At 42.1% G+C, this 59,983-nt stretch overlaps 1 protein-coding gene across 1 annotated transcript; it reads left to right on the forward strand.

Moving 5' to 3' along the window:
- The first annotated feature begins 400 nt into the window (after positions 1-400).
- cavin1b (caveolae associated protein 1b) lies at positions 401-59,772 on the forward strand. Its single transcript, XM_060848737.1, has 2 exons — positions 401-1,046; positions 56,049-59,772. Exons 1-2 carry the CDS (start codon positions 627-629, stop codon positions 56,778-56,780), a joined length of 1,152 nt encoding a protein of 383 aa, XP_060704720.1. The 5' UTR covers positions 401-626; the 3' UTR covers positions 56,781-59,772.
- Positions 59,773-59,983: the final 211 nt, after the last annotated feature.

Below are 59,983 nucleotides of genomic sequence, written 5' to 3' on the forward strand. Positions count from 1 at the left end.
GGACTATGCCCACTCTGAAGGAAATTGGTTCAAGGTTGCAGTAAAGAATGGATCGGATGTTAACTGTGACTGGATTAACCAGCGGCTTGGACTCTACTAAAATCCAGCTTTCTTTACAAACAAAAACTGCTTAGGCAAGTACATTGCTGACAATGGAAATTCAGCTGTCTCTTTGTATGTGTGGGTATATGTAGCTCAGTTGTGCAGCAATCTGTTTCAAAGCTGCATTTATCTATTAGGAATTCTACAAAATACAGAGCCCTGCTCTGTGTACATTCCTGACTAAGATCTGGAATATTTTATGTTCGCAGTGTGCATTCCTCATTAGATGTGCCTGTGCCTGCATTGAAAGTCTTCAACTCCCACCCAACTATTCTAATAATTTAAGGAGGGTCTGACGTACACTTTAGCAGTCTTGTTCTGCACAGCTAGGTGGAGTTAGCTGATGTCCTTTTAAGCTTGCAAATTCTTTTTGGACACTTCTTGAGCAGTTGTGCAACTGGAGGGAAAGCAAACACATATGCTCTCATCTCTCTCTCTCTTTCTCTTCACTCACTGGCTTACGTCCCAGCACAACGAGCCTGAGCTCAGTTGGTATTTTTAATCCCAGTTTGACATTTCTAACCATGGCAGACTCCATGCAGACTGAAGAGCAGGAGAGTCCTGAGGTTCCTGAGCCACAGGAGCAAGATGAAACCACCCCGAAACAAGAGCCCCAGTTCAATGGGGTCCTGGTACTCAGCCTCCTGGACAAAGTGATGGGCATGGTCGACAAGATCCAAACCAGCCAGCAGCAGCTGGAGCAGCGGCATCTGGAGATGGAAACCGCCGTGTACCACATCCAGAACGAGCTGAGCAAGCTGACCAAGTCCCACGCCAATGCCAGCAATAGCGTGGACAAGATGCTCGAAAAGATTCGTAAAGTCAATGTCAACGTGAAGACCATCAAGTACAGTATGGAGAAGCAAGGCGCGCAGATCAAAAAACTCGAGGCGAATGAAGCCACACTACTGAAACGGAATAACTTCAAAGTAATGATTTACCAGGTAAGCCTCCCACTGAAGTGAACAATGTGTGTGACAGAGCAATAGTGATATTTGGGTGATCAGGGTTCAATTTGATACCAGTACCTTTGTGGATCTACACATGCTGAAATAATCGGGTGAAAAATTAACACACAAGGCGCAGGAAATCAATTCTTTTTATCTGATCTCTAACTTCTTGACTTTTATCAAAACTGATGGCAATAGAAATTCACTGAGGAGCAGGAGAGAATGGTGTGAGGCTGCTTGTTGGTTGGAGTAACTGTGTATATTAGAAGATTGATCAATGAGCTAAGTGCAATGACAATTACATGAGCTATTTATGCAGTGCACAGCTAACAATGTGGCTCCAATCCTTTTATACACAAAAAATATCTTAGTCGTGTGCATCATCAGACAGTTCAAATCGTGCTAACTTGAGTACACAGAGCAGTGACCAGGTTATGAAGTGGATGGTATCGTCCGATCACTAGGTAGCTGTCATCACAGATTCCTGTTTTCACCTCTTTATGACATTACTGGACACTGCCATAACATGAAATTGTCCCATTTCACTGCACATTGTGCTGAGAGGGAATCTCCTCCAATATGTCACAGCAACTTCATTCTGCTCTGTGATCCTGCATGTGTGTCAGTCCTTGGCACTGAAGCAAAATAACCACTAGCTGCAGACATTCTTGTGACATTCTTCCCAAGCAGCCCAAAGCAAACTGGAAAGCACAGCCAATGCAGGCGAATTACTGAAAAATGAAGCTTCACAGAAAAAGTAGAGGTTCGCTCCCGGGGTTTTGTCAAGTTTGTCAGTATCATTGAAAATTCATGCAATTGAAAGTCTGCTGCTGAAACCTGGCAATAAGCTGCGACTCATTCCACCTACATGAGGCATGAGTTGGGTTGGGTGCAATATAAAAGACAAAAAGAAAGGAATCCAGCAACATTGAAAATAGATGTGTAAAACTGTTGTCCACACTTGACTCTCAGCAAATCTAAAGCACCCCTTTGAGAAGCAGTTACCTTCAGGAAATAGAATTCCCCCTCGAACTCTTGTAGTAGTGGACATTAAATTGAATGGAAATAAAGGTCATTAGAAACACAAGCTGGACTCTGGGTTTTATACGTGGGGGCGTTGAATATGAAAGGAAAGAATTGTTAAATTTGTGCAAGGCATTAGTTAAGGCACCGATGGGGTATAGTGTGTGATTCTGCACACCCTATTGTAACGGAACTCCATGGAAAGGGTGTGGTAAAGATCCATTTATGAATGATAGTAGAAATTAAACATTTTCAATCAAAAGGCAACCTTGTAAACTCAGGCTTGTTCCAGAAAGATTAAAGGAGAAAGAAACAAAAAAAAAGTTTCAAAATGACAAATTTTTGGAAGCCAAAAGTTGAATAAAAAGATTTGCATTTATATAGCGCCTTTCATTACCACTTACATCTCACATCACTTTACAGCCGAATGCAGTACTTTCTTGAAAGTGTACTGCACTGTCATGATGGAAATGAAATGTAATGAAAAGAATGTAGCGCGATGAAAGATTTTTGTCGCTATTTAACAAATCTGTAACACGGGGAACAGTTAAATTTACCACGGGAGGAAAGAGGGAGCTAAGAGGAAGCTTTTTCTCACGAAGGATTATTACAGATGGATTTTAATGTATCATCAAAAATCAATTGCATTTACGCATCAAGCAATATTAAGTTTTTAAAATTTAAGAGAATATAAGTATATTCAGAAAGGATGGGGAATAGGATTAAGAAAGACTGAAGATGGCCTCTTTCTGGGTTGATTTTGATGATTTGTTTACTGTTATATCATTTATCAAAAAAGACGAATACTTTGAGACATGGCTTTCACATTTCAGATGTCTCATCTAGTGCAAATGTCTGTGCCAATATGTTTTATAAAGGATAGAAAAAAAATACTTATTTACTGCTAGATGGAACTAACCATTCACCAGCACCTATCAATCAACAGAGAAATCCATCAGTCATTGAAATCTTTTAAGTGATCTCAGAGCGTCCCAACAGTAACGGTCCTCGCTCTGACCCGAGGATTCCCCTATTTGAGTAAAGTGCATTAATCCAGTTCTTCTGTAATTTGATGATAGATATTTCCACTAGTAGATGAGTCTAAAACCGTAATCTCTGTGTATAAGATAATCACTAATAAACCCAAGAAAATATATGGAAAGAAGCACTTTATTCATGGAGCAACAATTATGTCAAATGTGCTACCACAAGAAGTGGTTGAGGCAGTTATGTTCATTTAAGCTAGCAAAGGATATAGGAGGAGAAAGTAAGAGAAGAATGAGTTAAAGAGTTAAGATAATGTGGGAGGGTGTTCTTCTGGAATATTAGCAACACCATCCTGCTGTAGGGCTAAATGGTCTGTTTCTGTGTAGCTCTATGTACTGTACAATCCTCAAGCTAATTTGAGCCTTGTGAGAGAATATAACAACTTTCAGCTTGTTCTGACTGAGCCAGTAACCAACTGTATGCAATCTGTTTGTGATATAGCTAAACTGTTTAGAAATATCAGAAAAGTCACAAATAACAGCATAATTGGATTTCAAAAATAGAGAAAAATAATATCCTCATGAATGTGTCTTTTTCAGCAATAAAATCGATCTCGGTCCTTCTTATTTTTTTGACTTGATACTCTTAAAGTTTCTTCAGAGCTTTCTTCAGTTCAAAAGAGGTGTTGGAACATTTTCAGAAATCCATAAAAACCATATGTTGGACTGGTTTCTGAAAGCTGTATACAGCTGGTCCCCATTTCAGTTATGGCTCTATCTTGTTGTGAGGCTGTAAATGACTGCAGGGTCTAGAATTTCTTCAAATCCTTACAACGCATCTGAAAACATTCTTGGCTCCTGACTAAAAATACTAGGCTGAAAGTGAAGTGAATTTTATCAGTTACATTTGCGTACTAGTGTAAATGGGTTTGCTTCAGACTTCTTTGCATAAGAAAAGATTCTGTTCCTCTGCGTGACAATAGACTCAAGGGATTAATATCATGCTCCTGAGAAAAGTATGTGCTGGAGTTGGAAGCAGGAGCAAGGCTGAAGCCAACAGGACCAATGCCAGACACCCACCTTCAAAAACACCAAAACTGTTCCTCTAAATGTACCCGAAAGGGGCAGCACAGTGGCTGACAGTGCCAAGGACCTGGGATCAATTCCAGCCTCGGGCATCTGTCTGTGTGGAGTTTGTATGTTCTCCCGGTGTCTGCGTGGGTTTCCTCTGGGTGCTCCGGTTCTCTCCCACAATCCAACAAGATGTGCTGGTTAGGTGAATTGGCCATGCTAAATTTACCCTAGTGTAGGCTATTAGTCAGGAGTAAATATAGGATAGGGGAATGCGTATAGCTAGGTTATTCTTCAGAGGGTTAGTGTGGACTTACTGGGCTGAAGGGCCTGTTTCCACACTGTTTCTAAAATCTAATTCTAAAATCTTACTAAAGGCATTAATTCGAATGATTCCTATATTGAACATATTCATTGGCTTAAATGTCCCACCCCAAGTTAGTGGTAGAGAAAGAAAATGTGCTACTTTTGCAGGGCACTTTCTACATTAGTTGACTAAGTTATGGGTGGCACAGTGGTTAGCACTGCTGCCTCTAAGTGCCTCAGACCTGGGTTCGATTCCAGCCTCTAATGACTGCCTGGGTGGCGTTTGCACCTTCTCTCTGTGTCTGCGTGGGTTTTCTCCAAGTGCTCTGGTTTCCTCCTACATTCCAAAGGTGTGCAGATTAGGTGAAATAGCTCTGCTAAATTGCCCTGTAACGTTCAGAGATGTGCAGGCTAGGTGGTTAGCCATGGGAAAAGTGGGATTACAAAGATTGAGTGTGTGGCTGGGTCTGGATGAGATACTCTTTGGTGCAGATTAGATGGGCTGAATGGCCTCTTTCCTCAATGTAGGGACTTTATGAAATTAAAACTAGGTTAGAGCTCATATACCTGGGGGAATCAAGGAATACAGGGAACCAGCAAGAAGGTAGAAGATTGGCTTATTGAATGATGAAGCAGTCTGATTGGGTGGATGGTTTAATGCTGCTTCTATTTCTTATGCTTCTGCCACGCAGATAGCAACTCCCGAAGCACATTGAATATCACTGCCATAGCTGTGCTGTGGAAGCTATCTTGCCATGTTTGACATAGTTTGGCCTACTTTAAAGCTTGGAGCAACACTGAGTTTGCTCAGGCACTTACGCACTGAACTTTCGATGGCCATATGTCAACTGGTGGGAGATTGAAATCCAGTCTTTCATCTGCAGAAGAGTTGCTAATCAAATATCTAAATTGATTTCTAATCTGTGTAATATCTAATCTGTTTGCAATTTTTATTAATTGTTTGTAATTTTTATTAATGACTTGGATGAGGGGATTGAAGGATAGGTCAGCAAGTTTGCAGACAACACAAAGGTTGGAGGTGTTGTTGACAGTATAGAGGGCTGTTGTAGGCTGCAGGGTACATTGACAGGAAGCAGAGATGGGCTGAGAGGTGGCAGATGGAGTTCGACCTGGATAAATGCGAGGTGATGCATTTTGGAAGGTTGAATTTGAAAGCTGATTTCAGGATTAAGGATAGGATTCTTGGCAGTGTGGAGGAACAGAGGGATCTTGATGTGCAGGTACATAGATCCCTTAAAATGGCCACCCAAGTGGACAGGGTTGTTAAGAAAGCATATGGTGTTTTGGCTTTCATTAACAGGGGGATTGAGTTTAAGAGTCGTGAGATCTTGTTGCAGCTCTATAAAACTTTGGTTAGACTGCACTTGGAATACTGCGTCCAGTTCTGGTAGCCCTATTATAGAAAAGATGTGGATGCTTTGGAGAGGGTTCAGAGGAGGTTTACCAGGATGCTGCCTGGACTGGAGGGCTTATCTTATGAAGAGAGGTTGACTGAGCTCGGACTTTTCTCATTGGAGAAAAGGAGGAGGAGAGGGGACCTAATTGAGCTATACAAGATAATGAGAGGCATAGATAGAGTCAATAGCCAGAGACTATTTCCCAGGGCAGAAATGACTAACACGAGGGGTCATAGTTTTAAGCTGGTTGGAGGAAAGTATAGAGGGGATGTCAGAGTTGGGTTCTTGACATAGAGAGTTGTGAGAGCATGGAATACGTTGCCAGCAGCTATTGTGGAAGCAAGGTCATTGGGGACGTTTAAGAGACTACTGGACATGCATACGGTCACAGAAATTTGAAGGTGCTTACATGAGGATCAGTGGTCGGCACAACATCGTGGGCTGAAGGACCTGTTCTGTGCTGTACTGTTGTATGTTCTATGTTCTAATTGACCTATTATTGATACTGAAGTGTAGGTTTGCCACTGGAGATGGATTTGTTCCCATTTGGCCTTGAAAACCAATGTTCCAAAGGACTGGACAGTCCAGACTGTTGAGGCTTCACTGAGAAAATATGTGGTTATTGTTGGTTAATCTCTAAAAGTGTCGATAGTGAAGAGCTCCAAGCCATAAACTTTGACAACTTGTGGCCATGTGCTTATTTCAGGGTAGGGTGTCCCAGCAGGAGAAAATGTCAAGGAAATGTATTGACAGTACAGATCTGCATGTATTATTCCTTGAAAGGAAATTTTGATAACATTCAAAAGGGGTTTGGACGCATATGGCACTTATCATAAATATCCTATTCTTTTTGTAAGGCTCTTGGTTTCATTTCCCAACACTGGATTCACAATGAATTGTCTGGTCTACTCCTGTGTAATCCTGAGCTGACCATGCAAACCAGTGAGAGAGTGACACCAGTGTTGATCACCCCACCTCCCCCTATGTTTGCTCTCCCACCAGAGCAGTGTTTTAGTTCTGCTCAGAGCTTTGCTTATTTCAAAGGAGATCACAATCGGTGTGGAATTCTTCATGGAGATCCATCACCAAACAAAATCTAGAGGTGTAATCGGTTTTAAAATGTTCAGAGAATGACCAATGCAGTGGGTCAATGATAACATTCGATTAGTTTTCCTGAAGACTTGCTGTACTTGCTTACAAACCTCTTGGAGATCCAGATGCCTCTCAGAGCTCTGCAATCCTTCAACATTTAGATAATACGTTTGATTTGCAAAATTCAAATTTATCTTTCAGAAAACAACCCGTAGGAATCCCATGGCCAAATGTCTGTAAAATGCAAACAAGACTTGTATCAATAATTCCATAAGCTGATGATGTTCTAAGACCTTTACTTTCAATGAAGTACTTTTGCAGTTTAGTTACTGTTCTACTGTTACACACAGTGTAAAATTACAGATAATACGTAGCTGAGAGGATGACATTTATTTATGGACAGTCTGTGCTGCATTCTGGATGATAGTGGGTGAGTTGTCCTTTATACTTCCCATCCCACTCTCTTTTTTCTTTGAAGTCAGTGGAGAGAAAGTTAAATCAGAGATAATGTATAAAAGATCATAGGTGCATTACTTATTGCCAGAGATGACTCATACCTCCCAGACACCTTTAATATTGTAAAAACTTTTCACTGCAAATAAAAGTAAAGTCACCATAGTCTCACTTTCTCATGAGAGAAACAGATATAAATAGAATCAATTGGTAGTGATGTTAACCTAAGGTTCAACAAGCCTCAATTGATAGATCAGGTTGAGAAGGTGGGACTTTTGTGGTGACCTCAGCTGGTATGGATTTTTGATCCTATGTAATTGGTGTCACTCAACATCATAAACCAGTCATTCACCACTGAGCCAACCAACCTCCTTATCTGAATCTGCAACACACATATGAATCCAACAAAGGCTAACAAAATTAATTTTCAATCAGATGTTTCCCCTACATACTTATGTCAATGTATTAAAAATGCAACAATGCAGCTTGACTAATGTCACAATCTTCTTGATTTCAAATGTAGATGTTCTCTTTAACTTTTATTTTCCATTCAAATATACATTTTACGAATATAATGTATATTCAGTTGTAACATAATTTACCACCGGAGAAAGTCAGGGTACATTTATTGCACAATGCTTGTGGGAGAACTGTATCAAATGATGCACCCACTTTTAAACTTCATTTCAAATTGATTATACTTTCTTTGTCGCTCTGTGCTGAATTCATTCACTTTTGTCCACTGTTATGTACAAATGCTATGCTTTTTGTGAATAGTTGGTTTACAGTGCAATAATGATACTTGAAATTGGATTTACTTCAGAGAGTTGGCTTGTCAGCCCCATCTTGCTCAATGTAGGATTTGTCTGAACCTGATGCTCTCAGAGCCTGTCCGCACGCATTTGTTCCAACGGTAACACTTTAATTATTATCCAGACACAATTAATAATTTACTAAGTTCTTCAGTTTAGTTTTCATGCATTTTTCAACAAAATTTGATGTCTTAATGCTAAAAAACTGAACCATAAGATAATTACACAACTATGGTTAACTGTAAATCATAGTTTTTAGAGGGCCATTAGTCTCTGAGTTGAATTAGATGCGTTCATTTGTGTTAGTCTGTACATATTCATTGAGCTGTATGTGTCTGTTGTTTGTGTGTTGGATTCTGCCTATGTACAAGTTGGACAGTTGGATTCTGTCTGTGTGAGTTGGAGTCTGTCTGTACGTGTGTGTGGGATTCTGTTGATGTATTTTGGATTCTGTGTGTACGCTGGATTTTGTCTGTATGAGTTGGAGTCTGTCTGTGTATGTGTGTTGGAATCCATGAATGTTTGCTGAATTTTGCCTGTGAGAGTTAGATTGAGTGTGTGTGTTTTAGATTCTATCTGTGCACATACATGCTGGATTCACACACAATCTTACGTCCACTCACAATCCAACCTAACTCTATGTGTGTTTTCAGTATTTTCTGCTCTTGTAGCTGCTTTCCAATGGAAGAAAATCATTCTCTGTGCCTGAAGTTCCTGAAGTTTGTGAGAAATCATATCAATGTTACTGATGACTCAAAACTTGATGGGAATGCAAGTTGGGAGGAGGATGAAAAGCAGCTTCAAAGGAATTCACACAGATATAGCAGTGGGAAAGAACATGCATTTGGCATATAATGTGGAAAACATGTGAAGTTATCCACTTTCGTCGAAAAAGAAATAGGAAAGCAAAGTATTTTTTAAATACTGAGAGATTAGAAAATGATGATATCCGAAGGGACCTAGATATAATTTTTCATAAGTTGCTGAAAGCTAACATGCAGGTGCAAGAAGAAATTAGGGAGGCAAATGGTATGTTGGCCGTATTCCAAGAAGGTTTCAGGACAGCAGCAAAGAGATCTTGCTAAAGTTGTATCGAGTGGGGAGACACATCGGGTATACTACATCTAGTTTGCTCCCCTTAACTAAGAAGCATGTACTTGCCACAAAGGGAGTTCACCCACAGTTCACTAAAACTGATTCCTTCGATGGCAGAGTACTGCTATGAGATAAATTGAGAAAACTGGGCCTATATTCTCTGACTCTAGAAGAATGAGATGCGATCTCACGTAAGTATACAAAAATGTTACAGGGTTTGACAGATTCAATGTAGGAAGTTTTGTTTCCCCTCAGTCTAGAACCAGCCTGAAATAGGAGGTAGGCTAATCAGGATTGAAAATCGGAGGAGCTTTTTCACTCTGAATATAATAAATCTTTGGGATTATAATCATTGAGTATAATTAAGACAGAGATTGATGGATTTTGAGATCATAATGATGGCAAGGAATATGGGCATAATGTGAGAGATTAGGGTCATGGGGGAAGATTTGCTACGATCCAGTTGAGTGGCAGAGCAGGCTTGATGGGTCAAATGGCCTTCTCCTTTCCTATATTCCTGAACTAGCTTTAGGAATGCCTCCTGAAAAAGTGGCAAGAATGTATCCATACAGCATATTCCATGACCATTGGACATTTCCTTACAATGCAGTGCTTTTGAAGTGCAGGTACTGTTGTCATGACAGAAATACAATTAAAGCACAGCAAGGTCCCACCAACAGCAATGTGATCATAAGCAGATAATCTGTTTTATGTGATATTGATTGAGGGATAAATATTGGCCAGAACACTAGGGTGAATACCCCTGCTCTTCAAAATAGGATCTTTGATATTCACCCGAGAGAACAGCCTAAGCCTTATCTTATCATCTAGTTACCACATTACCAAAAGGATGTGGATGCTTTGGAGAGGGTGCAGAGAAGGTTTACAAGGATGTTGCCTGGTATGGAAGGTGCCAGCTATGAAGAGACTTTGAGTAGGTTAGGATTGTTTTCATTAGGAAAAAAGAGACGGGGGGTGGGTGGGGATTGAGGTCTACAAAATCATGAAGGATATAGAAAGGGTGGATTGAAATAAGCTTTGTCCCAGGGTGAGGGATTCAATAATGAGAGGTCACGTGTTCAAGATGAGAGGTGAAACGTTTAAGGGAGGTACACACAGAAAGTACTTTACACAGAGGGTGGTAGATGCCTGGAACGTGTTGCCAGCAGAGGTAGTAGAGGCAGGCATGTTAGGTTCATTTAAGGCGCATTTGGACTGATGCATGAGTAGGTGGGAAGCAGAGGGAAACAGATGTTTAGGAATTGGGCGATAGGTTTAGTCAGTGGTTTTGGATCGGTTCAGGCTTGGAGGGCTGAAGGCCTGTTCCTGGGCTGTAAATTTTCTTTGTTCTTTGTTCTCATCTCTTCCGACAGAAGGAACCTCTGCCAATGCAGCATTCCCTCAGTGTCACTGTACACTTTTGTGTTTAATTCCTGGAGAGGGACTTGATGGATTTTAGGTTAGATGTTTTCTCCTATGTAGTAACAGTAAAGACATTTCAAAATTAATTGATTTTTTGAGTACAATGGAGATAATTCAACAGAATAAGGCATTATATAAGTGTAGTTAGAAAATACCATATCTGGAAGAGATATGAAGGGCTGGGAATGTACTGTTGGGCCTGAGATAAAGGATCACATTAAGGAAAGAAAATGATTGGTTAGCTCTTGCAACAGGTCTGAACAGTGACTGTAGTCTTTAGCTCTGACAAAATGCAATGAATGCTTGTCTTCCTTGTCAGAACCCTTTGATTTTAAAAAAAGATAAATGTCAGGCTGAGCAGATTTACCCTGAGTGGAGCTGTGATTTTTAAAAAAATTCTGCCTATGGTCAGTGAGATTATAACCAGTGAACATGTCAAGATTGTTTCAGGGTCTTTTTTACTGTAGTTTGCTTTTATTCTTTCTCAGGTTTTGCAGTCTCTATAGTTTCTCCCTAATTGTCCTTAATAAGGTGAAGGTGATTTGCCTCCTTGAACCACTGCACTCCATCCAATGTAGCATACACCCACAGTGTTTTTAAGAAGGGACCTCTAGGACTTTGACCCAGTGAAGGAACAGGAGAAAGTGAGGACTGCAGATGCTGGAGATCAGAGCTGAGAATGTGTTGCCGGAAAAGCGCAGCAGGTCAGGCAGCATCCAAGGAGCAGGAGAATCGATGTTTCGGGCATAAGCCCTTCTTCAGGAATGAGGAAGGTGTGCCAAGCAGGCTAAGATAAAAGGTAGGGAGGAGGGACTTGGAGGAGGGGCATTGGGAATGCGATAGGTGGAAGGAGGTTAAGGTGACGGTGATAGGCCGGAGAGGGGGTTGAGGCGGAGAGGTCGGGAAGAAGATTGCAGGTCAAGAAGGCGGTGCTGAGTCCGAGGGTTGTGACTGAGATAAGGTGGGGGGAGGGGAAATGAGGAAGCTGGAGAAATCTGCATTCAGGACCGTGTCGAGGTTTGCAGAGATGAGTTCACTGGGGCGGGAGCAGGCTGAGACAATGGGTTGGCCAGGGCAGTCGGGTTTGTGGATTTTGGGCATGAGGTAGAAACGAGCGGTGCGGGGTTGTGGGACTATGAGGTTGGAGGTGGTGGATGGGAGATCTATCCTCCATCTTTTCCTCTGCTACATCGATGACTGTATCAGCGCTATCTCGTGCTCCCACGAGGATGTTGAACAGTTCATCCACTTTATTAACACCTTCCACCCCAACCTCAAATTTATCTGGACCGTCTCAGACTCCTCCCTCCCCTTCCTAGATCTCTCCATTTCTATGAGAAAGTGAGGACTGCAGATGCTGGAGATCAGAGCTGAAAATGTGTTGCTTCATTTCCTGAAGAAGGGCTCATGCCCGAAACGTCGATTCTCCTGCTCCTTGGATGCTGCCTGACCTGCTGCGCTTTTCCAGCAACACACTTGCAGCTCTCCATTTCTATCTCAGGCGACCATCAACATGAACATTTACTATAAACCGACCGACTCCCACAGCTACCTAGATTACACCTTCTCCCACCCTGCCCTCTGTAAAAACACCATCCCATATTCCCAATTCCTTCGCCTCCACTGCATCTGCTCCCAAGAGGACCAATTCCAATACCAAACAACCCAGATGGCCTCCTTCTTCAAAGACCGCAATTTCCCCTCAGACGTGGTTGACGATGCTCTCCACCGCATCTCCTCCACTTTCCGCTCCTCTGCCCTTGAACCCCACCTTCCAATCGCCACCAGGACAGAACCCCACTGGTCCTCACCTACCACCCCACAAACCTCCAGATACATTGTATCATCCTTCGTCATTTCCGCCACCTCCAAACAGACCCCACCACCAAGGATATATTTCCCTCCCCTCCCCTATCAGCGTTTGGGAAAGACCACTCCCTCCGCAACTCCCTCTCAGGTCCACACCCCCCACCAACCCAACCTCCACTCCCAGCACCTTCCTCTGCAACCGCAAGAAATGCAAAACTTGTGCCCACACCTTCTCCCTCACTTCCATCCAGGCCCCAAGGGATCCTTCCATATCCGTCAAAAATTCACCTGCACCTCCACACACATCATTTATAGCATCTGCTGCACCCGATGTGGCCTCCTCCAAATTGGGGAGACAGGCCGCCTACTTGCGGAACATTTTAGAGAACACCTCTGGGACACCCGCACCAACCAACCCAACCGCCCTTTGGCTGAACATTTTAACTTCCCCTCCCACTTCGCCAAGGACATGCAGGTCCTTAGCCTCCTCCATCACCAGACCATGGCAACACGACGCCTGGAGGAAGAGCACCTCATCTTCCGCCTAGGAACCCTCCAACCATAAGGGATGAATGCAGATTTCTCCAGCTTCCTCATTTTCCCTTCCCCCACCTTATCTCAGTCGCAATCCTCGAACTCAGCACCGCCTTCTTGACCTGCAATCTTCTTCCCAACCTCTCCGCCCCCACCCCCACTCCGGCCTATCACCCTCACCCTCACCTCCTTCTACCTATCACATTCCCAACGCCCCTCCCCCAAGTCCCTCCTCCCTACCTTTTATCTCAGCCCGCTTGGCACACCTTCCTCATTCCTGAAGAAGGGCTTATGCCCGAAACGTCGATTCTCCTGCTCTTTGGATGCTGCCTGACCAGCTGCGCTTTTCCAGCAACACATTTTTAACCAGTGATGGAACAGTAATGTAGCCAATTTATGGAAAGACATGCCTAACCGCACTTATGAAAAATTCACTGATGATTTCAGCAACTTTCTTATACCAGACCTATGTTCCTTTTGTTTCAGCTGTTATCATGTTGACTCTGCATGCCTTTATATTTTAGGATTCTTCACTAATGCAGCGTGATCTTAGTCACAGAAACAATAACCCTAATCAAACTAAAGCTTTCAAGGCAACAATTGTTATAAACTTGCTAGTGAGATTTCCAAAGCAGTGCCAAATTCTAAGCAGATTTGAGGACAGTACTAGGGCATATAGCCAGTTTTGAGGAGATGTATTGCTGGCTGCTGTTAAAGGTGTCCTTGAAGTTGCAAATCATTGCAATTGAAACAGATTCTCAACTCAATAGTAACCAACATGGATCCTAACTATGGCCATAATTTCATGGAGACAACCAACCCTAAAATGATATTCTGTCATTTGGAAGTTCAGAACTTGAGTATTTTCTTAAAAAAAGATACATTTTGTCTCAACTTTTTGTCTTGCGGTCATCAGGATATTTTGCAAAAACAATTCAAGGGAAAGAACACCAACATGCATACTTCATGAGAGAAGAGCACTGTTTGCTGGGCAAGTGGACCATGGGACATTAAGCAGGAGCACCCCCACTGGCAGACAGCTGCTGGTCCTTCCTGATCCCATGATTCCCCCTCTTCCTGCAACATCCAACCCAAAGAATCCCAAGTAACTCTCCTCTCCAACAACCCCCCCACTGACCTAGTCCTGGGTCTTCTGTGATCCTGGGACTCCAGGGTTGCTTCCTTTAGCAGCAGATATGGCCTCCTCTTGCTGCTGGCCACTGATTAACTAGCACTTCTCACTGGTTGGAACCTCTGCCCATGTGTCTCAATCCCGGGGGAAGTATCGTCACCCGTGCGTAACTGCTGTGTGGTTTGGTTACTGGAAAAGGCAGCTTGGGTCTCTCTGTGTGGAGTTTGCACATTCTCCCTATGTCTGCGTGGCTTTCCTCTGGGTGTTCCAGTTTCCTCCCACACTCCAAAGATGTGCAGGTTAGGTGAATTGGCCATGCTAAATTGCCAATAGTGTTAGGTGCATTAGTCAGAGGGAAATGGGATTGGGTGGGTTACTCTTCGGAGGATTGGTGTGGGCTTGTTGGGCCAAATGGCCTGTTTCCACACTGTAGGGAATCTAACCTAATCTACAAAAGCCCTTGATGCTCAAGAACCTATCTATCTCCATCTTAAATACACTCAAGGCCTCCACAGCCTTCTGTGGTAATGAATTCCACAGACTGACCACTCTCTGCCAGAAGTTTTTCTTTATCTCCATTCTAACAGATCTTCCCTTTACTCTAAGGCTATGCCCTCGGGTCTTACTCTCTCCTACCAATGGAAACATCTTCCCAACATCTACTCTGTCCAGGCCATTCAGCATTCTGTATGTTTTAATTAGATCAACCCCTCATCCTTCTAAGCTCCATTGAGTATAAACCCAGCGTCTTCAAGCGTTCATCATATGTTAAGTTTTTCATTCCTGAGCCTATTCTCATGAACCTCCTCTGATCATGCTCCTGTTGAGTATTTTCAACATTTTCTATATATATCTTTAAAAATTTGTTTACTGCCTATTAAGCCCTTCATCTGGTCTAAAATTGGAAGAATGAGTGGGCCTGAATTGAGAGTTTTGCTTGTTGCTCTTTCGCTCTCTTCAATCAATCGCGTGAAGGGGGTGGTTTTTATTCATTTCCAGACATTTTGTCAAAGCTCCTGTATTTGACATTGCAGGCTGGCTTGCCTTTACAAATGCCTGCTGGGTGCTTAGCTTTTTTCAAAATTTTTCTTTCAGATTTCCAGCATTCATAACTTTGATTTTTTATCTGAGATTATGGAACTAGATGTGCCAAGAACCAACCTTAACTGCACACACCTCTTTAGGAGTTTTTATGGCTTTGAACAGCCTCTTTTCATATCATTGATCAAATTAAAGTATTTCTCAAATACCCTCCTCTACCGACCCAGTGAACTGGTACAAAATAGTCCAGATCAAAAAACGCCTGGATAATTCAGACATAACACCGATTCACATTTTAAATTCCAATGCATCATTCTCACTCACTTACTCAGTACATGGATCCCCATCCAAGCATAATAGGTCACAGCAAATTATGTAAACACTTACCAGGATTCTGCTGCAATCTGACCTCCAAAGTTCGATCGCAATGCAGGGTGGAGCCCAGTGTTTTTCTCCTGCAGATATTGTGAGTAATGTACATGCTTAACAAAGAAAGCCTGTAATTCTAAGATGCTTGTTCAATCTTTATTGGTCTCCATGGCTATTCTCAGGTGCATACTGACTTTAGGGCAGTTAGTTTGCTCATGTGTCAATCCCTGTCAGTCTTACATGTTCCAACATAAAATTTGGCATTGTCCTTTGGTCGCCTTGTCATGGGTATCCATTGACAGAACAGACCATGCAGTTTATATCTCTGATCATAAATCTTAGGTCTTGTATTTTGGCAGATCAATCTTCCATTCTATAAAAGTCCCACTCCACATACCTGAGCACAACACCCTGTGCTGTACTGAAGGAGAACTGCCCTGGCAGTGATCCTGGTTTTCAAGAGAGACATTAAACGCAGTTTGCTCTCTAAATGACTTTACAAAAAAATCTCAGAATAGTACTGTTCCAAAGGAGAGAAGGGAGGTTTCCAGGTGCCCTGGTCAACATGTAACAACTGACATGGACCAGCAACAACTGGGGGACTATCACTGGCCAAAGTTTACTTAGATGCAGGAAATTCCTTCTCCAGGACTTTTGTTTCCCTGGCCCCAAGGGCACATGTTCACCAATGACATCCAATCCCTATACACCTCCAGCTGCCATGATGAGGGCCTCCAAGCCTTCTGTTTCTTCCTCTTCTGGCATCCCCACCTGTACCCCTCAACTGGCACTCTCATTCGATTGGCTGAACTGGTCCTCAATCTCAATAATTTCACCTTCGAATCTTCCCACTTCCTCCAGTCAAAAAGGATTGCCATGGGCACTCACATGGGCCCCAGCTTTGCCTGTCTCTTTGTTAGTTACGTAGAACAGTTCATCTCCCGCAGTTATACCGGAACCATTCCTTACCTTTTCCTCCACTACATTGATGACTGTATTGGCACCACCTCGTGCTTCCACAAGGAGGCTGAACAGTTCATTAACTTCACCAACACATTCCATCATGACCTTAAGTTCACCTGGACCATCTCAGACACCTCCCACCCCTTCCTGGACCTCTCCATCTCCAACACTAATGACTGACTCAACACAGACATCTTTTACAAACCCACCGACTCCCACAGCTACCTGGACTACACCTCCTCCCATCCTGCATCCTGTAAAAATGCTATCCTTTATCCTTAATTCCTCTGTCTCTGCCACATCTGCTCTCAGGAGGACTGGTTCCACCACAGAACACACCAGATGGCTTCCTTCTTCAAAGACTGCACTTTCCCCTTCCATGTGGTTGATGATGCCCTCCATTGCATCTCATTCACTTCCTGCACCTCTGCCCTCGAACCACACCCTTCCAACCTCCTGGTCCTCACCTTCCACCCCACAACCTCCATATACATCACATCTTTCACCATTTCTGCAACCTACAAACGGACCGTACCACCAGAGGTATATTTCCCTCCCCTCCCCGATCCGCTTTCTGTAAAGACCAGTTCCTCCGTGACTCTCTTGTCAGGCCCATGCCCCCTGCCAACACACCCTCTCCTCCCGGCACCTTCCCCTGCCACCGTAGGAATTGCAAAACCTGCATCCACACCTCCATCTAAGGCTCCAAAGGAGCCTTCCACATCCATCAGAGTTTTACCTGCACTTTCACACATGTCATTTACTGTATTTGTTGCTCCTGATGCGGTCTCCTCTACTCTGGGGAGACAGGATGCCTACTTGAAGAATGCTTCAGAAAACATCTCTGGGTCACCCGCACCAACCAACCCCAAAGCCCAATGACTAAACACTTCAACTTCTCCTCCTACTCCGCCTAGGACATGCAGGTCCTGGGCCTCCTCCATAGCCACATCCTCACCACCCAAAGCCTGGAGGAAGAATGCCTTATCTTCTGCCTTGGGACCCTCCAACCCCATGGCATGAATGTGGATATCACCAGTTCCCTCATTTCCCCTCCCCCCACTTTATCCCAGTTCCAACCTTCCAACTTAACACTGCCCTCATGAGCTGTCCCACCTGTCCATCTTCCTCCACCCTCCTCTCTGACCTATCACCATTACCCCCACCTCCATCTACCTATCGCACTCTTAGTTACTTCCCCCCCCCAGTCCCACCCCCTTCCCATTTATCTCTCCACCCCCTCGACTCACAAGCCCCATTCCCAATGAAGGGCTCATGCCTAAAATGTTGATTCTCCTGCTCCTCGGAAGCTGCCTGACCTGCTGTGCTTTTCCAGCACCCCACTCCCGACTCTGACCTCCAGCATCTGCAGTCCTCACTCTTTCTTAGGTGCAGGAAAGCCAGTCAAAATTCCCACTTCCAAAGATTATTTAATGACTTCCTGCTGGAATGTAGATGCTAGGAATTTCCTTAGAATCTCACTGGAAGTCAAACTAAAAACTCTTCACAAGTGACAGAAACCCAGAATGTCCTAGGCCCGAACCCCAACCAGTTCTAAGTTAACTAATTAACATTTTGGACTCCACCAGTGTCCTCCAGAGACATGGAGTTGGATTGTGGGGTATTGTCCCCCCAGCCAATGGAGAGGGTGGTAAGCCTGCCTGCCTGAAACCTGTCTGCCCGATAGGAATATTGCATTTGGTGCAATCTTTATTTTTTTAGAGATGGACCTCCACCTCCAACTAGGGGAAAGGGCCACCCTTCGAGAACTGCTGGCCGCCGCCAGCAGTGCCTGAGTCGAGTGGTGGCCAATTATGGGACTACAGGCAGTCCCCGAAGGAAAAAGATTAATGGAGTCCAGCATTAACGGTAAATCTAGGATGTTGGAAGGGTCTGGCTGGCCCAACCCACATTCTTGATGAAGAGCTTATGCTCGAAACATCAACTTTCTTCCTCCTTGGATGTTGCCTGCCTGGCTGTGCTTTTCCAGCACCACAGTTTTTGATTCTGATCGCCAGCACCTGCAGTCCTCTCTTTCTCCCAGCCCTGTGGGAGGTGAAATGGGTAGGGGGTGTAATCGGTTTGAGAAACTGGAAATGTGGGGTGACGGGTTAAATCAGAGTACGTGATTACTTCTGGTGGGCACATGGCAATGCCCCAGGAAGACTTCCAAGTTCAGCCCATGCAGTGAAAGCTGCTGGGCTGCCCCCTTTGCCTCCATCTTCCCTTGCTGCATGCTAAATAGGTGGAATAAGTGGCCAGTAAAAATCTCAGTAGACCTAAGGGCAGGTAGGCTTCTTGATGCCATCCCCACCCACTGTTGGGGGGAGAGACTGGGGAGGGCAGAATGGCAGATGCTTTACTGTGCAAGCTCTTTCACCACCTGCAGTTTCACTGCCGGTGAACCGTTCAATCAAATACATGATTGAGTGAGGGAGCGTCAACAAATCTTTTGTTCCAGTTCTGTAAGTTTCCATTGACCATGTGATTTTATTTTTGTTGCAGCTCCTCCCTCACTCCCCCTGCCCCCAGGGGCTGTCCAACCTAATTAGAGTTTGGTTTTAAAAGAGTGGAAAGGGAAATTGATGGTAACACTCCGTCCCAACCATCAGATGATAGTGGTTGACTTTGCAGCAGGTACAACGTTTCTCACAGCCCTCAACTCTCCCCAAAACACAAGTCTCCAACATCGTCCTGACCTTCTTGCTGATTGTAGCCTGAGTGAGGATTTATGTTCTATCCTTCCCTACGACTGACTGAATCCAGACTTGGGAGAGAAAAGACTTGCAGCATTTCCCCATTTCCTGAGAATTGACTTCAAGTTGAATAAAGGGAAATAAAGTGCGGTGAGAGCGTTGGACGGGTTCCCTCAGTTGCTAAGGCTTGGCTGGGAACGTGGTGACTGAATTTTTCTCAAGGGTGCAGATTTACGCTAAAACTTTTCCTTGCACTGATTTGGAAGCTTTATTTAAAGCATAATTAAACTGCAATTATAGGCATATAATTGTTAATTATAGTGGAAAAAATGTTAAATACCTAAATAACTAAAACTGAATTCCCAATGTTGTTGGAAACCATGTTTCATATAGATGAGGGGAAATTCATGATGCTCTATGTCAGGCAGGAAGTGGGGCTACTGTCATTGGATTAGTAATCCAAAAGTCTGAGCTCTTGCTCTAGGGACCTGAACACACACAAGGCGAAGGAACAGAAATCAAAGGCAAATAGAGATGGGTACTTGCCAGTGAACCCCTTATCTCATGAAAAAGAAACTAATTTGGTTAATATTTGAACATCTCAGATCACAGACTCCATCCCAAGTGTCCTGCACCATTTTCCAATGTTCCTTTACACACACAGCTCTATCCCAATGCCTAGCAGCCTTCCATTTTCATCAGCTCACTGCATTTTCCCACCAAAACATTTCCCTCACCATTTTCTTACAGATCTTTGAAGATTTAGTTGGATGTAATCAATCTGATGTGTGTTCATACACGGTCAGGAAATGGTATTTCTCCCTTTCCAGTGACAGTTCGGCAAAGTATTAATTTTCCCCTTCACAGACTTGCACCTCGCAATACAGCAAACATTGAGACTTGGAACTTGACATAGATTTTTGGGGTAATGCCTGAGAAAATGAGAGAATCCTCCTCTTGTATTTTCTTTGGACATGGTGCAGGAATCCTTTAAGGGATTCCATAGCCAACAAATGTTGCCTCTGGTCCCATAACCAAAGCAACAGTTAAGCTCTTGTTTTCCAGCTATGTGGCTCTATCATTCATCAGGCCCTCCCTCCTCAGTGGAAATGTGTATGACTAATAAATCCCAGAGCCAGCCCATTGCGTGGATTCACTTACAGCTGCAGATCTCATCCAACAGCAATCTATTTGTAGCCTGGCTCAAGCTCAAGTGAATCATTGGGGGCTGACAGATGGTATTTGCTGCTCATGTGAAAATTAATATCAACAGGAATTTGGGCCTTGTTTATTTCTGCAAGGATAGATCTAAGTATTGGGGGGAAAAGTGACTTTGAAAACAAATATGTAAACATAACTGTGCAGGTGTTGCAGCACATAATGCGGCATGTTTTGAAAAGGAACTACATGGATCACACCCAACTTGCATTGTCTTATTGAAAACAATGGGTGTAAGAGAACCTCGCTGGCCGGTCAGCAAACTGGCTGATACGTGCAGTGTGATTTCCTATACCGAGACAGTTTACTTCTGGTCGCTATAGCACTGTGGCACAGCTAATGTTCCAAGCTGTGGAAAACCCATACTGATTAAAAGCTAAACAATCAATTCCTCTGCGGAGCAAATTGAGTTTTCCAGTAGAGCACTCGCCTGTTCCTGATATTGTTCTTTTCGGGAATGTGCCTTTCCACTCTTGCTAATTGAGAGAATGTTTTTGTACTTTGAAAGAAGACACTTCTCTGTTCTACTCAGCTTAGCGTTTGAAATAGAAGATGATCGCTAAAGCAAAGATAAATGTTATTAAGGAAATGTCAAAGTTTGCCTGAGAAAAGTCTGTGGACACTGTGAATTAAGATGGTTTGTCAATTTCTTTTCTTCACACATAAATAGGCCATGAATTGGCCACGTGTCCAGTTACATTAACTAGGACACTTTGTACTTGCCAAAATAGATGCCTTCAGTCTAGACACAAAATGTGGCTTTGGTTCAGTGTTGGTGAAAATGTTGTGTCAATTTTTAGGATAGTGTTAACACTAAGGCATAATGCCACAGCCCCTTTACGGAGGCAACAAACCATATGAACTGGGCATTTCAAAGCTTCTTCTATTGGTTAACATAAATTTCAAACAGTACTAATAAAATTGAGGTGGAGTTGTCAAAAATGTGCCAGAATTTTTCCAAAAAGCAAAACACACCATTTTTCAAAAGATAAATGGCGATGGGTTGCACCCCATACAGGGAATAATGGCAATGTGAACTTTTTTAGATGCATGTTGTAGCCTGGAACTATCAATAAGGTAAAAGCTCCAATTATTAGCAGAAATTCATCCCAAGGAAAAAGAAGCATGGTACAGGGAGGATGAGGGAAGTCAGGGATAGCTAAAACAAAAGTCAAAGCATATAAAGTAACGAAGAACAGTGGGAAATCAGAGGATTGGGAAGATTACAAAGACCAACAGAGAGCAACGATAAAGAAATTAAGGAGGGAGAAGATTAAATATCAGGGTAGGCTAGCTAGTAATATAAAGGAAAACTGTAGGAGTCTCTTTAGATATATAAAGGGCAAAAGAGAGGCAAAAGTGGACATTGGGTCACTGGAAAATAACGCAGGAGCGATAGTAGTGGGGAACAAAGAAATGGATGAGGAACTGAATAATTACTTCAGATCAGTCTTCACAGTGGAAGATACAAGTAAACTCCCAAACATTCAAGGGAGTGAGGGGCCAGAGTTGAGTTGAAAAAACTGAATGCCCTGAAGGTGGATAAATAATCTGGACCAGATGGACTACACCCCAGAGTTCTAAGAGAGATCATTGAAGAGATAGTGAAGGCATTAGTGGTAATTTTTCAGGAATCACTAGAATTAAGGAGGGCCCCAGAGGACTGGAAAATCACTAACATAACATCCCTGTTTAAAAAAGGAGTAAGGCAGAAGATGAAAAATTACAGACCAATTAGCCTAATCTTGGTTGTGGGTAAGATCCTGGAATCCATCATGAAGGATGAGATTTCTGAATACTTGGAAGTGTATGGTAAAATAGGGCAGAGTCAGCATGGTTTCATCAAGTAAATGTCATGCCTGACAAATCTGCTAGAATTCTTTGAGAAAGTAAAGAGCAGATTCGACCAAGGAAAGCCAATGGATGTTACCTACCTGGACTTCAAAAAGGTTTTTGACTATGTGCTGCAGAGGAGGCCACTGAGTAAGATAAGGGCCTATGGTGTTAGAGGCAAGGTGCTAGCATGGCTAGAAGCTTGGCTATCTGGCAGAAAGCAGAGAGTGGGGATAAAAGGGTCCTTCTCAGGATGGCAGCTGGTGACAAGTGGTGTTCCTCAGGGTTCAGTGTTGGGACCACAACTTTTCACTTTATACATTAATAATCTAGATGAAGGAACTGAGGGCATTCTGCCTTGGTTTGCAGATGGTAGAGGTACAGGTAGCACTAAGGAGGTGGGGAAGCTGCAGAAGGATTTGGATAGATTAGGAGAGTGGGCAAAGAAGTGGCAGATGGAGTACAACATGGGGAAGTGTAAGGTCATGCACCTTGGTAGGAAGAAGAGAGGCATGGACTACTTTCTAAATGGGGAGAAAACTCAGAAATCTGTAGTGCAAAGAGACTTGGGAGTTCTAGTCCAGGATTCTCTCAAGATAAACTTATAGGTTGAGTCAGTAGTTAGGAATGCAAATGCAATGATGGTATTTATTTTGAGAGGATTAGATTAGATTAGTTACAGTGTGGAAATAGGCCTTCAGCCCAACAAGTCCACACCGACCCACTGAAGCGCAAACCACCCAGACCCATTCCCCTACATTTACCCCTTCGCCTAACACTAAGGGCAATTTAGCATGGCCAATTCACCTAACCTGCACATTTTTGGACTGTGGGAGGAAACTGGAGCACCCAGAGGAAACCCACACAGACACAGGGAGAACGTGCAAACTCCACACAGTCGCCTGAGGCGGGAATTGAACCTGGGTCTCTGGCGCTGTGAGGCAGCAGTGCTAACCACTGTGCCGCCCATATAAAAACAGGGATGTACTTCTGAGGCTCTGTAAGACTCTGGTCAGACAACATATGGAGTATTATGCACAGTTATGGGCCCCATAATCTCAGGATGGATGTAGAATAGTCCTCCCGCACCACGAGGGATATGTTCGAAGATGTACTGCGGAAGCCAGAAACCATGAATAAGAGTGAACCCATTCATTTAAATGGGAGATTTACCTTCCCAGCAGCCCCTGGTCCCTGGTTCTGGAATGTTCCATGTGATATGGTCAGACCGCGGAAAACAGTACAGGTGATTGTCCTGTACTGGCCCTGGAGCGTGTTCAGAGGAGATTCACAAGAATGATGCCAGGAATGAACAGCCTAATATATGAGAAATGCTTGAGGACTTTGGGGCTATACTTAACGGAATTTAGAAGCATGAGGGGGATCTAATTAAACTTACAGAATACTGAATGGCCAGGACATTGGATGTTGGGAAGACATTTCCATTGATAGGAGAGATTAGGACCCAAAGGCATAGCCTTAGAGTAAAGGGAAGGCCTTTTTGAACAGAGATAAGGAGAAACTTCTTCAGCCAGTGAGTGGTGAATCTATGGAATTCACTGCCACAGAAGGCTGTGGAGGCCAGGTCTTTGAGTATATTCAAGATGGAGATAGATAGGTTCTTGAGTATCAAGGAGATCAAGGGTTATGGGGAGAAAGTGGGAGAATGGGTTTGAGAAACTTTCAGCCTTGCTTGAATGGCAGACCAGACTCAATGGGCTGAATGGCCTAATTTCTGCTCCTATGTCTTATGTTCTTTCTGTCACATGGTTGAGCAGGAATCTCTCTTGTTCTTACTGCTTGCCATTAGTCTGTATTGGAAGGATTTACAGTTGATACTCAAACTCTTTGGCAGGGTTATGAACACACTTTCTTTAGCTATTCAGTGCTGGGTTGGGGTTTAGACAGATTTATCACTTTATTACTTGTGATAGATTGACTTGGGTCACAGAATCTAATTTCTATATGGAATTCAGCACCCCTTCCATCTCCATAGCATAATCCCATATACCAGTTTACATGATACATGCTTTCCAGTGTAATGTACATCAGACATCTGTACCAATGTTGTGCTAGACCTTCTAGCAGGATATCACTATCAATTCTGCCACAGTCTGCATTAATTGGTCACACCAATTTTATAAGAATTGGTCTTATATGATGCAAATATCCCAAAGGACCTCACGTGTTCCAAATGGGAATAATCTTCAGCAAACATTTTGCTTTCCAGGGGAGGAGAAAAATTGACAATAATATACTGGAAATTGGGAAGGACAAATAGACTTTCAGCTCCCCTGTATGGATAACAAAGAGGATCACATCCATTTATATGGCCTTTTTTTCATGTTCACTGTCAAGTTCAAAAGAAATGATGCTATTTTTGCTTCAAACTGGAGAAAACATAATCTGGGTATCATAATTCCTCTGATTTTATGGGAATTATGGAAGTGTTCTAATGCAGCAAACAAAACCATTTCTCAGATGCAAATTCTTAGTTCTCTGAACCTCTAATTGTAGTTTCTTGCATCCTTCAGTTAGTTCATGGTTCACAATTTGAGTATCACTCATACCTCACTACAATTGAATCACAATTCCATTTGGCTTATTTCCCTATATTTTGTAACATAATCATTAATATTTCCCAGAATGTATATGCCTCACTGGGAGCAGGTGGCTTAGGGATATTGTCCCGAGATTATTAATCCTGAGACCTTGCTATGGAAAATGCGTTTTTGTGTCTAAAACATTAAACCATAAAATAGTGCACTATAGTTGCAATCTAGGAGGGTGGCACAGTGGTTAGCACTACTGCCTCACAGTGTGAGGGGAGAAAGTGAGGTCTGCAGATGCTGGAGATCAGAGCTGAAAATGTGTTGCTGGAAAAGCGCAGCAGGTCAGGAGGCATCCAAGGAGCAGGAGATTCGACGTTTCGGGCATAAGCCCTTATTCAGGAATGAAGAAGGGCTTATGCCCGAAACATCGAATCTCCTGCTCCTTGGATGCTGCCTGACCTGCTGCACTTTTCCAGCAACACATTTTCAGCTCACAGTGTGAGAGACCTGGGTTTGACTCCTGCCTTGGGCTGCTGCCTGTGTGGAGTTTAATTAGATTCCCTACAGCATAGAAACAAGTCCACAGTGATCCTCTTCAGAGTGACCCATTCCTGTACCCTATATTTACCCCTGACTCATGCACCTAACACTTTGGGCAATTTAGCGTGGTAAATTCACCTGACTTGCACATCTTTGGATTGTGGGAGGAAAAGGGAGAGGTGAATCACCTGTAGTTGATTTGATAATATCTGAGAAGCAAGTTGTCTCTCACCTTGATTTCAACATCACGCAGCACCAGAAAGATGACAGAGCAGCAAAATTGCTGAGCCTGCCTACAAGGACAACATGACATATTTATAATTTTTATCAATTACGAATGACTGAGTTAAATTGTGTAAATTGAGATTTCTTCTAAGTATTATTCCACCTATTCACTTTCTTTAAAGCAAAGTTTGATCATTCATACTTTACCTCTTCACACTAAATCCACTTTTCTGAACTGGAGAAACAAACATGTGGGTTTACACTATTCAGTTCACAAAACAAAGAGTCTATTTCTTATAGTTCCCTTGGGTCCTATTATCACATTGTGCAGAGAAGGTAAACTGCAGTTTGAAACAGACACTGTATTCTCTTCCGGGAGAACACTGAATCCGAAATCCATTGCAGATCTGAAATATGCAGCAATAATTAATATTAAAAAATAAATACTACAACCAAAGAAAGTGGAACGAGTGGAGAATGTCATGCTGCTGGGAGTGGTCTTCCACAACAAGCTTTTTTGGACTCTTCATGTGCACACATTGGTTACAAAGACCCATCAAAATCACTTCTTCCTCAGGCAGCCGAGGAAATTTGGAATGACGGCGAATACTTGTGCCAACTTTTATAGGTGTACCATCGAGTACATTCTGTTTGGATGTATCACTACCTGGTATGGCAACTGTACCATTCAAGATCGGAGACGATTACAGTGAGTGGTGAACTTGGCCTGGACAATCACAAAGGCCAACCTCCCATCTATAGAATCCATCTACCAGGCCCACTGTCAAGGAAAGGCCGCCAACATTCTCAAAGATCCATCCCACCCTGGCAATGTTTTTCTACAACCTCTACCATCGGGGAGAACGTACAGAAGCCTGAACACACGCACCAGCTGGTTTCGAAACAGTTTCTACCCTACTGTTGTTAGAAACTAACATTCGCTTGTACCTGTGTTTTTGTTTTTGCTGCTGTTTACCTATTATTTAGTTTTCTATGCTACTTAACTATGTGATCTGTCTGTGTTGCTCACAAGACAAAGCTTTTCACTGTGCCTCAGTACACGTGACAATAAATTCAAATCAATTCAATGATTGAATACATCAAAATGGCTGACTATATTAATAAATGTTTGCCTGAAAGGAATCCTCTTACTTACAACAGTTTAATTTCACAGCCAAATTAATAAGCAAATACTATTTGTGAATATGATACCTTCTTGTTAAGTTGCCTCAGATAGTTTTTCCACCTTGCATCAAGTTGAAGGGTGGGGTGATACTGGGGCAGAATTTGTGGGTTATGGTTTGGATTCTGATACTTGTTTTGCTGATGAAAGAAATTAACTGAAGACCGTAACAACACTGAGTTTGGGAAACTCTCTGTTGCCAAGTTTGTACTTATAGCCATTTCTAGTTTGTTCACTCAAATGTCAGTCAGCTGGGCAATCTTCGAGTTGGGAAAATAACCATATTCAGAGGTTTTAAGGACCATAAAAACCATTTCATTTGGGGAAACAAATTGACAAAAACTCATGTGTTCAACAGAAGATAATGAACAATCTGAAGCAAAACAAGATTCATTGTATGATAATAAAAAAAGAATTAAAATCTCTGCTGTGATGCTCTACCTGCAGAAATAGCACAAAAACCTGTTCTTTTTTCCATTAATGGCTTAAAAATTAATATTTGTTCAATTTGATACAATATACTTGCAACATTAAAATATCTTTTGAAGGGAAGGAATTATTCATCAATGTTTTTTATATATATGTATCATTATATATATTGAAAAATAAGATATGAAGGCATTCTGGAAATTATTTTTGTAGTTACATTTATTGTAAATATACTTAAAATTATTGCTTATCAGATATGAGTCATCCTCTACAATCACCATTGATTTTCCTAAACAGGTTATTGCAAGCTTACCAGACACTGGTGAATTGCCAATATATTTGGCTTAAATGGTTGTTGCTAGATGTGGAAGTGGTTAATGCACTGACAGAGAATACTCTGCCTGATAGCTTACTGGAATGCTTCAGGTTTATTTTTGTGCAGTCGTGTCATGGGTACAGAAATGGAGGATAGCATACGGTAAGTGACTGAGGTTCTTTCACACAATAAAAAGAATGACTGGAGTTTACTGTCATTCACAAGATATTCAGTTATTCTGTCAGCACAGAACTCCAGGAAAAAATCTCAGGTGCTGCCTTCTGGGAAAAAAGGCTTTCCGTGCCATTGCTATTCAATTATCCTTTCACAAAATATTAGATTACTATCCATCAGCTTGAGATGCAGGAATTCAACCCCTTGCTTGTCATATTGACGGGTCTGTCAGACTTGCAGATGGCACAGTAAGAGGAAAAGGAGCTTACAAGGAAGAGCACTAGACTGTCAGAGACCATGATTCACAGTTGCTGCATGTAAAGGTAAATTTACTCACCATAATCCCAATGGGCTGCTCTCAAATCAGCATAAGAACTGGCGGTGACTTAACCCAAGGGTCATTACTCCTCAGGCAAGGCTCCTTCATGGTAACCTCAGCTAGTAAAGAAATTGAACCCAACGTAGGGACAAATGACAGCAGACGATGGAATGTGTACTGAAAACAAAAAAATGCTGGAAATCACAGTGGGTCAGGCAGCATCCGTGGAAAAAGAACACGCTAACATTTCGAATCCAACTACTCTCAGTGTGCTGCAGTGCTCCAGCAAATCACAGTGCAAACTGAGGAGACAACATCTCATCTTCAGACTAGGCACTTATAACCTTCTGGACTTAATATTGAATTCAACACCTTCAGATTGTGAGCCCATTCCCATTCCTTCCCTTTCTTTACTTGTTACCTTCTCTGTCCCCATGTCCTCTCTCCCTCTACTGTTGCATAAATGCTGCCCCCACCACATTTCATGTAGCTCTGATGAAGAGTCATCTAGACTTGAAATATTAGCTTGCTCTCTCTCCAAGTATGCTATCCAATCCATTGTGATTTCCAGCAATTTTTGTTTTCAGAAATTGCATCCATGCTGTGGCCTCATTCTGCATTATGAACCAGCTGTCCAGCCAACTAAGCTAACCAATCCCCATTGCTTTACTTGCTGCATGCACAGCTCAGAGTACAGACTCTGAGAGGAGATGGGAGGAGGACAGTGAGGAAGAGATACAATGGTATTGTCCATGCCTCAATCGTAACTGAACCATTTCAATGAGCAATATCCCAGGTTGTCCTCAGAATAATGCCACGTAGCATCCACTTTGTAGGGTGCCTCCTAAGCTTCCTATATTGTGCCAGAAATTCTGGCTTGTCATCTTTCCCATATCTATTCACATATATTTCACAGGAAAAGATCATACGACAGCCAGTGGGAACAGAAATCATGTCTACTATCTCCCTATGCCTTCACTCTGTTGAGAGTGTGTTGCTGGAAAATTAACTAACAATTAACTACAATTAACTAACACAGGGAGACAGTGAGGTCTGCAGATGCTGGAGATCAGAGTTGAGAATGTGTTGCTGGAAAAGCACAGCAGGTCAGGCAGCATCCAAGGAGCAGGAGAATTGATGTTTTGGTTCGGAGCCCTTTATCAGGAATGATGAAGGGCGCCGGCCCGAAATGTCGATATTCCTGCTCTTTGGATGCTGCCTGACCTGCTGTACTTTTCCAGCAACACACTTTCAACTCTGATCTCCAGCATCTGCAGACCTCACTGTCTCCCTGTGTTAGTAATTGTAGGAGTTCCAGTGGCTCCTGGGTAAGAGTAGCTCATTGTGCAAGCACTGAAGACCAAATGTAGGGTCTCTTGAATCCATGTGATACCATCTTACACAAGGCTTTACATTAACCAATGAGCAATCATGAAGTTGGTTCCAGATCCTGAAATCATGCTCTGTAACTTTGGTATATAAAGGGACCTTTTGTCCACTCAACTGAGCAAAAAATATCTATGAATACAGTTTCAAAGAAGAACAGAAAGGTTGTCTTTGGTGTTCTGCTTAATTCTTCTCCCTGATATATCACAAAAATTGATGATCTGGCCACTATGACCTTCTGAGGTTACCATCAAGGTCCCACCATCTCAATCTCACCCTTTGCCTGAAGCAAGGTGATCATCAAGTTAAATTCGCCACTGGCTATAGAGTCATAGAGGAGTACAGCACAGAAACTGACCCTTTGGTCCAACTTGTCCATGCCGACCAGATATCATAAATAAATTTAGTCCCATTTGCCAGCATTTGGCCCGTATCTCTCTAAACCCTTCCTATTTTATCTCTCTCTATCTACTAAAAGAGCAGATGTATGGTCCTCTGGGACCACTGTGCCTTTACCTTTATTTACGGTTTATGTGAGCTTGCTCCGCACACTTTGGCTCTCATATTTCCTACATTGAAACTACACTTCAAATGATTTCAGTGGTGGGAAACTGTTTTGAATATCCTATGGTGAAAGGTACAGCTAAATGCAAATTTTCTTTTGTACGTATATGCCCTACTTTTTGTCATTTGCTACTCCTTTGATGTAAGTATTCATAAATGAGCGCCCTCAGTAAAAACTCAGATCTATAATATTGCTTAAAGGATTAAAAATCTTTTCAGCTGCCTCTGGGTCTTAAGGACCACTGGCTGGGCTACTCCTTGGGAGATCCAGTAGTGAGAGAAGGCAAGTGATGTTTTAGACTTTATGTGTAGGCATGGGCACGGGTGGGGTAATTGTGGGGAGGAGAGGAAGAGGATGAAAAGGAATAACAAAGATAAGGGCTAAGGTGTGGTGGCCAAAGGACAGAGCAAATGGAGTCCTCACTCAATCTGGCAGGAAAGTTGCTGTGGTTTCCCCAGTTGAGAAATGGTGATGGGTTGAAGCCCCAATGTGACCATTAATTGACTATTGGTAGGCTTTAATTGGTGGTAGGTCAAGAAGGGAATGCAGGGACCTTCTCACCTTCAACCCAATTGCAGAGGTGGTAAGGGGGGGGGGGGGGGTCTGTCTAGAGCCATGGTGCACTCTTATATCTTCTTTCTGTCACCTCCCTTGCCATGCCTATGGAAAGGAAAACTCCACCCGACATTCAGAACTTCTGTTCCACTGTAAACACAAGTCCTTGTAATCCTCTCCTGTTTAAAACACAAACATTTTGGAGAGCTTATGTCTTTTTGTTTCCAACTTCCCCTTGAAAGAGATCAGTGGCCTTGATGAATTTTTACTGCAATGCTCCTGCACCAAAATTATGAGTGCAACTACTCAGGGGTTGTTAATCAATTAAGCTGATCAAGTCACTATTGACAAGATTAATTTCAAATGCACCACTTCAGAGAAATTAACAACTGCTCGATGCCAGCATTTCATGATGCAGATACTTCACAGGGATTTCTCCCTTTCTGAGCTCAACAGCCCCAGACTGAAAATCACAACCTGGTGAACTCACTAACTCATGACCTTTGCATTTTCAGATTTACTTCAACACAAAAAAAAGTCAAATGCAATTTATTTTCAATGTTGTTACCAAAGAGGCCAGAGAATATTCAAATTTTATTAAACAATTTACCTGGACTCTGCCTTCTCATTCCTTGGTTAGAATATATTGGTCATGAAATTGTAATGCAAGTAATTTGACTTTGGGTGTAAGCATAAAAGATTTCGATATTGATTCAGTCATCTGTTATACATCTTGCCCAACTTCCTTTCAAGTCAATGAGGAGAAAATCAGCTAAAGCCACAATTAACCCTATTGTGTTAAAGTAGCACACAAGTTCATTCAGTATTTCAATGCTAATTGTAGCTTAAGTCTAATTTTTGACATTCAGATTTATTAGAAAAAAGCAAAAGACAAGAATGAATGGTTTATGAAAGTCTTTCAGATTAATCTGAGAAGTGGGATCAATTGAAGGAGTTCATTGTTCAATTATAATTGCTACCTTGTGCTGCAACGCCCTATTAAGCATTCAAATAATCCTGAAGGTACTCACACTGTTGTCAAATGTTCACCACTGCTCAGTGGCCCATTGCTAGAAAGCTTGTACATACGATGACAGAATTGACTGTAATTACTGGAGAAACTGAGCAGGTCTGCCAACATTTGTTGAGAGAGAGCAGAGTTGATGTTTCAAATCCAGTAACCCTCCTTCCCAGATGTCACCAGACCTGCTGAGTTTCATCAGTAATTTCCGTTTCTAGATTAGATTGGATTACAGTGTGGAAACAGGCTCTTTGGCCCAACAAGTCCACACCAACCCGTCGAAGCGCAACCCACCCATACCCCTACATATACCCCTTACCTAACACTACGGGCAATTTAGCATGGCCAATTCACCTGAATCACACATCTTTGGAATGTGGGAGGAAACCAGAGCACCCGGAGGAAACCCACGCAGACACGGGGAGAACGTGCAAACTCCACACAGTCGCCTGAGTCGGGAATTGAACCTGGGTCTCTGGCGCTGTGAGGCAGCAGTGCTAACCACTGTGCCACCGTGCCGCCCAGATTTCAGATCTCTTTCAGATTTCCAGCATCCACAGTTCTTTGTTTTATTTTAGAATTGACTGTGTTATCCATCATGCTCATGGAGCTACTAGCATTCACTTTATATGTTCATGCACAAAGGAAGGGTCAATATTTTTATAAAAAGAGGAGAACAAAAAAAAAGCCTTCTCAACCAAACCAATTTGACATGCATTTGGAGTACAAGCCAGTTTATGAAACGTTATTAAATGTTGCGCACCATAAATTGATTTTCATTGTTCAGGGGAGAAGGTGTGTAAAGTTTTCCTTGTGACTTATTCTGCCGACAGTCACCTCTTAGACAAACAGAGCGGTGCTCTCTTCTGCCAAATCTTTTCACTGTTTCCAGCACTGTACCTCAGCTTTAAAGAAAAATACACATCCTCCGTTAGCCGGCTGCATGTTCTATTTCCATCAGACTATCAAAGAGGCCCAGGGGATGCAACAGCAGTAATTTTTTCCATGCTGTGAGCGAGACTGTTTGGTTTATGGGCTAATTCAGCTGCCAAGAAAATACCATGGATATTCCCTTAAAGGGACATATTAAAGGATTCGCTGTGGCAGTGTTTAAGAAAAGAAAGTTAAAAACGACAAACAAACAGCGTTGTGCCATAATGTTGAAGTTAGTTTTGATGCACTTGGTCAACGAATTGCATAGCTGTAGAAGTCAGCCACTATTTTATTTATAAACAATTAAATATATCCTTGCAGTGAAGAGCCCAAAATTAATTTGTATGTTCAGGGGCCTTTGAGGGACGGTGGTTAGGTTTGTTCTTCCTCTGAAAGTAACTTCTGACGATGCCGTGTGACCTTGTATGTTGTGTTACTCCAGCTTAATTTATCTCAAACAAATGCATTTGAAGGCAATACTTGAATATTTTCAGATAGCAAGTACACAGCGGCAATCCATTTTTCACTGCCATTAAGAAGGCAAATATATTTCCAGTATTTCCCTCAGACGTCATTTAAAACCTCTACATCATCTTTAGCATGAACCATTGTGGAAATTAGACAGCTCAGAACTGCCTGCCATGCAGTTCCGCTCCACAAACCTTCATTCATAGAATCCCTACAATGTGTTGCCCTATCCCAGCAACCCTACATTCCTCATGGTTAATCCACCTAACCTGCATATCCCTGGACACTAGGGGCAATTTAGTGTGGCCAATCCAGACAACCCACAGATCATAGAATCCCCACAATGTGGAAGCAGGCCATTGGGCCCATCAAATCCACACCCGATTCCTGATTAAGGGCTCCTGCCTGAAATCTCGATTTTCCTGATCCTTGGATGCTGCCTGACCTGCTGTGCTTTTCCAGCACCACTCTCATCTTGATTTGGCCCACCTAGTCCATACCAACCCTCTGGAGACCATCCCACCCAGACCCATTCTATCCCTGTAACCACTAATCCACTCTGCCTGCACACCCCAGGACACTATAGGCAATTTTAGCATGGGGTCGAGAGTGTGGTGCTGGAAAAGCACAGCAGGTCAGGCAGCATCTGAGGAGCAGGAGAATCAGCATTTCGGGCAAAAGTCATTCATCAGGAATTCTCCTGCAGCACCGAGCCACCGTGTTGACCATTTCTTAATTACAACTTTCTTGCCCTCTCATGCAAGTACCATAGTGGCTCAGTGGATAGCACTGCTGCCTCACAGCTCCAGAGACCTGGGTTTGATTTCAGCCTCAGGCAACTCTCTGTGTGGAATTGCACATTCTCCCTGTGCCTATGTGGGTTTCTTCCCATGGTCCAAAGATGTGCAGGTTAGGTGAATTGGCCATGCTAAATTGTCCATATTGCTCAGGAATGTACAGGTTAGGTGCATTAGTCAGGGGAAATGTAGGGTAATGGGTCTGGGTGGGATACTCTTTGGAGGTGTGGACCGAAGGGCCTGTTTCCACACTGTAGGAACTCTAATTCTTATTCATGTGGTTGATGTTCTTCTCCAAACCTCCCTCTCTTGTTGCTCTAGCTCCAGGTGCATCACTTATAAGCACATTGTCCTAGACGCATCTACATCAATTTAAAAACTCTTTCAGTTTCCAACTGTAAACTATTCTTTTCCACAGCACACAACTTAAAATTCTTTGTAGTCTCTCTTACGTTGCTCACACAATCGAAAGACACCGAAAACCACAGTCTAGAATGATTCAGCCAAACGTCTTTATTTATCTTACCTTCCCTCTTGTTCCTTTTCATCTTGATGATGAATTTGCTCTTTTAGCTAAGGACTGTAAGAGAAAAGAATTCTTAAAGAACCCAGCTTTTGAGAGCTCAGCTCTAATAAGAAGTTTGATGAAGAGATCAATTGAAGCAAGGAAGAGAGAATTGAATTATTCTGTGAAAAGAGCAATTGTGCAGGGTCACGATGAGAATAGCACCAGAGTGAATTGTTTATTTAGAAAGCCAGCACGGACACAGAGGGCTGAATGGTCTTCTTCTATGGTGTAACTATGTGATTGTGTGATCATAACTATCATGATTGCTTTACAGTAACAGAATGAGAAAAATTCAATTTTTATCAAATCAGATTTGGGAAATTTTTATTAGTAATTTGGAATGCCATTCTTAACTCAGCTTAAAAGTTAGGTTTATGAATATGTCCGTCCTAATTTTATTACTTGGCGAGGACATTTACCAGCGTTACGGGATCATGTTTTGCTCTTGACACTATGATTCCTTTCTCCTGATTTCCACTTCCTCAAAGTAGATAGAGGACCAGGAGAGGCTCATGAAGATAAGGTGTAATTTTTTTTTTAGTCAGGTTCCTTCTGAGTCATGCTTCATTCAATCTCAAAATTCAACACCTCACTCTGCCCTGGTGCTATCAGACTGCAATTTATAGCACTGGGTTGCAACTTACTCAGTCCTCCATGTCACACACACCAAAGGTGTAACATTTACAGTGGAATAACCCAAAAACAAAATGAATGGCAGAAAATTGTATCCTGGTCAAGGAACCAAAGCAAAATAGTCCAAAGTATTAGAAGCAAGATGAAATATGAAAAACAAGGGAGGTTGCAATAAAGATTTAAGAGAACAAGACCCTTCAGTTATGTAGAGAGATTGGAAAGACAGATTCTCCCTGGTGAAGAGAAATTTGAAGGAAATTTGACACAGATATGTAAGGCCAGGGGACCTCCTGGAAGAGTAAATGTTGTGAAACTCTCCCTGGTGGCAAGAGGGTTGCAAACTGGGGCAGGGACACTGATTTAAGGTGAATGACAAGAGAATCAAAGTGAGCGAAAAATATTTACACAATGCGTGATTAGGATCTGGGATGCACTACCAATGGACATAGTGGAAGCAGATTCAGCTACAGCTTTCAATCTAGCACTGGAGAATATATGAAGAGAAAATATTTGGAAAACTAGCAGGAAAAGGCAGAAAAGTGGGACTGTCCGAGTTGCTCTTGGAGGGAGCCAAATGGTCTGAATGATCTGCTACCTGTGTTATAAATATTCCATTATCCTATGAACGGTCAAGAATGATTGACTATGGTAAAGACTAAACCATAAAAATAAAATTATGCTTCAATGGAATGAAATAAAAGTTGAAAATAATATTTTTTGAAAAGAAGCACGAACACCTAGATTGTTCGGAATGTGGAATGCATTGCCAAGAGATTGAGGTGGTTGGCAAAGACACATTTGGAAAGCTCCTAGATATTCATATGAATGAGGGCAGAATAGAAAGATATGTGATAGCCTTTGTGAGTAGGGGTGGGAGGATACTTGCATGACACATTGACAGCAGCATAGACCAGATAGACCGGTTTCCATGTTTGAAAAAACCAAGCTGAAGGAAAAAGCAAAATTTCATAAACCTAACTTTCGCAGAGCGTTTGAACTTGTTTTTATATTTCTCGAGACCAGGTGAAACCTGCCAGTACTGCAACACAGCGAAGCAATAAAAAAAATTAAAACCATCTAATCCTGCTGTTCCTACAAAATATATACCTAAACTGATGTGTACATGAAAAGCTATAGCAAAAATGTACAGTGGTTTAGTAAGTTGACTCTCTTAGTGTTATTATCAGAAACCTTGGAATGGAGCCTGTCACTTTTGTTTTCCATGTCCATTAGGCTTATTTTGTAGTTATTTGGAGCTGAGCACATGTCTTTGACAAATGTGTTCCATCTTTTCTCATGCAGAAGCGTATCCTTTAAAGGAGAAGAACTGAGACTCAATCAAATTCATTTAGTCAACTGCAAGACTGGCTTCCTTCAACCACCTGCAAAGCAGCATTAACACTTACTATCCTGACTTTTGGTGTAGTTGTCAACACTGCTTGAGTCTATTTCAGGGAGATTTCATTTCACAACGTCCCTCAACCTCCCAAAACTCACATCATTGATCCATTTCCTGGACACACGGCTTTCCCAGCGCCAATATGAAGGGACTTTTTGTCAAACAATTGGCTTTTAGATTAACATCCCTTTCTCCCTATCTTCAATATCTTTCCAACCAATAATTAAAATCACTCAAAGAAAATTAAAACACTTTTTTCTTTGATTAATTTTCTTTGAATGGTTTTTCTCACATGCCGTGTCTCGGAGACTGATCTTCAGTTCACCACCTTTTAGTTCCCCTCCAAGCCACTCACCGTCCTGCCTTGGAAATATATCGCTGTACCTTCACTGTCGCTGAGTCAAAATCCTGCAATTCCCTTCCTAACGGCATTATGGGTCAACCCACAGCAGGTGGACTGCAGCAGTTCTAGAAGGCAGCTCACCAAGGGCAACTGGGGACGGGCAATAAATGCTGGCCAGCCAGCAATGCCCACATCCCACAAAATAAATAAAGAAAAGAAAAAAATTCCTGTAGGATTGGAAACCCTGGGTCCAAACTAAAGGAGATGGGTTGGTTGATATGATTTCTTGGGTCAAAATCTACTGTAAATACGATATGATCTGAGTGCTGCCTTTACAATTGATCACACAACATAAAGCACAAAGATTGTGTTATTGTTGAGATAGTTATCTTTAAGTTTATAAACAGCGCTAAGTACGTACATTGCTATAATATTACAGCTTATTGCAATATTATAGTTACTGATGTTACTGTACATTACACTAACACAATTGACTGACTGAACACACCACACTGAGTTCATTGCACTGAGAACATGACTGAATTCAAGATGAGCACATGATGTAACATTGCACTTCATTATGTCATGCAGTTGTCTGAAAGTTACTCAACTCACCTGATCTGGAATCTGTGGAATAACTCATTTCCTTCAGCAATGAAAAACTAATGATGGATATTTCTGTTAGAAAACAAAATTCCTGAACATTTTCTTTACAATCGGAATTTCTTTGATAGAGATTGACAAACCTTTTCAGAAATAACAGGTATGTAGTTAGCCAGACTCCCTCAGCCTCTTTCTCCACAGGAGAAAGACAATTGGTTATTTAGCATTGGGAGGATACTATTGGGTATCAAGCACAGCAGAGTTAAAGATGCACATCCAAACCTCTGCCAGAACAGGAACTGAACTGACACAGACACCATTATCTAAGTCTCATGATAATCGGCCGACTCAATTGCCAGCCCTCAGTAGAGACAATGGGGAAGCTTGTCACCCAGGAAAACATTGGCTGTGCATGGGATGGTGGATTTAATCTGTGGGATTCCTGATCAGAGTTGATTAGCGGTAAATTGCAAATGCAAAGGATCCTCCACAACCTAAACCAGTGGGGCACTTTGAAGTATGTAGATCAGGCTCCAGTTACATCATTGCAACTTATCATCTATTTTTACCAGAGGCCTGAGCTGGGGAATAATGGCAATTTCCCAGCCAGGTCAAATGTAATGGCAATAGGAGCCAGATTCTGAAAACAAGCAGTATTGTGAATATTTTACCATTTGTTTTTGTGGGGCATGTAATAGATGATGAGGAGGTGTGCACTTCTAGGCCTCGATGGAAAGCTTTCACCTCTCACATCCTCACTTCTTCCCTATCCTCTGACCAACTTTCATCTCATTCAGCCCCTACACCCCCTTATTTTGAGACAGGGACGATTGCGAACATTCAGGGATGTTCACATATGGGATGCCAACAAGGCCTGACCAGGTAGTATTAATGGAGCCTCTTACTCCTGCGTAGGTTCAGCCTGATTGCTCGGCCGTTTTCCTGCCTAGGAGATGAAAAGTGACTCCAAATTGGAATCTCAGTTCTCGTTATTCAAAGGGTTTGTAAGTCAGATAGATCCAGTGCTGGCCTGGAATGAAGATTTCAAAGCTGACATTAGTGAGATGGAAATGTCAGCTGATGAATGGAACCACTATAGCTCCTGCCTTATCAGCTGCTTCAGATGTCTCCCGAATGACAGAAACTGGACCCAGTTCCAGTGAAGCCAAGCCAATAGCATTATGTTATACAGTATTTACTGTAAAGTTGAAACTTTCCATGCTGCCAGCACGTTCCCACTCCCAATGGCTTGTGCCTCATTTTTATTCAAGTCCATCAGCTTAATGATCACCTTAACTTATCAAACACACAAGCGATTTCTAACAGGGGACAGTTATCTGGCTAGATGGCTGGTTGCTAATGCAGAGTGACCTTAACAGTGTGTAGTCAATTCCTGCACCAGATGTGGCTGCCATGATGATCTCTCCTTGTCAACCTCTCTCCTTGGGTTAAACCACTCTCTCACTCAAGAGAGAGCAGCCTTATGGTCTGGCAAGACTATGGTGACTTTACCCTTTACCCCATTGAAAGAATATTTTTCTCCGTGTATTCAACATTTGTAACCCACTCTCAATTGCCACTTGAGGAAGTGGTGGTGAACTGCTGCGGTCAGTTTTGATGGCAGTGTTTCCATAGAATTGGCTGCAGCAGAACGACTTGCTGGGGTATTTCAGAGGACAATTAAGATTCAATCACATGGCTGTTGGTGGGGAGTAAAAGATGGCAGATTTCCTTCCTTAAGGGACATTGGGAGACAAACTGGGCTTTTATGACAATATGGTAGCTTTGAGCATACCATTACCGAACTTTACTGTGGATTTATTTAATAAATCAAATTTAAATTGACCGAGTGACATGGTGGGACTTTAACAGTGGACTGGATCTTATCGGGCATTGTGGCTCCTGACCCTTGGTTGAGAAGTCATGGGGAAAGTCAAGTCTGCCCAGGGGGATAATAGCTGCCCCATGGTCATTTAATGGCTGACTGTCTGGAAGTACTGGCAGTAGGTTTGTTCACACTACAGGCACAAGACCAGCAGCTCTTCAGCACTGTCAGAGCCCAGGGTGGTCATTGAAGGTACTAGTCTTGGGAGGCGAGTTGTGTTTGGGAGGTATTGGTGGCCATTTCTGAGTGACAAGCTGATGGGCCCCAGTAAGTGTGTGACACTTGGGGTCTGGAAGGCATGGAGGCTGAAATGAGTAGCATCTGATAGGAAGCCCTCGATTGAGTCCCTGTTCTCCCCACATACTACCCATGCCCCCTCACTCCCTTACCTGCTACCAGCCTGCACAGGGAAACCTCCCAAACCATTCATGCCACCTGCTAAAGTTGTAATGGAAGCAGATGAGTGATGGATTCACCAGCACCTTCTCAAAGGCAAGTAGGGTTGGGCAATAAATGCTGGCCCAGCCAGTGGCACTCACATCCTCTGACCATTTAAACAAATGGCTCCAATATGGGTGTTATAAGCCCTCACCCTCCAAGCCACTGCACATGTAGATTAATATTTAGTTGTTCATCTCTGGATTATCAATCCAGATCTCTGGATTACAAATTCAGTAACGTAATCTAAACTGGAATCCTGTATTTCCCTCCCTCATAGCTCTGTGGCTGTACCTAAACCACACAGACTGCAGCAGTTCAAGAGGGGTCTCACTGCCGCCTTCTCTCAGGAAACTATAGGCAGGCAACCCAAACTAGCTTTCTCAGCAACGTTTACCTACAAATAACAAGAAAGAGCCATAACCACTATGCCGCAGCATTCTGTAGATCACTTCAAATCATGTGCTTTATTTTTAATAGCATGAGCCCTTTCGTCCATTTAATGAAGCCCTCCTCTCAAAAATAGAATTCAGTGATCAAGATCTATCTGCATAACTTGAAAAATGAAATTGCCCTTTGGGTAATGAGTTGGGAAAATAGCTACCATTATTAATGAGCTGACAAAATTGGAAAGTTGTTTGGGTTTTGAAAAGTGTGGGTGTAGATTTTTGCCTTTACCAGCTGGCATTAAGCTTCATCCAAGTCGAGAGGGTTAAGGATAAGCTTGAGGTAATAATTGCTCTCCTGCAATACGCACACACTATTGACTTTGCATTTATGTTCATCGATGGAAGTGACATTGAATTGGTTTCTTGCAGTCCCCTTCACCTGAATTCATTCCCTGTTCTCAGCATACAGAGCGTATCAGAAGAAAGGTCAAAAATCTGTACCACGCTTTCCTACCACAACATTTTGCCATTGGATTATTCTTTATGGAAAAAAAAACATGGAATATCCATGCTTTTCCATCGAAGGGAGTAATGTCACTCCCCTGTGCTAAAGCTTTGACCGATGATGAGGTAACCACAGCACTATCCAAGACGCACATTAATTAAATGGGCAAGAGGTATCATAAGGCAGAAATCTGCACTCCCAAACTGCCAGGCACAGAAAATGTTTCAGTGGTTTCCTTGGTTTGTGGCTCTTGACTGCTTCAAAGAAATCGTTACTTTTTTGAAAAACACCATATTTTCAACCTGTCGCTTTGAATATTCCTTTTATGATGTTCAGGACCTATTCTTTTCCAGATTTTGGTCACCTAGTAGTTCTTATGGGCGAGAATGTGGCAAATATTTGAATTTTTACAAAAAAACATTGATGTTTAGAAATTGAGAAATCAGTGAGGAGGATGCACAGCAAGCAAGGGAGCACCTCAGAAAGATCACAGATTTTTTTTTGACCCTACATCAGTGACCTTCAACCTTCCTAACTTTCTCTTTCAGAACATTTTCTGTGCATTTTGACTGTTTTCTGTTGAGCATTTACAGTTTATTTCTCTCCAACGAACCATTTTGCCCCCACCTTGCTTCTCATAAAATCTTGATTCACTGCTGTAGGTGAGTTTTTAAACGTCTCTGAGGCTGTGATTGCAGAAATAGGCTGTTCTCTCAGACAGTCCACACCCACGAGTCCAGCTCTGTGCATTCCTCCTCTTCAATAAATCACGGGTCTGTATTTTGACAGCAGTCAATGGATTCCAAAGTGGATCTGCCAGACAACCTGCAGGATTAAACAGGGTGAAGGGCTAAGAATCTGGTGCAAAAACAAAACTGAGATAAAGGTATCAATACATGAGGGAAACACTGCTTTATGTTCAAGCATGTTGAACATTCTTGTGGTCTGTCGGCTGAGGCACATGAATTCCCATCACTTCAGATGCACTTTTGATCAGCTTGCAGCTGTCTTACTGGGTGGGATTTTCTGCTGTTGAATGGTGTGTTGCCATACCTCTGAGAGATCAACTATCTATATCGCTACACTGTCCAAGTGCGCCTGTTTCAACAATTCAATATCTGAATACTGAAAAGCAAAGAGCTGTGCTTGTCTATTCAGCAGTTAGGTACAAAATGTGCAAAATAATAGATTCATTGAGTCCGACTTGCCCATTATAATAGAAACCAAACTACAAGTACCTCCCTCTCTCCTTAACGTGTGGCAACTTCTTACATTCTGATCCCATTGCTTTAACACTCAGGTAGGGAGTTAAAGAGATCAGTTCTTCCTCTCTTCTTTTTTAGATTAGATTAGATTACTTCGGCCCAACAAGTCCGCACCGACCCGCCGAAGCGCAACCCACCCATACCCTACATTTACCCCTTACCTAACACTATGGGCAATTTAGCATGACCAATTCACCTGACCCACACATCTTTGGACTGTGGGAGGAAACCGGAGCACCCGGAGGAAACCCACGCAGATACAGAGAGAATGTGCAAACTCCACACAGAGAGTCGCCTGAGTCGGGAATTGAACCCGGGTCTCAGGCGCATTGAGACAGCAGTGCTAACCACCGTGCCGCCCAAGAAGTGTACTCAATACAAACTGAAATGTTAGTCTAACACCTTTCTAATGCCGCAGAGAGATTAGCAAAAGCAGTTTGCAGGCTGCAGCGTATTTTGTCCAGAGAGTCCTGCTCATATCCAGAAAATAGTGACCTGAGGTCACAGAGTTCTCAGACATTTCAACAAACCTTGAGTGCCTTCCTCTGGTACTTCCAAAAAGTAGGGACTTTATTTTCTAATGTGGAAATTTTAACTCTCACTGATCTTTAGGAGAAATTGCTCTTGGGTGTGGTTGATTAAAGCAAAGCCAAACTTAAGTTCCATTCTTGTGTGGTCTTCTTTGCACAGAGATGTCTATGTGCTCAACTTATGCTTCATTCTGGCCAGAAAGGTAGGGAAGGCAGACTGTGAGCATAGCCAGCGTAGTGCGGGGGGGATAAGACTGTAAGAGTTTAGTTAGGGATGAGACCATGGAGAGAATTGAGCATAAGGAAAGTTATTTATTTTTTGATTCAGATGAAGGGGCAAACAAACAGCACCATGGACTATTCACTCAAAAAAAAAGCAACGTGCAGCTCAGAGTTGGACAATTTTAGTTGAGGTTTTATAAAAATGCATAAACTTTGAAAGTATCAATGGCCATAGACAATCAGAAAGTTCGATGGGATGGTACTGGCACTTTATACTGGGCTGATAACATGTTTCCAGATACTGCTGTGCACTTTTGTTTTTAGTCTCATGACTCATGCAGATAGAATTGTGTGGGGGAGGGAGCCTGACATGTTTCGTTGCTAGGGCAATAGTTAAAATGATATGTCAGTAGATTGGAAATGAACAGAAAATTTGAAGAGAGTGAGCGTTTTTGCACATTGTACTATGATTAGCAAAGTTTATTTGCTTACAAGTTCCCAGACAGTAAAATGCAAGAAACAGCTCATTATGAGGTGGCAAAGTGCCAGGACAGCTTGAGTGAAACAAGTAAAGAGATATTGAGTCAGAAAACTGCATTTTTCAACGTTTTACAACTCAGCAACAGGCATTTGACCACAGTGTCATGGTGCTGGGTGGGAGGGGAGAAAATCAGGATTCCAGGTTCCAGGGTTTGCTGTTCAATGTGTGTGGTAGACCATCAAGATCAGAATCAGAAAATAAAGCATTTTCAAAACGTTATCATTTAAAAGAGTATCACCATTTTGAATAAGGTGATCTTCTGGGAATCCATCTCCAATAAGTCACCATATCAGCCACAAGGTAAGTTCTCCCAGTGGTCAACTTGGTCTCTGATGCAGAGCTTTCCTTCACCGATTTTCTTGCAGGGCAGCTACATGACTTTCCCGTACCGTCCCCTGGATTGCTGGGTGATACTGATGATACTCGTTTAAATGACTCTCGTTTGCATGTATACAATCACTGGAAATGCTTTGCAAATGCAGGAAGAGCATAAAAAAAGTTCATCTTTTACATCTGCCAATCTATTTTCCATGTCTAATCTCTTTCAGGGGCTGGAATTTCCCAATGCCCTCCTGAATCCCACCATCAGCTTCTACATAGGCTAGAAACCTACATTGTGTTGGGGGTCAGTCACTCAATTGACTGGGATGGTCAATGAATGGACAGGGGTGATGGTAATGGTTGCCTCACCATCTAATCAAGGACATGTGGGGGACAGGGTTTAAAGGAGCTCTCCACTTCAACAGTGCAGCAGCCCACAGTGGAGGGTAGGTGAAAGTAAGCGTGTCTTTCAAAATGGGCTGGACTGTCTCTGGCAGCATTTCCACTGGGTAGTTTTCTAGACAGGTCTCCAATCCTGCCTGAAGCATCTGTTGGACATTCCTACTTATTGCTGGGTGCTGCTGCCTCACAGGAAGTGAAACAGGCCCCTACTGCCTGCGAGAAACTGAAGACTGAGAGACAATCTCAATCAACCTCCTTTCCTTGTGTTATCCTAGTCATCAAGATGGAATTGACAGCTCCCCCATGTGGACAGATAGCCTGTTCCCAAACCCTATCCCAAATCCATCAACATGTCCTGAGTGGTGAAGTTAAAAAATCAAGCCCAGGTTGTGTGTTGACTGCATTGTGGAATGAAATCTATCTGAGCTTGACAGTGGAACGTGCCCCAGTAATGACCAACTAATGTGGGCAGCACGGTGGGACAGTGGTTAGCACTGCTGCCTCACAGCGCCAGAGACCCGGGTTCAATTCCTGCCTCAGGCGACTGTCTGTGTGGAGTTTGCACAGTCTCCCCATGTCCGTGTGGGTTTCCTCCGGTTTCCTCCCACAGTCCAAAGATGTGCGGGTCAGGTGAATTGGCCATGCTAAATTGCCCGTAGTGTTAGGTAAGGGGTAAATGTAGGGGTATGGGTGGATTGCGCTTCGGCGGGTCGGTGTGGACTTGTTGGGCCAAAGGGCCTGTTTCCACACTGTAGGTAATCTAATCTAAACTTATCAATACTCGGTTTCACCCTAACAAATAGCCATTGTAATCTTAATCCAACCCGAAATCAATGGGCAATGAAGTCAGGCAATGCACGGTTGATCTAATTATGTCAGTTTCCTGTCAAGTGAATTTGTTTAAAATGGTCCAAAATGCTGGAATGCCATTCCCTTTCTTTTCCTGACAGGATTGTTCATTGCCTCTAATAAGTTTTGAGTCGCTCCATTTCTTTAAATGTTGTAAATATTAATTCCTTGATGTACATAGGGCTGGAGTTAATGCTTTAATTGTTTAATTGTAAAAGCATGACTAGAAGCTTGTGGAAAATCTAATTATCAGAAATTGGGGCAATCGTACACAGGCCTTCTGTGTCTCTGTGAATACCAGCTCCATCAGGCTCCCTTTCTGGACACTCCCCTATACCTCATTCTCCAACATCCCATTTCGTCAATTTCTTTCCCAGGTTTATTTACTTTTCTTTTACACTTCTTTTGCACATTCGTCCCGGCACTAGTCCTTCTCCCAGCTGTGTTGGAGAGTTGGCACCGTGACTGGCACTGATCCCACACTCTGGCTAGATAACGAGAGTCTGAAAGTGCTCCTGCCCTCGGGATGGATCTCCCGTTGCTGTGAGAGTCTCCATGTCATCGCCCAGTTCACACGTGACGAAACTCTTCCAAAAGACTTGGGATTCAGTCAGAGCTACCTCTAATCTTCAAGCTTCGAGCTGCTGAGTGGAAATTTGGCTACATTCCACGATCTTTGAGGGTGTGATCTCCTCTTTGTCACCAGAGGTTGCAACTTCACCTGACTCAGAAATTCTTTGTTACAAGCTTTATCTTTCTTGAGAGTTACCACGAATCATGACACATAAATCGAACCAGAATATGATGACCAGCTTTTTTCAACTTCAAAGATCTTTCTCTTGTGCTTCCTGAATGTATGTCTAACCAGCCACCCTGTCCAACCTTTCAGGCATGGCATGTTAATTGTCAGCCTCAATGTTTCACCCCCATGGATGCATATTTTACTTATTGGTGTCTCATAACGGGATAGATGGACAATAAATGCCCGCGTAGGCGGCTACTCCCGCATCTCATGAATAAATTTGAATCAAAAGAATCAAGCCAGTGTTAAGGGCTGTGTTGTGACGGTGTGTGGAAATGTCAACTTGCTTATTATGTTTGTGTCTGAAGCTGATGTCATTTCAAAATGGTGACCACCCGCACCAATGCTTGCTGTTCATCTTTGTACTTTCCACACTGTAGGGTTTCTATCTTCTTCCATTATTAGGGGGGGTCAATAACCAGTGCACATGGATTTATGGCAGAAGGCTAAGAGGAGACTGGAGAGAATATTTTTCACTCAGATGGTGTTGAGAGTCTGGAACTCATTGCCCCAAAGGGCAGTTTGAGTCAGAGACTCTCACAACATTTAAGCTGTATTTAGATATTTACCTCCATTGCCTTATTCTCCAGGGCTATGTGCCGAAAGCTGGAAAATAGGATTATTGTAGTCAGATCTTTGCTGACCAGCATGAACACAACAGGCTGAACATCGTCCTTCTGCACTGTAATTGTCTATGAGTCTAAATAGCTCTCTTCTCTTTGAGCTGGACATAAAAGGAGCCAGTGTATTCTTCAAAGATAAGCATAGACGTTACTCCAGTTTTCCGAACAGCATTAATCAATTATCATTCATAGAATGGATGATGTGTGTATTTATCTCATTATTACTTACAGCATTTCTCTTTGAGGAAATTGCATGCTGCTGTTAACAACAACAACTGAACACTTTGAAAATGATTTCATTGGAAGAACAATGCTTTTGGAATCCTGACTCAAGCAACACTTAGAAAGTGGGGGAGAGTGGTGCAGTGGAGGTCTCAATGCAAAGACAATTGCTTATGTTGGACATGACACTTCTGCTAATCTTTTTCAAACAAGCAGAAGAAACATGTTTCCCTCAGAGACACATACCTTCACATCACTTCCAACGATGAACAAAATATTTTCCAGAAGTTTCCTGCAACTTCTGACAAGAACAGAGTTGTTCTGCTTCTTCCAGACATGCAGCTACAATAACTCTGAGCATTTTGAGATTTAATTTTGATTTGTTGTTGACTACATTGTTCCATTTCCTTGGCTTCCTCTTTATAGTCTCCCTGCTCAGTGCACCAACCCATTGCTCAGAAAGTAACTCATTCCCAAATCAATCTTTTTCTGTAACCATCTAAATGTGAATTGCTGAAAGTGGGGGGCATTGGGAGCCCCTGTCTTGGAGGCTCAAATTACACCTTCCCTCTCCACAAATTGATGTCACCTCACCCCTGGGCACTGCATCTTGCTGCCCAGCCTGGATACTCAGAGCCCCATCCCAATTAGCACTAGTTAGAATTCTAACGGCATCTCCTTTCACAAAATACATGCACATCCAGTCAGCGGTGATACCCGATTGAATGCATCTTGGAAGCAAGAGGGATTGTTGCACAGAGCAACAGCCAGATCCAGTCAGGAATTTGGGAGAAATGTCTCCAATGGAGAGTAGTTGCCATCCACTGATAGACCCAGGCACATTTAGTGGATGTTGGATCAGTACATGAGGGAGAACAGAAGGAAAGAAACGCTGATAAAAGTGAAATGAACAAAGTTTCAATGAAGTTTGTAATATTAAGACTTACTTCACCTCTGTTGAGCCAAAAAGCCTGTAACTGTGCTGTAAATTCATAGTAAAATGCCACGTATCACAGTTGTTTTATTGCAAGTACAGAAATGAGATAATTTAAGTTAATTCGATTTTAGTTAATTCAATTCAGAGCTGGAAAATTCCTTTCATCAACTTGCTTGTAAGCTTGGCAAGGATGCAAAGAAAAGCTTTGAATCTCGAAGCTTGCAATTAGAATTAGGGTGTACCCTCCTCTGTTCCCTTTTTTCATTTGGACCTTTGTAGTCTCAGCTTCTATACATCCCCCCCTTCCACCCACACCCCTAAGGCCAGATTCGGTTCCTTTAAAATAAATCTCCTGAAGTTCAAACAACAGTTTCTGTGTTAGTTTTAAGTTTAAATAGCAAGTTTATAGTTCTGAAAAGTGTGGAACAGTTAAAGAAAGATTTTCCATCATAATTTTTGGTCCTTTAAATAGAAACAAATGCAGGTTGTTTTTGCTTTTTCTACTCCTGCTATGTTTGCAACTATGAAAAACAAAATTTTAAAATGTGTTTTTAGTTTATTTAAAATGCACCCCCTTGGACAGAATTAAAGTCAGATAAATGATATCTGTACATGTTTGTGTCTGACACACAGAAATCTTTTAAAATTGAGTACAAGTTGCAGGAGTTCAGCTTTCTCATCTCATTTTGTTTGACCTCCACCCCAAAGATGATTGAACCTGCACACCCAGTTTATCTTATTAAGTATCCACACTTGGGAGCTGTCTAATTACATCAGGGGCAGCCTGATGGCTCAGTTGTTAGCACTACTGCCTCACAGCACCAAGGATCCAAGTTTGATTCCAGCCTTGGGTGACTGTCTGTGTGGAGTTTGCACATCCTCCCTGTGTCTGCATGGGTTTCCTTATGGGTTTCCTCCACACTCCAAAAATGTGCAGGTCAGGTGAATTGGCCATGCTAAATTACCCATAGTGTTAGGTGCATTAGTCAGAGGGAAATGGGTCTGGATGGGTTACTCTTCAGAGGGTTGGTGTGGACTGGTTGGGCCAAAGGGCCTGTTTCTACATTGTCGGGAATCTAAAAAAGATTAAGGCAGCGATTTTGCAACTTAAACGGAAATAAATTCTTGTATTCACTTCTAACAACCATTTTCAAAGTGCCTTATCACTGAAGAAGTACTTTTTGAAGTATATTCATTGCCGTAATGTAGAGTATGCAGTAGAGCTTACTCCCATAAGCAGCAATGTTACAATGATGTGATGATCTGTTTTTCTGATGTTGTTTGAAGAATAATTATTGACCAGGACACAATGGAGAGAGAGATTGCTCTCTTTCTCTTGTGTCAGTTTTGCCATAAGATCTTTTCCATCCAGCTGAACAGCCAGACGGGACTGTGGTTTCACATGCCCTCAGAAGATTAGCTCCTCTGACAATGAAACACTCCTTTAGCAGGGCCCTGGAGTGTCAGTTCTGATTTTTTTCATCTCAGGAGCAGTATTTGAAAACAAAACTTTGTGACTCAGAAGTAAAGAGTGCTACCAACTCAACCACAGCCTCACACAATGTTACATCAAAGTTAATTGTCATTACAAATTCACCATTGTAATCGCTAATGAAACATCATTACAACAGAACACTCTAACAGTAATGCATCTTTTTTGATTAGATTCCTTACAGTGTGGAAACAGGCCCTTCAACCCAACAAGTCCACACTGACCCTCCAAAGAGTAACCCACCCCCCCTGACTCATGCACCTAACAATTGTGGACAATTTAGCACGGCCAATTCACCTGACTTCACATCTGTGGAATGTGGGAGGAAACCGAAGTACCCAGAGGAAACCCACACAGACACGGGGAGAATGTGCAAACTTCACACAGACAGTCGCCCACGGTTGGAATTGAACCTGGGACCCTGGCACTGTGAGCCACCATGCCGCAATTCAGGTCAAAATTCTGTCATGATAATGAAAAAATGAAATCGACTGCAGACATGAAAACATCCAAAATAAAGAAGGGGTTGAATCATTGTGAGTTAGATCAGAAATCCACCTGAATTGTTTTTGCTGAGTGTTCCACAGAATTTTACTTTTCAATATTTGTTCTCAGAATGAGGAATATGTTTCAGTACTTAGTTATTGTCACCAGAGGGCACATGTGAGCTATGTAAATTCATTTGTCATTTATTGAACTAATACCAGTACAGCTAGGACTCTGCAATTATCAAAACCTTGCTGACGGCAATTTAAAATTCTCTATGTTATTGTTAATTGCCTACAAAATTCCATCTGCAAAACTGAGCAAAGAGATGAGAGGACTGTTTTCAGGCAGACGCTGGCTGTAGTTTAACTATCTTCCTGGGTACTTCAATTTTCAATGTTTTTTAGTGTTGAGAGCAAACAGACAATCCCAATCTCATACTTCCAGCATTAAGCATTAACTAAGCAGAGTAACAGGGAGCTCCTCCATGGCCGGTTAAGGTGTGCCCCACAGCATTGTACAGCTGGCTGGATCATTCTGATCAGTTTACTGCATGCAGCTTAGTGGCATGTTGTAAAGATTACAATCTTATCCTGTACATCAGCAAAATGAAGGAGCTGGTCATCGAGTTCAGGAAGCGGAGTGGAGGATATGCTCCTGACTGTATCAATGGGGCTGAGGTGGAGGTGGTTGAGAGTTTCAGGTTCCTCAGAGGAAACATCAGAAATTGGCCCTCGATTAGCTGGGTAATCATTCAAACCGCACCATTCCGTTCTCTTGTGCAGTTCTGGACAGAGTGTTCATTGGTATCACATTAATGATGGTGGCAGACCTGAGACAGCAGTGACAAACCCCCACTAGGTTGATTTTCGAAAAGGGGGCGGCAATAGTGCTCCCCTCCCCGACTTCCGGGTTCAAAAGCAATTGCCACATCAAGGTGGATCTTCCCCCTCATAGCAGCCTCTACTTTGTACCATCACAGCTTTGTTGCTCCTTTTCCAAGGCACCAGGCACCCTCACTGATGGAGGTCAGGGTGGGTATCTTAGTGATGGGGTACACACACTGACACCTGAAGTGTCATTGTGAGTCCTGAACTGACTTAACCCCGCTGTATAATCAGGATGATCCTGTCCTTAGCTCAACAGCGTTGCACACGGCAGCAGAATGTGGGATTACCAAGGTTAATTCCCCTGAATGATGGTGTTCTCAGAACAGATTCTGGGCTTCCTTTCGCGTAGGTGAAAGTTACCGCGACGATTTTAGAACTGTGCTCCCGGCACCAGTAGATTCAGATCCGCTACCACCAAATGAGCTGATAGGGTAAAATACATAATCGTGCAATACAACAGCTTATCACTGCTCTGAAATGTTCTGATTGTGCTCTAATACGGATGGGTCTTTCCCTTCTGCTGTTCATGCTGTCACTGGCAGTAACTCTGTTCTCACCTCCTCCGGGGAAAATCCCTGTGGGCATTTCTTTGTAAATGTCCTTTTCATGTTTTTTTTCATCGTTTAGATTTATTTGAAAGTTTGAGCGATTGTTTGATATTGCAAGGCCGATGGAGAATTTACATGCTGCTGTCAGAAGCGTCAATAATAACATCCGTTTGCGGCACCAAACCTATAGCCACATCATGTTGCGAGGGAGGTATATGTGGGTATCCCACGACTGGTCAGCTCTGAGAAATGAAGCAGATCAAAGGTCACCTGGAAACAGAGATTTTGGTGCAAGATTTTACCTTCAGTAGGAAACTTTGAGAGAAAGGACAAAATGAGCATTTACAATAGTGCTTTTCAGATGTTGAATACCTCAATGCTGCATTGTACAGAAAAATACAGTGAGGAAGGGATGAAGGTAGAGATGGGCTTGGAGAAGTTTGAAGAAAGCAACTTCTTCAGGCCAGTGTGCAGTGGGGGATCCAAGCTGATGTTGACTTTGTGGAAAACCTTTGGACTGGGAAATGGCGAGTCACAAAGTGCCTTGTGACCAACCCCAGTTTGAACTACAAAATAGACAGGCAGGAGGCTGGAAGAACACAGCAAGGCAGGCAGCATCTGGAGGTGGAGAGTTTGTGGGTGGCACGGTGGCACAGTGGTTAGCACTGCTGCCTCACAGCGCCAGAGACCCAGGTTCAATTCCCGACTCAGGCGACTGACTGTGTGGAGTTTGCACGTTCTCCCCGTGTCTGCATGGGTTTCCTCCGGGTGCTCCGGTTTCCTCCCACAGTCCAAAGATGTGCGGGTCAGGTGAATTGGCCATGCTAAATTGCCCGTAGTGTTAGGTAGGGGGTAAATGTAGGGGTATGGGTGGGTTTCGCTTCGGTGGGTCGGTGTGGACTTGTTGGGCCGAAGGGCCTGTTTCCACATTGTAAATAATCTAATCTAATCAAAAAAAAGTCGACATTTCGGGTGTAGCCCTTCTTCAGTTACACCTGAAACATTGACTTCTCCACCTCCTGGTTTGCTGTGTTCTTCCGGCCTCCGGTCTGTCTATTTTGGATTCCAGCATCTGCAGGTTTTTTTTGTCTCTAACCTGGGTTTGAGCTACTACGCCGAGAGTGGTCTTTGATAAACAGGTTCAGGATATAAACAGGTTATTATTCAAAGATGTGAATAGTAAGCCAATATCAGAAATGATGTAAGAGATTGCATGTTAACAGAACCTGGTTCGGGTGTATAGTCTAATATTAATACTCATGGGGCACATAGTCAGCAGAGTTTTAAGTGGATGGGGAATCAATCTTACCAACAGCTTAGACAAGTAATCTCTTTAGATCGTACCAAGGACACAACCTCTACTATCATCCATCACCATGACAACAGACTGCAGAGGCCAGGTGCAGCCAACATCCACTGCTGGGCCCTCGATTAAATCCCCTCTACAGTGTTTGAGAGACACAAACAAAGCTACACATTACCAAAGAGAGGTCCCTCGACAAACTTCATGGCAGACATATCACCTTCAATTCAGCAAAAAGAAATGCTATCGCTTGGCTTTGGGGGATAATTTTTGCTAAATAAATAAGAAATAAATTGTAGCGGTGACAATATTGTGATGATTCATGCCATTTTAGCAGTCTCCCAAGGAGGCATTAAGATAGAAAGTTCTTGCTTTAAACAGAAGCCTTTTGCATCAGCAACATCATTTCCCTTTCATCATGTCTCTTGTGTCCCAGGCAGAACTCCCACTGCTGCCAGGGTGTCAACTAGCCTCATAACATGGGCACTGATTGATCCCTCTGCACCCTCAGGCCACCCACTGCCCCCAATAGGACTGTGATCCCAGAGGTTGGTTTTCAATTGACCAACTTTTTGAGGTCACAGCTAAAGGCCTGTGATTGCTGCAAGAGGGGGATCAGGAACTGAGAATATGGTTCCAAAGACTGAAAATTTTAAAATTCAGAAGATAGAGCCCACGATAATCAAATTAAACATACTGAGGTCCGCTAAAACATAACAGAACAAGTCTCAGATCATCAATTTGTGCGGTGTTGGATATCAGGAGAGTTCTGCTTTCTTTCTCTGAATACTGTCATGGAATTCTCTAGTTCCTGAGAAGACAAAGAGAACCTTGGTGCAACATCAAGATAGAAATCTAGTCCTTTCCTTGTACTACACTCAGGTTGTCTGCCTATATGTCTACTCAAGTTTCTAGAATGGGCCTTGAATATGGCCCTTCTGAGTCAGTAGTGAGACTCTAAAGGCCAACACACATAAGATAACTTCCCTCAGTGTTTACAGTGAGAATCAGTCCTCATCCATCATTTGCTGAATGTTCTATTCCCTATTCGATCTGTAGCACAATGAGCCATGCTCAAAAACCCCTCTCCCAGAGGGAAACACCAGTAAAAATAACCAATGACACGTAATGGTCCAATTCATCTTGTATCTTCAAAATGGAGGGTCAGTGTGACCAGTATTTTTATTTCCAAGTAGAACTGTGTTTTTTTATTGACTTTCCCCTGGGGTACTACAGATTAATCCTTGGATTAAATTGTAAGTACTTCCCCTGAGATCATCTTGTTTGCTGATTCATAAAGTAAAGCTACTGGACAAATTGTCCCATTTGAGGCAGCTATCAAAAGGGATGTACTTTCAATTATTTGTTCACACAACGTAGATGTCACAGGTTAGGCCCCATTTATTGTCCATCCTGAACTGCCCTTGAGGACCCCAGGGCTGTTAGGGAGGGACTCTCAAGTTTTTGAACCAATGATAATGAAAAACAGCAGTACATTTTCCAAGTTAGGCTAATGTATAATGGAGTGAAGAGTTTCAGGGATAGTGGTGTTCCATATACAGTCATGTGTATAGCATCTAACCCCAGTCAGCCTCAGAGTACTGATTTTTGAGTCCATGGTACTCTTTGTAGGAACTCTTTATGTGCAGCTTAGTTGATACAAACATTCTCTCAAGACTTTGCTGAAACTTTTGCCTCCTTCCAGTTCTCCCTGCACAATCATATGACACGAATATCATCATTACATCATGAGATATCATTGTCATTATACAAACTGTTATTGTCTCATTATGTTATCTTTCCAACTACCTATTGTCCTTCTCCATTTATTTTATCATGCGGCTACAATACACCTGTCCAATTTTCATTTTGCCAGTTGATGCCAGCTGTGCTGGAATAGTTTTAGTGGTGACAAAGTTGGCTCTGGGGCACAAGTCTTCAGCACCATAGTGAGGATGATGTCAAGAGCCAGAATCTTTAGCTGTGTCCAGTGACCACAGCTCCACTTAATATTATATGGAGTCATTCAAATTGGTTGGAGACTTGTGTTTGTGATGCAAAAGACTCAAGAGGAGGCAAAGGTCTGCTCAGCATGCCTGGCTAACGGTGATTGCCAAAGCATCAGCCTTGTACTCAGATGTTAGGATTCTTCCATCTTTGACAATGGTTGTGCAGTGAAGCCTTGTGTTTTTTGTCACACCATTATCCCTGCCATTCATCACTGGGATGTGTTGGGACTTTGATCTGAGTTGTTGATGGTAGGATTTGCTTTTAGCTCTGTCTCTGTTGTTTAAATTAAAAAAGAAACCCTTGTTGTCGCTTCATTGGGTCGCCACGGCATTTTCACTCCTGCCTCCTGCTTTTCCTGCCGTGCTCTCTCCACTCCTCAGTCAACCAGCGTAAAGTCCATGTTTGATTGTAATGAGAGATTGGATGATACATCAGGCTGCAAGGTTATACTAGATCAATCCTGAATCTGTCCTGTTTGATGTGGTGATAATAATGGACAGTATTGTTCAAGATGAAGAATGAACTTAGTCGCCACAAAGATTAAAAATCACACAAGACCAGGTTATAGTCCAACACTGGCTTTCAGAGCACCGCTCCTTCATCAGGTGGTTGTGGAGGACACAATTGAAGGAGTGGCGCTCCAAAAGCTAGTGTGCTTCCAATTAAACCTGTTGGACTCGAACCTGGTGTTGTGTGATTTTTAACTTTGTACACCCCAGTCCAACACCGGCATCTCCAAATCATGTCCACAAAGATTGAGTGGGATTCCCAATCCTGCTATGGACATGCCTCTGCGGGCAGGTCAATTAGTGAGAATAAGTTCACGTATGTCCTCCTCCTTGTTTTTCTTTCCAGCTGCTGGCTGAAATCTTCTACAAGATGTGGTCAATAAGACTGCAAGATATAGGAGCAGAATTAGGCAATTAGAGTCTGCTCGGCCATTCAATCATGGATGATGTTTCACAGCCCCATTCTCCTGCCTTTTCCCTATAACCCTTGATCTCCTTACTAATCAGGAACCTATCTCTCCCTGTTTTAAATACACTCAATGAGTTTCACAGATTTGCCACCCTCTGGCTGAAGAAATTCCTCTTTATCTCAGTTCTAAAGGATTGTCACTTCAATCTGAGGCTGTGACTTTGGATCCTAGACTCTCCTACTGGTGGAAACATCTTCTCCAGGTCCACTCTATCCAGGAGAAAGTGAGGACTGCAGATGCTGGAGAGTCAGAGTTGAAAAGTGTAGCACTGGAAAAGCACAGCAGGTCAAGCAGCCTCCAAGGAGCAGGAAATAGATGCTTCAGGCATAAGCCCTTCATCAGTAATGTCAATCTGGACGAAGGGTATATGCTCGAAGCATCAACTCTTCTGCTCCATTCCATCCAGGTCTAGCTTGGTCATTATTGGAATAACTGAGAAACTCTTGGTGATGGGCAATTAGATGACTGAGCCAGAAAAATCTTCTTACTCTTGCCTCCCTCAACACTTCTTCCAAATGATGTTCAAAATGAAAGATTTATCAGTTGAGGAAGGGCAATAGGTGATAGTTGACTTGAGGGTTCCTTGCCCATTCTTGTCTGTAACTTTGTGAGGTCTGAAGTCAATGTTGCAGACTCTAAGGACCACTCGTGCCCAAACACACATCAATGATAGTTTTGTGGCCATATTACACTAGTTTCATAATTCTAGACTTATTTAAATAACTATAATAAAATCCCCAATTCTTCATCACTTCTATAATATGAAAGGCTGTCATGTCTTGCCCATTCTACCTCCAATGAGGGACCAGGTATCCTGCCCATTCATTACCCTCCTCTATGCCATGACTACAAGAGAAAAAAAACAAAAGGAATGCTGGACTGGAGAGCACATCACAAAATATCATAATTAATCAGGCTCTATCTTGTTGATAGATATTAGGGTTCCAGCTATAGTGGAAACCAGTGAGCTAATCTGAATAATATATTATCAAAAACTGTAGTGAATAGCTTTTATAGGATTTTTGTCAAAGAAACCGACATCGTTTGCTATAATATTGCATTTTATATCTTTCAGGATGAAACACCAATGCCTGCAAGACTAAGCCTGAGCAAATCTGTAAAAGAACACATGAAAGCACCAGAAGGAAGTGAAGAAGGAAGAGAACTTGCGATCAACGAGAACCACCCTGAAGGTGAAGGAATCTCACTCTCCTCTGATGAAGAGGTGGAACTCGAAGTCATTGAAGAGGAGACAACTGCAGTCCGCCTGAAAAAAAGCAGCATGAAACGTGTGGATGAGTTCAAGAAGGCATTCTCCAAAGAGTCAGTGGAAAAGGCTAAGCAAAGGACAAGGGACAACATACAGAAGACCAAGATGAAAACCAAGCAGAATATGGAGAGGACCAGACAAGCAACAAGGGAAAACCTGCAAAAGACAAAGCACAACTTTGAAAAGAAGATGAACAAGCTTGGCAGCAAGATAGTAACACAAGAAAGGAGAGAGAAGTTGAGAGACTCACGAGCAAGACTGAAGAAGTCCTTTACACCGGATCATCAGAAAACAGCAAGGTGTCGGACAACTGTCTACAGAATTCCGCCATTTACATTTTGGGTTAAGAAGATGAGAGATGGAGATGTGGTGGTCCAAGAGGTGGAGATGATGGAAGGCCAGGGAGAGGAACACATGACAGAAAATGAAGACAACACTGAGCTCCTCATTGAAGAAATCCCTGAGGAATCACTGGAGGAAGATAGAGATTCAGAGGAGACCGAACTCCTGCTGCTTCAGAAAAGAGGAGTAGAGTAATGACTTTATTTCATGGATGTGATGTCATGTCACTCTTGCTAGTTGGCTAAAGCAAAGAAGCTGAAATGGAGGAGTGAAATGTTTCGGCAATAGTTGATTGTGAAAGTATGGGTAAATTAAGAAATGACTTTTATGCAACCTGGTAATCTTAGTCCTGGTTCCAACAATGGGTGGTCAGCAAGCATTGCTCTGATTAAATAAAGCAAGCTGTATCCTCTTCCCTGGTAAAATTCTGAACAGAATTTAATGTTCAAATCATTGCAATTTGAAGAGTCAGCATTCTAAATGTACACTTATGTGTCTTTAATATGAAATTTTGAACACATTAAATAATAATTCGTCATGAAGGGCATCAATGTTGTTTTAAAAGAAAAATCATGCTTGCTTTCCAATCTGATATTAAAACTTATAATTTTGAATATTTTAATTTGTATTTTTGGGAAGAAGCTTGTATATAATGAAAATTTTTAAAGGTAAAGACATTTTTTCAACTGTTATGAAGATTAACACAAGTCATCATCAACCAGAGTTTACTTTCTTTTAGAATTCATCATCTTATTTTGTTAATTAGTTACTTTCCCAAGCAACGTAAAATGTGATATTGTACTGGCCGACTCTATCAAACAATGACAAACTTAATCTCAGCAATATTAGTAAAACTCGGTGAAAAGTGAAATGTTATTTGCCTTTTCCAGTTGGCAACAAATATTATTAAGTCACAAACATTGCCATCCAGAACTAAATCATCAAGCAGCAATGCAGAATAAAATGTAGCTCAATGGCCTTTCTAACACAAGTTTAGAGTACATTAGCTTGTTGTAACAAATAGTAAAGAACAAATAGACAACACAGGCCAGGGTGTTAAAGGCTAAATTAACGTTGTTATAAGCCAGGAATAGACTTGGCACATTAGGATGTGAAAAGAAGGCCAGAGAATGGGGAATGATTCCAAAGATTATTATGCATCGTGTTACTATGGCAATGGAACTTCTTAAAAGTAAAACAAAATGTTGCTCTTGCCAACAAGTGAGAATGAGACGTTGTATGGCGTCAATGCTTTTTGTCTATAAAAAATGAAACATGTTCACATTGCTGGCGTATCAATTACATGGCCTACCTTACCTTTGCAGTTTTGTTTAATTTGCTTTCATACATAGTAACCATAGTAATAGGCAGAGGTGTAATGCATTGCATGTTACAGTCATTAAAACTGCATCACTCTTGTATAATAAATCCTTGTAGAATTTATATACATTCTGACATCAGTTTCCTGTTAGCAGCTACTTACAAGTCATAGACGTTAGTTGATGCTTTGTGGAATTAACCTTTTAATTGCTGCAAAGCAGATTTTGCACCATACCCAAATACCTTTAAACATATTCCTTCAGTCTATAATTTTGCAGCATTTAGTCGTACACTACTGTTTTTAAACTGCATTCAGAAATATACAAGGCTATTTTGCATTTATTTAGAATCTATTAAAAATCTTATATCTGCATATACCATTGTCTTTTTGCTACTGTAAATTCATTTGAATACATTTTTAATGGGAACACCAGCTCTAGACCTGTCCTAGGGGAATAACATCCTCCCACCACTAGAAGCTTTGTGGTAACATTTTTGTCAGAGACCTCCAATCACAGCATGACAAGTTTACATTGGCAGTGCCCATTATGGATGTAGATAACACAAGTTATAGCAAAAATATAAAACTAAACACAAAATATATAACTTCAAAATGACGACTGAATTACAACTATACTCTGTCATTCAACTACCTGCTTCCCATAACAGGGTACAGGCAATGCTCAGTTTTGCCTGAATATGTGTTACACCCTAAGTAAGCTTTTCCCAAACAAATTTAAAAGCAGGGCATATGTGATCATTAAGCCTTGAAATTATACTGGACAATATTTACAGATGAAAACTTAGCGTTTTTCATATGAAATTCTGTTGTCTGCTAGTGTAATTAGTTCAATTGTTTTTAAGTCATTGGTTATTTTCTCTGCTCAAATAACAGACAAAGAAATTTTACACAAATTTATGAAATTCTTAAAGCCATTACTGTGCTATTTAATTTCAATGTTGATATTTCAAATGTTGATTTAGCTTTGATTCCATGAACAGAAACGTCTGCTGATATTCTATCCCAATTGGAAGTAGATAGTTCCAGTATTTTGGAATTATATATTTTGTGACTTGTAAATAGCAAACATGTTCCAAGCACAATATTTGAAAAATGCACAAAAACTTATTTAACATATAAAAGCTTTCTGCCTGTTGGGTATAGTTAATATCATAATGTTAAAAGAATTGGAAAAGGCTTTTAGGGCTAATGTGTCTGACCCAAATAAATAGATCAAACAGACGCAGCTCTCACCATATGTCACATTCTCACCCCTCCAACCTTTCCAAAAGCAAGCCCCAATTGTCTTTTGTTGCATTTATACCGTCAGTTTCAATGGTCTTTATTATTCCACAATATACCTCCTGTTGACCACTTTTCTGTTAATGCATAACTGATATACAGAGATGTTTTGATATCTCTTTGCATCTTACAAATTCTCATTTAAAATTAGATTATTTTAATGGATCTATATTTTGACTTTATTTCAATGCAGTCATGTCTGAATGCAAAGCAATACTAGCTGCTCCATGTTTATAGTAGGTGCCTTACAGCAAAATCGAAATTTCCGAAGTGTACATTTCCAACAAGAGTCAATAGCAGTCTGAATGCAAACCAATAACATGTACCGGTAAAAAGTATAACTGTATCCTGAAGATCAGCATGAAGCAAGAAAACAGACATATAATATCCGTATGAAACAAACATATAGAAAAACAGATATTTAGCTTACACCTTTTTCAATACAACTGCAGTGTTTATGAATATACACTTCACAGCAGATTTTAAATCTTTGCCTTCTATATATTGTATTTTTCATGTGAGCAAATGCTTAACAATTCATAATAAAAACAGTCTCATATACAAGAGGTCATTGTGTGCGAATCTGTATTACTGCTTTGTGTTAAGGTGTCCAGAGTAATATGATCATCACTTTCCAACAGGATGAGATGAAAGAACATCCATGTAATATGTACCTTATGTGATTATTCTGTCATGGTATTCCTTACTCCTTTCTTTGATTTGATAACTTATTACCTAGATTAGATTAGATTACTTACAGGCGTTGCCCTTCGCC

This window comes from Hemiscyllium ocellatum, chromosome 32 (assembly GCF_020745735.1).
Source record: "Hemiscyllium ocellatum isolate sHemOce1 chromosome 32, sHemOce1.pat.X.cur, whole genome shotgun sequence".
NCBI classification, from domain to species: Eukaryota; Metazoa; Chordata; class Chondrichthyes; order Orectolobiformes; family Hemiscylliidae; genus Hemiscyllium; species Hemiscyllium ocellatum.

Excerpts from the sequence above, each read along its gene's own strand:
- cavin1b (XM_060848737.1), top strand. The coding sequence starts at position 627 with ATGGCAGACTCCATGCAGACTGAAGAGCAGGAGAGTCCTGAGGTTCCT. Across the intron at positions 1,047-56,048 it reads TCAAAGTAATGATTTACCAG|GATGAAACACCAATGCCTGC; the intron begins GTAAGCCTCCCA and ends TATATCTTTCAG.